The 72,089-nt window shown below is 38.6% G+C and overlaps 1 long non-coding RNA gene across 1 annotated transcript; it reads left to right on the forward strand.

The window, feature by feature from the left end:
* The first annotated feature begins 19,424 nt into the window (after positions 1 to 19,424).
* LOC131432616 (uncharacterized) lies at positions 19,425 to 21,822 on the forward strand. The gene is made up of 2 exons (XR_009229918.1): positions 19,425 to 19,787; positions 20,438 to 21,822. It is a non-coding gene; the product is annotated as an uncharacterized LOC131432616 (long non-coding RNA).
* The last annotated feature ends 50,267 nt before the right edge of the window (positions 21,823 to 72,089 follow it).

A 72,089-nucleotide genomic window follows, 5' to 3' on the forward strand; every position in this document is an offset into this window, starting at 1 on the left:
GTCGTATGTTCGAGCCCCGACCTGGAAGGATTCGTAAAGTCAGTAGAATCGTAGCACTAGCCATGCAATGGTTCTGTACACTCTGAATTGGCTGCGCAGTCTGTTGAAACAGAAGTTCAAATTCCACTACTGGAATGTAATACCAAGGCTTTGCTTTATGTGTTTCCAGTCTGCTACCTAAGACAAGACCTGACAACTGGCTTCTTATTCTTCCTTCCAAATCATCCTTCTCGTCATTTTCGCGCTGTGGAATAAATACCAACATATCGGCTACAGTGTAGCCATATTTACAGATTTTTCAATAACTTTATGCTAAGGAAAAAAAATTATTAAATTTAAATTTTTAGACTCGGTTTTTGATTTGAAATCAACATGAAAAATGTTATGGTGAATGCATTTTTTTACTATATATTAATGCTTAAAAACAATTAATTGAGCTTTGATGACAAAACAAGAAATATCTCATGTTGGACGCAAAATCGAATAAATTGTTGACGTATTACCGGATCTTTTGGAAACCGGAAAAAGTCAAGTTTGGATAGAAATTTGTAGTGGGACCACAGTGTGCAACACAACAGTTCATTCTTCTCGTAAGACTAAACACACTTTCGAGTTTACACTAATTTAAAAAATCTTTTTTGGTTACACTTTAATTCACTAAAAGAAAAACGGCTTGATGCTGATTTTAATTACACAGTGCTGCCACTATAAACATTTATTACAAATGAGATTGAAAAAAAAGTGAAACATTCTCTGAAAATTTTCATTTTCATTCGTGAGCTAAAATTATACATTTCAATAAACTTATTTGCTGATTTTCTTTATACTTGGCATCATTGCTCGCGTACCCTGCAAAAGTTGTTTCTTTTCACAATGTGCGGGTAGCAACATCAAAATCAACCAATCAGAAACTGGTCCATTTTGGAAGCCAGCCCCCCCCCAGGTTGTCAGGTCTTGTCTTAGTCTGCTACGTGCTCTGCAATTGTCATCACTTTTCGTTGTTATATGCAATGGTTTGTTAATGGAGACCGCTCGTCCGGTGTTTCTTGCTGTAGTCTGTAAATCGACACACTGTTTACGATACCCAGGAACGGATTGAAAAATAAAACACAAAATGTTTTATAGAATATAAATATATAGGATGTTTATATTTGCTTCTGTTTCATTTACTGTATACATTGAGATAGCTGCATAAGAATACGAATTTCATTTTTGTTTTGTTGTAACTGCCGTTAAATATTATATATACGTTTCACAAGCGTTTGTGTTTTGGTGCGTCTAAATCTGACCAGTGATGCTCAAAAATACATATCTTAAATCAGTAACTAAGACGCTAACTTACGTCTCAAATGCGTTTTTTGAAACAACAAAATTACTCATAAATACAGAAGTATTCTTCTACCTTCCCTTTGACACAATGGAATACATCAATAATGTGAAACCAAAACTTGATATATTTTGTAAACAAATCAGCGAACGCCCTACGAACGTGGTTGTATTTGTAACATCACTGGAAGTCCAAATCTCCGAAAGCATTTGCAGGTATTTTATTCGTATCACTATAATTTTGGTAAATTTAAACATATTTTGATAACCGATTTATGTCTGTTGATTACATGTTCAATTTGTAACACACATACTTTAATCGCTACGATTAGTCTCACTGTATCGCTGCCTTCAAACAATTTCTATTAGCTGCTGCTAAAAATAATTACTACTATACACAGTGAACAACCAAAAGATAACTAGCACTTAATTCTACGTTATTCTATCTTCCAATCTACTTTTGCATAACCAGTAAATAACAAATCATTCTTGTATATACCATTATTTTAAAGGTATCTGAGATACTTTTACAGTCTGAAACAATAAAAATTCAATAAACAATGTGTGACTTACTTTATCGCGATATTGGAATTTTGTAGATGCCGACTTAATAAATAACTTTTTTTTATATGTGTGTGATGAGTATATGTTTCAAGCTATGGTACCAGAGCTATAATACAGAGGATTAACAGTTCGTTTCAAATGAAAAAAAAACCTTCGAAAACTCGACTGGTGAAAATCACAAATAGTGTGCACTTAGGCGAGTATCGTTTTCAAGTTTGTATAAAAAATTTTGAATGGTGACTAAGTGCTGTCTTATAACACTTTTATTTTTCTGAGATCTTTTGAAATTTAGATCATAATAGCTAACTTAACATGTCCCAAGACCGTTTCAATGCAAAACCTTCCTAGTCGACTTCGAAAACGATACAATAAGCAAACATTAGATGTTTTTTTTTTCATATGACCGCTTGCTGCGTCAACTTCAAGTGTTTTGTCAACATGTGGATAATATTATATAACAATCAAACCACAAACACTTGATCGGCAAGGCACAAATCTCCAAATATCAAGAGGAATTCGATTTTAACGTGCCATTTGAGCCAATTTGTTTCTGATTCATGAGCTCCTCACTCATAATTCAGATTCAGACCGAGGAAAAATATTGTCTCCACGTTGACTCTCACATAAATTATTTTATAGAGAAAGCGGTCATTCAAAAAATAGGAAAGAATATTATCTCTACCGCAGAAAGAACAAGGACGTCCGAAAACTTTTCTAATTCAAAAAGGGTTTCTACTGAAGTAAAAGGGTGTATATGATTTATGCAATTATAGTCTTGAAAGATGAAAAATACCATAAACTGAGAAAATCGCAAGATGAAATAATCTCGAATAAATAGATGTAAAATTCTTTCGAAAAAATAAGAACTATTAGGAAGAGAGATTCGGATTTGGAACATTGAGAGAATCTAAAGTAGGAAAACAGAAATTCGACCAATAGGGTAACAGAGGTATTTTGGCCCGCTTTAGGATCGATTTTATTTTGGCCCACTGTGTAAAAATATCCACCAAATGTTTTAATATCTTTGAAAAATCCTTCCGCAATAGGTAATTTAATGTGATTAGCTTCAAACTGATGCAACATGGGTTACCTAAGATCGATTGAATCCATATAGTTTGTTAGGTGGGCCAAAATATATGAAGTGGCCAAAATACCTCTGTTACCCTAATCAACTTCTGATAGGGAATTCCAGAAACTTTCATGAGCACATAGATAACAAAGATGAACTAAATACCACAACTTATACAAGGTGCAATTCAAAAGTTCCAGGACTTTTTTAACAGCGCGGCTCCTAGTGTCGCCATCTGTCTGAAATGTTTATTCTTATATATATATATATATATATATATATATATATATATATATATATATATATATATATATATATATATATATATATATATATATATATATATATATATATATATATATATATATATATATATATATATATATATATATATATATATATATATATATATATATATATATATATATATATATATATATATATATATATATATATATATATATATATATATATATATATATATATATATATATATATATATATATTGCGCTAAATGTGGCAGTACATTTGTAGTATCGGTCGGAAAATGAACAAACAAAGAGTCAACATTAAGTTTAATTTTAAACCTTTTTAAAACTTTTAATGGAACACAATTATGAAACCAGTTTATGGCAATGATCCCGTAGCCGTATTCATGAGTGGCTTAAAAGTTTTCAAGACGGACGGGGGGACTTGAAAGACGACGAACGTTCGGGCCGGCCAAAAGATGTTGTGAAAACACGGAAATTGTGCGTGAAATTGTTGAATTTCACGACCGACACTACACTACAAATGTATTGTCACTTGAATATACGTCCAAATGTCATGCAAATTTTATATGACAACACTGGAGGATACACAATTGACGGATAAAAATTTCAGACAGATGGCGACACTAAGAGTTGCGATGTTAAAAAGGTTCTGAAGCTTTCGAACTTCACCTTGTATTTTATGTAAGTAAATCTATCAATCCACAGAGCAATGCCTGACACACGCAACAGTGAGATTGAGCAACTTCTGCAACAAATTACAGAACTGCCAAGCTTAATTCAGGGATCGGTAAATATTTACCATACTCTCGACACCATTAAACAACTATCAGAATATTGTGGTAATAAGAAGGTACTCAATGTTTGGCAACAAGAAGTAGACGAGCTTTACGATGAATTCAAAGTGCAAGATGAACGTGGTGCTCCCGACACCTTCAACGCTCACTATCTCAGAGTAATTAGAAAATAAACTAAAGGACGATGCACGCGCCATCGTTGGCGCAAACGGTAACCCTGCAAACATCTAACAACAAAAAACCATCCTAAGGTGAAAATTTGGCGATCAGCGAGATTTCGCTATTAATTTTCACAACCTCTTTCAGATCCGAAGGGGTGATAGATATAACGAAAAAATTTACAATGACGTTAAAGAAATAAACACTAGATTAAACACAGACCCTAAAATGTCATCCCACGTTAGCATAGTTTCTTCGCTGGTGGATGAAGTTTCCTTCTTCCTCCGAACAAGAAACGAGCTCTTGAAACCTCAGTCCTGACGAGGCTCCAGGTTAATAAGAAAAAGCTCAAAGCTTTACGATTTAAGATTAGACTGCACAGATCATTGATCTATGTATGTTTCGCGATATCTGGGATCAGACATATCACAGATCATTGATCTATGTATGTTTCGCGATATCTTAGTCCTAGTGACCGCGGTATGTTTTTGTCAAACCTGCTAAAGCACCTTTACGCCAAGAAGGATCTGCTTGAGAAGGAAATTAGCGAAGATGTTGGAGTTCTGTCGGCGACAAGATTCTGTACCGATTTGGATTCTTTTTATCACGAATATCGATCTGGAGTTGATTTGGCCGTGGATTATTAGTTGGTAGAATTCCAGTCGGAAGGAGGTCGTGTCGTCCGACCCAGTGCTCCGAAGCGTCCACCCTCATCCCACGTAAGCAGAGTTTCATCGCTGATGCATGAAGTTTCACTTCTTCCTCCAAACAAGAAACGAGCTCTTGAAACCTCAGCCATGACGAGAATCCAGGTTAATAAGAAAAAGCTTTACGATTTAAGATTAGGCTGTACAGATCATCGATCTATATTTGTACAGTCGTAGAGATTTTGATTGCTGGTGTTCACCTCGTGACTCATCGATTCAGGCCAAGTTCTATTGCGAATTCTTGCGTTAAGAATTCGATGGGGACCGTAACGAGCACCAGTCCAAGTTTTATGGCGGAACGTCGTCCGCTTACCATACATGATTATTTTCAAATGTTTCGCGATATCTGGGACTTAGTCCTAGTGACCGCGGTATGTTTTTGTCAAACCTGCTAAAGCACCTTTACGCCAAGAAGGATCTGCTTGAGAAGGAAATTAGCGAAGATGTTGGAGTTCTGTCGGCAACAAGATTCTGTACCGATTTGGATTCTTTTTATCACGAATATCGATCTGGAGTTGATTTATCCCTGGATTAGTAGTTGGTAAAATTCCAGTTGGAGGAGGTCGTGTTGTCCGATCCAGTGCTTCGAAGCGTCCACCCTCATCCCACGTAAGCAGAGTTGCATCGCTGGTGTATGAAGTTTCACTTCTTCCTCCAAACAAGAAACAAACTCTTGAAACCTCAGACATTACGAGGTTCCAGGTTAATAAGAAAAAGCTTAAAGTTTTACGATTTAAGATTAGGCTGCACAGATCATTGATCTATGTATGTTTCGCGATATCTGGGACTTAGTCCTAGTGACCTGCCTGAGGAGGAAATAAGCAAAGATGTTGGAGTTCTGTCGGCGACAAGATTCTGTACCGATTTGGATTCTTTTTATCACGAATATCGATCTGGAGTTAATTTAGCCGTGGATTAGTAGTTGGTAGAATTCCAGTCGGAAGGAGGTCGTGTCGTCCGACCCAGTGCTCCGAAGCGTCCACCCTCATCCCACGTAAGCAGAGTTTCATCGCTGATGCATGAAGTTTCACTTCTTCCTCCAAACAAGAAACGAGCTCTTGAAACCTCAGCCATGACGAGAATCCAGGTTAATAAGAAAAAGCTTTACGATTTAAGATTAGGCTGTACAGATCATCGGTCTATATTTGTACAGTCGTAGAGATTTTGATTGCTGGTGTTCACCTCGTGACTCATCGATTCAGGCCAAGTTCTATTGCGAATTCTTGCGTTAAGAATTCGATGGGGACCGTAACGAGCACCAGTCCAAGTCCTATGGCGGAACGTCGTCCGCTTACCATACATGATTATTTTCAAATGTTTCGCGATATCTGGGACTTAGTCCTAGTGACCGCGGTATGTTTTTTGTCAAACCTGCTAAAGCACCTTTACGCCAAGAAGGATCTGCTTGAGAAGGAAATTAGCGAAGATGTTGGAGTTCTGTCGGCGACAAGATTCTGTACCGATTTGGATTCTTTTTATCACGAATATCGATCTGGAGTTGATTTGGCCGTGGATTAGTAGTTGGTAGAATTCCAGTCGGAAGGAGGTCGTGTCGTCCGACCCAGTGCTCCGAAGCGTCCACCGTCATCCCACGTAAGCAGAGTTTCATTGCTGGTGCATGAAGTTTCACTTCTTCCTCCAAACAAGAAACGAGCTCTTGAAACCTCAGCCATGACGAGAATCTAGGTTAATAAGAAAAAGCTTTACGATTTAAGATTAGGCTGTACAGATCATCGATCTATATTTGTACAGTCGTAGAGATTTTGATTGCTGGTGTTCACCTCGTGACTCATCGATTCAGGCCAAGTTCTATTGCGAATTCTTGCGTTAAGAATTCGATGGGGACCGTAACGAGCACCAGTCCAAGTTTTATGGCGGAACGTCGTCCGCTTACCATACATGATTATTTTCAAATGTTTCGCGATATCTGGGACTTAGTCCTAGTGACCGCGGTATGTTTTTTGTCAAACCTGCTAAAGCACCTTTACGCCAAGAAGGATCTGCTTGAGAAGGAAATTAGCGAAGATGTTGGAGTTCTGTCGGCGACAAGATTCTGTACCGATTTGGATTCTTTTTATCACGAATATCGATCTGGAGTTAATTTAGCCGTGGATTAGTAGTTGGTAGAATTCCAGTCGGAAGGAGGTCGTGTCGTCCGACCCAGTGCTCCGAAGCGTCCACCCTCATCCCACGTAAGCAGAGTTTCATCGCTGATGCATGAAGTTTCACTTCTTCCTCCAAACAAGAAACGAGCTCTTGAAACCTCAGCCATGACGAGAATCCAGGTTAATAAGAAAAAGCTTTACGATTTAAGATTAGGCTGTACAGATCATCGATCTATATTTGTACAGTCGTAGAGATTTTGATTGCTGATGTTCACCTCGTGACTCATCGATTCAGGCCAAGTTCTATTGCGAATTCTTGCGTTAAGAATTCGATGGGGACCGTAACGAGCACCAGTCCAAGTCCTATGGCGGAACGTTGTCCGCTTACCATACATGATTATTTTCAAATGTTTCGCGATATCTGGGACTTAGTCCTAGTGACCGCGGTATGTTTTTTGTCAAACCTGCTAAAGCACCTTTACGCCAAGAAGGATCTGCTTGAGAAGGAAATTAGCGAAGATGTTGGAGTTCTGTCGGCGACAAGATTCTGTACCGATTTGGATTCTTTTTATCACGAATATCGATCTGGAGTTGATTTGGCCGTGGATTAGTAGTTGGTAGAATTCCAGTCGGAAGGAGGTCGTGTCGTCCGACCCAGTGCTCCGAAGCGTCCACCCTCATCCCACGTAAGCAGAGTTTCATTGCTGGTGCATGAAGTTTCACTTCTTCCTCCAAACAAAAAACGAGCTCTTGAAACCTCAGCCATGACGAGAATCTAGGTTAATAAGAAAAAGCTTTACGATTTAAGATTAGGCTGTACAGATCATCGATCTATATTTGTACAGTCGTAGAGATTTTGATTGCTGGTGTTCACCTCGTGACTCATCGATTCAGGCCAAGTTCTATTGCGAATTCTTGCGTTAAAAATTCGATGGGGACCGTAACGAGCACCAGTCCAAGTCCTATGGCGGAACGTCGTCCGCTTACCATACATGATTATTTTCAAATGTTTCGCGATATCTGGGACTTAGTCCTAGTGACCGCGGTATGTTTTTTGTCAAACCTGCTAAAGCACCTTTACGTCAAGAAGGATCTGCTTGAGAAGGAAATTAGCGAAGATGTTGGAGTTCTGTCGGCGACAAGATTCTGTACCGATTTGGATTCTTTTTATCACGAATATCGATCTGGAGTTGATTTGGCCGTGGATTAGTAGTTGGTAGAATTCCAGTCGGAAGGAGGTCGTGTCGTCCGACCCAGTGCTCCGAAGCGTCCACCCTCATCCCACGTAAGCAGAGTTTCATCGCTGATGCATGAAGTTTCACTTCTTCCTCCAAACAACAAACGAGCTCTTGAAACCTCAGCCATGACGAGAATCCAGGTTAATAAGAAAAAGCTTTACGATTTAAGATTAGGCTGTACAGATCATCGATCTATATTTGTACAGTCGTAGAGATTTTGATTGCTGGTGTTCACCTCGTGACTCATCGATTCAGGCCAAGTTCTATTGCGAATTCTTGCGTTAAGAATTCGATGGGGACCGTAACGAGCACCAGTCCAAGTTTTATGGCGGAACGTCGTCCGCTTACCATACATGATTATTTTCAAATGTTTCGCGATATCTGGGACTTAGTCCTAGTGACCGCGGTATGTTTTTTGTCAAACCTGCTAAAGCACCTTTACGCCAAGAAGGATCTGCTTGAGAAGGAAATTAGCGAAGATGTTGGAGTTCTGTCGGCGACAAGATTCTGTACCGATTTGGATTCTTTTTATCACGAATATCGATCTGGAGTTAATTTAGCCGTGGATTAGTAGTTGGTAGAATTCCAGTCGGAAGGAGGTCGTGTCGTCCGACCCAGTGCTCCGAAGCGTCCACCCTCATCCCACGTAAGCAGAGTTTCATCGCTGATGCATGAAGTTTCACTTCTTCCTTCAAACAAGAAACGAGCTCTTGAAACCTCAGCCATGACGAGAATCCAGGTTAATAAGAAAAAGCTTTACGATTTAAGATTAGGCTGTACAGATCATCGATCTATATTTGTACAGTCGTAGAGATTTTGATTGCTGGTGTTCACCTCGTGACTCATCGATTCAGGCCAAGTTCTATTGCGAATTCTTGCGTTAAGAATTCGATGGGGACCGTAACGAGCACCAGTCCAAGTCCTATGGCGGAACGTCGTCCGCTTACCATACATGATTATTTTCAAATGTTTCGCGATATCTGGGACTTAGTCCTAGTGACGGCGGTATGTTTTTTGTCAAACCTGCTAAAGCACCTTTACGCCAAGAAGGATCTGCTTGAGAAGGAAATTAGCGAAGATGTTGGAGTTCTGTCGGCGACAAGATTCTGTACCGATTTGGATTCTTTTTATCACGAATATCGATCTGGAGTTGATTTGGCCGTGGATTAGTAGTTGGTAGAATTCCAGTCGGAAGGAGGTCGTGTCGTCCGACCCAGTGCTCCGAAGCGTCCACCCTCATCCCACGTAAGCAGAGTTTCATTGCTGGTGCATGAAGTTTCACTTCTTCCTCCAAACAAGAAACGAGCTCTTGAAACCTCAGCCATGACGAGAATCTAGGTTAATAAGAAAAAGCTTTACGATTTAAGATTAGGCTGTACAGATCATCGATCTATATTTGTACAGTCGTAGAGATTTTGATTGCTGGTGTTCACCTCGTGACTCATCGATTCAGGCCAAGTTCTATTGCGAATTCTTGCGTTAAAAATTCGATGGGGACCGTAACGAGCACCAGTCCAAGTCCTATGGCGGAACGTCGTCCGCTTACCATACATGATTATTTTCAAATGTTTCGCGATATCTGGGACTTAGTCCTAGTGACCGCGGTATGTTTTTTGTCAAACCTGCTAAAGCACCTTTACGTCAAGAAGGATCTGCTTGAGAAGGAAATTAGCGAAGATGTTGGAGTTCTGTCGGCGACAAGATTCTGTACCGATTTGGATTCTTTTTATCACGAATATCGATCTGGAGTTGATTTGGCCGTGGATTAGTAGTTGGTAGAATTCCAGTCGGAAGGAGGTCGTGTCGTCCGACCCAGTGCTCCGAAGCGTCCACCCTCATCCCACGTAAGCAGAGTTTCATTGCTGGTGCATGAAGTTTCACTTCTTCCTCCAAACAAGAAACGAGCTCTTGAAACCTCAGCCATGACGAGAATCTAGGTTAATAAGAAAAAGCTTTACGATTTAAGATTAGGCTGTACAGATCATCGATCTATATTTGTACAGTCGTAGAGATTTTGATTGCTGGTGTTCACCTCGTGACTCATCGATTCAGGCCAAGTTCTATTGCGAATTCTTGCGTTAAGAATTCGATGGGGACCGTAACGAGCACCAGTCCAAGTTTTATGGCGGAACGTCGTCCGCTTACCATACATGATTATTTTCAAATGTTTCGCGATATCTGGGACTTAGTCCTAGTGACCGCGGTATGTTTTTTGTCAAACCTGCTAAAGCACCTTTACGCCAAGAAGGATCTGCTTGAGAAGGAAATTAGCGAAGATGTTGGAGTTCTGTCGGCGACAAGATTCTGTACCGATTTGGATTCTTTTTATCACGAATATCGATCTGGAGTTGATTTATCCCTGGATTAGTAGTTGGTAAAATTCCAGTTGGAGGAGGTCGTGTTGTCCGATCCAGTGCTTCGAAGCGTCCACCCTCATCCCACGTAAGCAGAGTTGCATCGCTGGTGTATGAAGTTTCACTTCTTCCTCCAAACAAGAAACGAGCTCTTGAAACCTCAGCCATGACGAGAATCTAGGTTAATAAGAAAAAGCTTTACGATTTAAGATTAGGCTGTACAGATCATCGATCTATATTTGCACAGTCGTAGAGATTTTGATTGCTGATGTTCACCTCGTGACTCATCGATTCAGGCCAAGTTCTATTGCGAATTCTTGCGTTAAGAATTCGATGGGGACCGTAACGAGCACCAGTCCAAGTCCTATGGCGGAACGTCGTCCGCTTACCATACATGATTATTTTCAAATGTTTCGCGATATCTGGGACTTAGTCCTAGTGACCGCGGTATGTTTTTTGTCAAACCTGCTAAAGCACCTTTACGCCAAGGAGGATCTGCTTGAGAAGGAAATTAGCGAAGATGTTGGAGTTCTGTCGGCGACAAGATTCTGTACCGATTTGGATTCTTTTTATTATGAATATCGATCTGGAGTTGATTTGGCCGTGGATTAGTAGTTGGTAGAATTCCAGTCGGAAGGAGGTCGTGTCGTCCGACCCAGTGCTCCGAAGCGTGCACCCTCAACCCACGTAAGCAGAGTTTCATTGCTGGTGCATGAAGTTTCACTTCTTCCTCCAAACAAGAAACGAGCTCTTGAAACCTCAGCCATGACGAGAATCTAGGTTAATAAGAAAAAGCTTTACGATTTAAGATTAGGCTGTACAGATCATCGATCTATATTTGTACAGTCGTAGAGATTTTGATTGCTGGTGTTCACCTCGTGACTCATCGATTCAGGCCAAGTTCTATTGCGAATTCTTGCGTTAAGAATTCGATGGGGACCGTAACGAGCACCAGTCCAAGTCCTATGGCGGAACGTCGTCCACTTACCATACATGATTATTTTCAAATGTTTCGCGATATCTGGGACTTAGTCCTAGTGACCGCGGTATGTTTTTTGTCAAACCTGCTAAAGCACCTTTACGCCAAGAAGGATCTGCTTGAGAAGGAAATTAGCGAAGATGTTGGAGTTCTGTCGGCGACAAGATTCTGTACCGATTTGGATTCTTTTTATCACGAATATCGATCTGGAGTTGATTTGGCCGTGGATTAGTAGTTGGTAGAATTCCAGTCGGAAGGAGGTCGTGTCGTCCGACCCAGTGCTCCGAAGCGTCCACCCTCATCCCACGTAAGCAGAGTTTCATCGCTGATGCATGAAGTTTCACTTCTTCCTCCAAACAACAAACGAGCTCTTGAAACCTCAGCCATGACGAGAATCCAGGTTAATAAGAAAAAGCTTTACGATTTAAGATTAGGCTGTACAGATCATCGATCTATATTTGTACAGTCGTAGAGATTTTGATTGCTGGTGTTCACCTCGTGACTCATCGATTCAGGCCAAGTTCTATTGCGAATTCTTGCGTTAAGAATTCGATGGGGACCGTAACGAGCACCAGTCCAAGTTTTATGGCGGAACGTCGTCCGCTTACCATACATGATTATTTTCAAATGTTTCGCGATATCTGGGACTTAGTCCTAGTGACCGCGGTATGTTTTTTGTCAAACCTGCTAAAGCACCTTTACGCCAAGAAGGATCTGCTTGAGAAGGAAATTAGCGAAGATGTTGGAGTTCTGTCGGCGACAAGATTCTGTACCGATTTGGATTCTTTTTATCACGAATATCGATCTGGAGTTGATTTGGCCGTGGATTAGTAGTTGGTAGAATTCCAGTCGGAAGGAGGTCGTGTCGTCCGACCCAGTGCTCCGAAGTGTCCACCCTCATCCCACGTAAGCAGAGTTTCATCGCTGATGCATGAAGTTTCACTTCTTCCTCCAAACAAGAAACGAGCTCTTGAAACCTCAGCCATGACGAGAATCTAGGTTAATAAGAAAAAGCTTTACGATTTTTATTAAGATTAGGCTGTTCAGATCATCGATCTATATTTGTACAGCCGTAGAGATTTTGATTGCTGGTGTTCACCTCGTGACTCATCGATTCAGGCCAAGTTCTATTGCGAATTCTTGCGTTAAGAATTCGATGGGGACCGTAACGAGCACCAGTCCAAGTCCTATGGCGGAACGTCGTCCACTTACCATACATGATTATTTTCAAATGTTTCGCGATATCTGGGACTTAGTCCTAGTGACCGCGGTATGTTTTTTGTCAAACCTGCTAAAGCACCTTTACGCCAAGAAGGATCTGCTTGAGAAGGAAATTAGCGAAGATGTTGGAGTTCTGTCGGCGACAAGATTCTGTACCGATTTGGATTCTTTTTATCACGAATATCGATCTGGAGTTGATTTGGCCGTGGATTAGTAGTTGGTAGAATTCCAGTCGGAAGGAGGTCGTGTCGTCCGACCCAGTGCTCCGAAGCGTCCACCCTCATCCCACGTAAGCAGAGTTTCATTGCTGGTGCATGAAGTTTCACTTCTTCCTCCAAACAAGAAACGAGCTCTTGAAACCTCAGCCATGACGAGAATCTAGGTTAATAAGAAAAAGCTTTACGATTTTTATTAAGATTAAGCTGTACAGATCATCGATCTATATTTGTACAGCCGTAGAGATTTTGATTGCTGGTGTTCACCTCGTGACTCATCGATTCAGGCCAAGTTCTATTGCGAATTCTTGCGTTAAGAATTCGATGGGGACCGTAACGAGCACCAGTCCAAGTCCTATGGCGGAACGTCGTCCACTTACCATACATGATTATTTTCAAATGTTTCGCGATATCTGGGACTTAGTCCTAGTGACCGCGGTATGTTTTTTGTCAAACCTGCTAAAGCACCTTTACGCCAAGAAGGATCTGCTTGAGAAGGAAATTAGCGAAGATGTTGGAGTTCTGTCGGCGACAAGATTCTGTACCGATTTGGATTCTTTTTATCACGAATATCGATCTGGAGTTGATTTGGCCGTGGATTAGTAGTTGGTAGAATTCCAGTCGGAAGGAGGTCGTGTCGTCCGACCCAGTGCTCCGAAGCGTCCACCCTCATCCCACGTAAGCAGAGTTTCATTGCTGGTGCATGAAGTTTCACTTCTTCCTCCAAACAAGAAACGAGCTCTTGAAACCTCAGCCATGACGAGAATCCAGGTTAATAAGAAAAAGCTTTACGATTTAAGATTAGGCTGTACAGATCATCGATCTATATTTGTACAGTCGTAGAGATTTTGATTGCTGGTGTTCACCTCGTGACTCATCGATTCAGGCCAAGTTCTATTGCGAATTCTTGCGTTAAGAATTCGATGGGGACCGTAACGAGCACCAGTCCAAGTCCTATGGCGGAACGTCGTCCGCTTACCATACATGATTATTTTCAAATGTTTCGCGATATCTGGGACTTAGTCCTAGTGACCGCGGTATGTTTTTTGTCAAACCTGCTAAAGCATCTTTATGCCAAGAAGGATCTGCTTGAGGAGGAAATTAGCGAAGATGTTGGAGTTCTGTCGGCGACAAGATTCTGTACCGATTTGGATTCTTTTTATCACGAATATCGATCTGGAGTTGATTTAGCCCTGGATTAGTAGTTTGTAGAATTCCAGTCGGAGGAGGTCGTGTTGTCCGACCTCAGACATTACGAGGTTCCAGGTTAATAAGCTGTTCAAAACCACAGTACAGACAAAACCTAAAAAAATCGAAGACCCGGTACCTGAAGAAGACATATCTCTCATTGTTCGTACTACATTCCTGGCGATCGAACGTGCGAGTGTCGGTCTCCGCTTTTCGTCGCGTCTGCAATCTTCACGAGTGTTTAGTGTGTCGGCGACAGTGCCGACTCATCAAAGTGCGCCCCTATCCAGTGCCTCCCCCGCATACAGGCAAAAAGGTGACGAAATAGATACCCACATACTACTTTTACGCCCCACAATCAACGATAACCAAACAAACACGCTCCCCCCAACCCCTTCCTTATCCAAAAAATTATTCAACAAGTCATCGGGGCAGACTACTACAAATTCCTAAGTGCAACGAAAACGGCGCGAGGAGCACAATACATATTAAAAACAACGTCCAGGCATCTGTACACAAGACTGAGGACTCTCCTCGTAAATGATTACCCGGTCGAGGTCATACCACACCCGACCCTTAATAGAGCCCAGGGTGTAATCTACGACGCCGACACTATCAACCTCTCTGAGGCAGAACTGCTAACCGAACTAAAAGCTCAAAACGTTATTGACGTTCGGAGAATTACTAAGACTGTTAATGGAACACTCACCAACACCCCGCTACTCATTCTGTCATTAGCCGGTATCAAACTACCGGAGAAAATCTTCATCGGGTTAATCCGCACCGAAGTAAGGCAATACTATGTCGCTCCATTGCAATGTTACCGATGTGGCCACTTCGGTCACGGCAGCAAGGCATGCACCCAGAAAGAGATCTGCTTAAACTGCAGCGAGGAACACGAGAACTCTCGCGAAAACCCATGCAGAAAGAGCAGCAGATGTCCAAATTGCAACGAAAACCACCTCACTCGATACAAAAAATGTCCGAATTACATCGCCGAAATGAAAATAGTGAAAACTAAAATCGACAATAACCTCACCTATGCGGAAGCTAGGAAACTACACAAGCCAAAACAACAAACCTTCGTTAATGTAGCAAGCAACGAGACAAAGGAGTGGCGTGAAAAGTCAGAAAAAATGGAAAAAGACTTCGAGGAACTCAAAAACCAATATCGCTCAAAGATCAAAGATGGTCAATAGCAAAGACACTCTAATAAAAAAAACTGAAACAAGAGCTACAAGAAAGCCAAAAAATTAACATGCAGATTCTTGCTGAGATGGTCGAACTAAAGAAACATATTACTGGAAACTACACCCAGTCACAAAGCACAAGGACACATCCCAAAGACAACACCCGGAAAAACAAACACAATTCCAACGATGACCTCCCCACATCCAACCCCGAAAAAGCAACGGCCAACAACGGAAACCTATTTACGGAGATAACCCCAATTATCAAAACATCGAAGAAACAACCTCAACAAAGAGCAGACAACCATAGAGAAAACTCCCCTACCCAATCACCACGAGCAAAAAAACAGAATACAAGCAGAGCCAACGACGAAAATGATCATTCCTCAAATATCGACCTAACAATCGAATAAAAGGACAATAAAAGGACGTTAAGATATTAACCCCTCCAACAAAAGACATGCACCGAGATCAACTAACTCTACAAAACAAAACAAAAATGATCGAAAACCGAACAACACTCGCATTACAATGGAACACTAACGGACTACGAAACTCTCTAGGTGACCTACAAATATTAATCAGTAATACCAATCCTATCTGTCTGGCTTTACAAAAAAAAAACCACCTTTCCGACTCCCATTTCTCATCCTGGGGGATGTTAACGCCCACCACGAACGTTGGGGAGCACGCCAAAGCAACCAACGAGGGAACCAAATAATCGAAACTATCGAAGATCACAACGCAATAATACTAAACGACGGCAGAATAACCTTCACTTGAGTATAAAATATTTTGAGTATAAAAAGGGCCCTTTTTGAATTTATCGGGGCTTCTTAATTCAACTGTTGAGAGTGTTGATCCATGGGCGACCGGGTAACACCGTAATCAAACTTGGACACCAGCATTCGTGATAAAGCAGAGATTAAGACTCAAAGCAAAGTTTGAGAGTGATTAACATATTATCGGACAGATGTTAGGTCAGGCACAGAGTTTATGTGCTTTAGGGAAGTTGTTGTATTATGGTCGTCAAATGGTGAGATAACTAAGTCCTCACAAGTCCCTATCTCATGCCTCCCCGAGCGTCTATGATGACATTTGGTCAATAGAGCGGCGTCGACTGGGTGCTATCGCCTTCTGCGTTGGTAGCAGAATGAGAGGGTACGAAATGGCGTGTAGGTTGAAGCCCATCCTAAAGTGCAGTGTTTATCATAGTATATTGCAACATATAATTCTGTTTGTTATTACATCATGTATTATTATTATTATTATTATTATTATTATTATTATTATTATTATTATTATTATTATTATTATTATTATTATTATTATTATTATTATTATTATTATTATTATTATTATTGTTATTATTATTATTATTATTTTTATTATTATTATTATTATTATAGAGCGTAACTTACACTGCGACATTAACTGTTATATTGTATCATAGCATATTATTTCACATAGTATCGTCTTACACTATTTTATGTTATTATATACTATGTTGTATGGTATTATACTGCATTGCATTATATCATATTATATCATATTATATTATATTATATTATATTTTATTATATAACATTGTATTCTATTATATTATGTTATAATGTATTGCATTATGTTGTATTATATTATATTATATTATAGGCTTTATTATGAGTAGTACTACGTACCTCTGCGCAAAATATAAATTTGTTTTCTTTATAAGTTATCATTTTCAAAGTAAATTTTAACTAAATATCAAGGTCGTCACAAGGTGAGCTTGGTCCTCACTGGTTCCTGTTTCATGCCTACACGTGTATCTGTGGTGACAATTGGTCGATGGAATGCGTTGATGGCAGAATGAGAGGATGAGAAATGACATATAAATTGAAGTAATATAATATCATAGCATATCGCAACATATCATTTTATTCATTCTATTATTTATTATATAATTCATTGTACTATATTATGTTGTTTTTTATTATTATTTTCATTTTTATATTTATTGTTATTATTATTAGTTTGTCATCAATGATAATAACATATATTATTTTTATAGACGTGGATATTATTATTGTTAATAGAAGAGAAATATTCTACTTCCTGCAGTATTGCGAAGATAGAAGAGCATAACTGGCACTCTACATTAACTGTTATTTTATATATTGATTTATAATATATTATATTGTATGACATTGTATTATATTATATTAAATTAAAATATATTATACTATATTATGTTATATTATTTTGTAGTATTTAAGTATTATTATTATTATTAATAATATTATTATTAGTATTTCTATTGTTTCTATTAGTATTATTTTTATGATTATTATTATTATTATTACTACTATTGGTACCATTATTGTAATCTTTATCATTATCACCTACATTTTCATTTCCATACTACACATTTCACTTTACACATATATTATTAAATTGTATCATATTATATTACGTCATATTTTGTGGTATTATATAATATTACATTGTACTATATTATACTATATTATGGTACAATGTTTGGTATTGTTTTATATAGTATTGTAATGCATTTTTTTTCATACACAATTATAAGTGTATTATATTGCATTGTGAAGTATTACATTTTTATATTTTATGCATAATAATATTTTATTATATTCAGTGTCGTATAGTGACCAAACTATATAATAATATATTATGGTATATTTTACTATATTATGTCACATAACATTATGATACTATTATATTTATCATAAAATATTATAGTAGACTATAATACACTGTACCATACGATTTTGCAACGTTTTATACTATATTGTGTTTTATTGTATTATACTGCCGGAAATTATATTAAAGTGTATTATGTTACATTATATAATACTATGCTCAAGTACATTGTAAGGGAAGAGGGATGGGAGTGCATCAGGGTATCTTACAAGTGAATGACTGGATGAAGGAGTGAAATGTCAACCCGATTCACAGGGGAAAGCTGTGTGTTTTCCCCAGAAGGTCTGAAATGAGTAAGACGCACCCTTCTAACAAACAATCCATCAGGCAGGTTTAAGCTGGTACAGCGAATTCTTTCATTATATGGCCGGATGTTATTGCTGGAAGGCGCCGGGTCCTCAAAGCCCATTTTGGCCTTCTTAACAGCAGTAATATGAAAGTTATCTGATAATCAAATTCGGATCTACTGTAAGTCTACCTGCATCCACTGGTAATGCCTTGAACTGATGGTGGCTTCACACATACATACATACATACATACATTTAGGGAAGTTGTTGTATTATAGTGTAAATTCAAACAAAGAAATAAGTAAATATAAATGCGATTGGAAAAGCGCTTCGTTAATTATATAGATGACATTTCGCGACGTTATTTGAATACCCCTCTCGCCGCTCAGGTTAGTTGTTGCATTTGATGACAGCGGAAAAAGAACATTTTTTAAATACGGAACGCTATTCGAGAGGAGGTATTGTGTTTTCGTGTTTTACCGCGAGTGTATTGAGAATGAAGAAAATTGTATTCAGGTGAGTTTACATTCTTCATACTTAGAGTGGAAAAGTTTGGATTTATTTATTGCACGCGGCGAGCAGGCAGTTAAAATAACAGCGAAAAAGTATTATTACACGGTGACAGAATTAAGCTGAATAAACTACAGACTATTACGATACAGTGAATAAAGTGAAGGATTCGGGTACATATTTTTGACGCTAGAATATTTGACTGAGTGCATGTGAAGTTTTGATCGCACTAATTCTACAGACGGTAGATTACGGTAACTAGTTTTCATTCTGGTTTTTCTGTGCTAATGTAAACACATAATCGATAAATTGACAAAACGCGCAAACGCAGCAGATGCAACCACGTACATATCGACAATAATATCGTTGGGTAGCTATTGCACTTGACGGGTGCGCGAATGAAATGAAATAAAAACAGACACATAGTTATGGAGCATCTCACGCACTTGCCAACAGACGGCGTGAGTCAGGAAACAACGTAAGCACCTTCCCGGCTAGCAACGAAACCAGAGACCGGAGCACATCAGGCATATTATCTGCATCATCAGCACCCTTGGTCCCAACAGGTTAGGTTAGCGGCAGATAGCCTAGGTAGTTCTAACTTAGTCTTTAATCAGAAGTGTACAAGGAAGGTTTAATTTTAAAGATAATAATAAGCTAAGTGTTTTTTTTAAAACTCACTCCCGTGAACTAAGAACTTAATTGGCGCAGCCGTCCGGGAATCCGGCTGAGTGGTTTTACATGCGATAACAGTGGACTGGTGTATAAAGTGAACTCTTATACCTTAAGTGATTCCACGGAAGCATCAACGTCTCGAAAGTGTGTACGTCGAGTTAAGAACCCCCCCGTGTGTAACCATCTGAACAACCAGCAACATCAGCCGAACAGGACACGGCAACACAGTGAGTAACTACACGTTAATCATTTAATTAGTTATTTGCGAGAAGATTCTGTGCACTAGAAAATAGGCCAAACTCTTTTTGAAAGCGTACTACCAGATAGGTCCAAGAAAATCTCGTGCTACCAGATAGGCGTTATTTATTTACCTCTCTCCCTTTCTCCGATTACAACTCACTACCAGATAGACGCTGTTTTCATTCTACTTATTTACACTACATGAGTAAAAGTCTAGCAGAAGTCCTGTTCGCGAATCGACTGATTAATAGCGACGACGAACACAGTGACGATAGCGAGAACTCAGAACAAAACTCCCACATTCCAATAAAAAAAATTGGATCTTTCATTAGACCTTACCTTACAAGAAAAGGCTGAAATGACAGATCAAAGCGAATTTTTGCAACAACTCGCTAGCCAAATGAACGCATTAACGCAATCAATTAACACGATGACTGCTAAACAAACGCAATATGGGAACATGTTAGCCACGGTGAACACTAAAATAGATAACAATAACTCCACACAGGATACTTTTTATCCTCCACCAATATCCACGGTTAACCAAAAGGACCTATTCAGGATCCCCGACCCTATCAAGTCCATCCTAGCTTATGTTTTTCTTTGCTAATAAAAAAAAATTTCCTCTTTTTTATAGCTGCCTCATCTTAGGCGGTGGGTGGATTTTGGTGCCCAGGAACCGCCGCTTCCTCAGCCATAGCAACGACTAGGTTTTAAGACCTACTTTTTTGGCATTACCTCACAGGGGGCATTGGTTACTCCAGGCGAGAGTTACTTTCCGAGGTAGCGGCTTGGGTGCGCCGACATTGGTGCCTAGCTTCGCTGTCGGGGCCTGTAACTGCTGAAGACCACGATCTCATGAGATTGATCCTAGGACCGAATCATGATGTTTTTCCTCCCCCAACGCGTGGGGGTGTTGGGGCGCCTTTGTCGCTTCGTTCATTGTGGGAGACCCTGGACTCGGGACTTCCACGTCCCGTATGAAGATGCAGCAGACGTTCGGCGACGTCTGCTGCTTGAATAATGGGATTAGGATATTTCATATCGGAGACCGATCAAAACAAAATGGTGAGACACAATTACCACTTAATGGCGCACTACCAAAACTTTTATTAGAAGAACTGGACGACGCAAAAATTTTCACGGGAAAATTCAATATTAGGGTGAGTCTAGACTTAAAGCAGATTGATACTAAAAGATACAGTATAGGGAATATAATCGAAGAATACACGAAAGTCTGCGAAGCAATGACACAAACACTGAACGAAAGCGCAATTGAAGCTATAAGGAAAATGTTAGATGTAGAAAACGGCAAACTACAAAACAGGGTGATTTAATAAAGACGTAATATTCTCCGAGGAAGCGACGAAGCATATGGAGTACAATAGGGCTCATGGACTCAGAGTCGAAGCTCGACAAACTACGAGGTAACGAGGAAAGGCTAAAAGGAGCCGTCTACGAACAGACCGGAAGTATCAGTTCAATATACGACCTGGTCAACAGGTCATTAATCAATATAGATAAAAAACAATGGAAATGTACGCCCAAAACGAATTCTTAAAAAGGATATTACGAATCATATTAATTTCACGGATGTTGTGAAAGAATCAATACTAACTGAGAAAAAAATTAAATAGTATGGAGGCAATTATCCAAAATAGAATTAGAATAACAAAGCAGAAACAGGAAATGCTTCTAAAAATCTTACTAGAAGGGTCAAGCACGCTGGATATTGTTACGAAGGTAATCGAACTGGACAACCTACTATCAAAATGGAACAATACGAAAAAACGCTACCAGAAACAGTAGAATTTTTGCGCAAGTTAACGACCTTGCTACCCGGACTTGCAGCCGACGACACCTCAGCAGTAACCAGGCAGCAGAGCACATTATGTGCTGACGCAGAACACGGTATACATTTCGGCATGTTGCTAATTGTGACAACGTGTGCAGAACGCACGGCAGCTAGGGTATTGATGGTTTGATTTATCGGAATAAAAGTCAGTCTTGATTTAGCCTTAAGCTTGAATGAACATGTTTTAAAAAGAAATCCTAGGACTCGATTTCGTAACTGGCGCCCGAATAGGGACCGTCTCGCGTGTGGGAAGAGTATATAGTTAAAAGTGTCAGTGAAAATTCCTAAAGTGAACAGTAGAATCTGGTTCAAAGAGCCATCACTGATAATAAACGAAGCGAGACGTGGGACACCGAGGAGTCAACCCGATCGGCATTAGGACCCTTAGTAGCTGCTCAGCAAAAAGGACACCCCGACGTGCCTGCCCACGTTTCCCCCACAAGAAGAGGTGGCACATAAAAAAGTCCAGTTTTGGAAATGCTGGCATTAATGTAAGTAGATATAAAATTAGATTAGATTACTCATTAGTGACATCAGTGAAAAAAAAATTGTTTTGTCAAAATAGAGAGAAAAAAGAGTCGATTAGTTTACTATTTCGGAAAAATAATGCAACCGCAACCGGAACCTTAACCAGAAACGGAGCTCGCTCGCCGACAGCAGCTCGCTATCGCCAATTTCTTTAATGTGGGAAAATTATCGGACTTTGTCCGAGATTTAGCAAGATTTGATGGCAAACCAACGGAATTAATAAGTTGGATTAGTGATGTCGAGGGCATATTTGATCTCTATCGAGATCTTCCATCCGACTCGACCGAATTCGAACTATTACAACGAACAATCAGAAGAAAGGTCGTTGGTGAGGCCTCTGACGTTCTCAACTCCAATAATGTTCTATACAATTGGCAAAATATAAAAGACACCTTATTACTCTACTACAGAGATAAGCGTGATCTCAAAACCCTTGACTACGAACTAACGACAATTTGCAAAGGTAGCAATGAGAGTCTAAATAGTTATTTCAGCCGAGTTAATGATTTATTGGCAGCTATTGTAGTTCAGGTCCAAACAGATCCAGTACTTAGCACCAATGCTGAAACGCACGTAGCGTATTTCAGAGAGAAATCTCTTGACTCATTTACAAGAGGTCTAGAGAAACCTTTTAGTATACTACTGAAGACAGCGGACGTGAAAACACTAAGCAAAGCGTATCACTTCTGTATAGACTATTACAATATGGATGCACCATTCAAAAACCAATATTCTAATCATCCATTACCAAAACCGAGGGATTTTAATTCACAGAAGCTACCGCCCCCAGTTCCACCGCGACGATCACCTGTTCACTCACCTTATGAACCATTTACTCAACAACCCAATAGAATATTTCCACCTGTTCACTCACCCTTTCGGACAATCCCAACTAATTTTCAAGGAAATCATATGTTCCCTCCTCAGCTAGGTCCGTCACTTCCAAAACCCGAACCAATGGAAGTAGATCATAGTATCCGAAGCCGCAATATCAATTATGGTAATCGGCCAGTAAACAGACCATTATTTCCAAGCAGACCGATATTTCCACAAAAGAGACCGTTTCCGCCATCCTCTCAGACGTTTAACCCTAAACGACAAGCTCACCCATTGGAGAGCTCATATTCTTTCAACAACGATAATTTCTTTGACACATATTTCCCATACGACCAGCAATATGAATGTAGTCCTTACGAGTACTCCGATTCCTACACAGACTACCAACCATATTACCAACAGGAGTATGAGCCAAGTAACCAGGATGATCAGACGAACGTCGAACTCGAATCGTCTAACCTAGAGACAGACAAAACCCGAACAGCAAGCTATTTTTTTAGAATGGCAAGCGAGTTGGTGAGACCAACTATGCCATACATAAACTTGAAAACTACCATCGAAGAGTTTCCCTTTCTAGTAGATACGGGAGCCAACATCAATTTGATCCACCCACTCTTAGCAAAAAACTATTCACTATCAAGACCGTATCATTTTTCAGCAAGAAACATAGGAAGTGCAAACGGAAGATTTAACTCCAATACAGCAATAGATATCAACTTTTTCAACCCTGAAATCAATCATTACGCACAGTTTTTACTTCACGATTTTCATCCGTTTTTCCGTGGTATTATCGGAACCGGCATTTTAACAGCATTAAATGCAAAAATTGACCTTGGTAACAACACTTTGCAATTATCTAAAGGAAACGAAGACTTGACCATCCCTCTCTTAAAATACTCAACAGAAAATAAAACAAATTCTTCAAACGCAGTAGTACACCAACCCATTTTACACTCAATTCCTAACGAAAAAATGTTTAGGACCTCTCATCTAGCGTATGATGAAAAAGTTAAACTACTCGAGGTGCTCGAGCGACACCATCAGGTATTTCATAAACCTGATGACAATTTGACCTGTAGCACAGTTGTCGAATGTGCTATAGACACGGTGGATGAACTGCCTATCCATCAGAAAGTTTATCCATATCCTGCAGCATATGCCGAAGAGGTAAACAAACAAGTAGATAAACTCCTTCGCGACGAAATAATAAGGCCATCACGTTCAGCCTGGACATCTCCAGTTTGGATTGTGCCAAAAAAAATCCGACGCCTCCGGAGAGAAAAAATTTAGAATGGTAGTGGACTATCGAAAATTGAACGAGAAAACAATCTCCGATAGATACACAATGCCAGAAATCAATTATGTCATAGACCAACTTAAAGGTCAAAAATGTTTTGTCACTCTAGATTTGGCTTCTGGTTTTCACCAGATCAAAATGAAAGAGAAAGACATCGAGAAAACTGCTTTCTCGATCAATAACGGCAAATTCGAATTCACTCGTATGCCATTTGGCTTAAAAAATGCACCCGCCATATTTCAGTGAGCGATCGACGACGTATTGAGGGAGCACATTGGAAAAATTTGTTACGTCTACATTGATGACGTTATTATATTTGGTAGCACCCTTCAAGAAATACTATCAAATCTCGAGACAATTCTGGAAGCCTTGAACGACGCCAATTTGAAGGTTCAACTGGATAAATCAGAATTTTTGCACAAGGAAATAGAATTCTTTGGATATATAATTGCATCAGACGGTATAAAACCGAAAGCAAAAAAAAAAAAATATAAGTGATCGAGAATTACCCAGAACCTTCCACAATCAAAAAGATTAGATTTTTTGATCATTCCTAAGCTACTACAGACGGTTCGTAAAGGATTTTGCGAAGATCGCAAAACCTCTTACAAACCTTCTACGAGGGGAAGGATGTACATCAAATAAGAAAATTTGTTTCAGGAAAATGAAGAGTATCTTGTCTTCTTCCGATATACTGATTTACCCTGATTATAGTAAACCATTCTTGCTCACGACAGACGCATCGGCGAGACAGGTAAGCATAAACCCATTCATTTCGCTTCTAGAACTCTTTCCAAATCAGAAGAAGGGTTCTTTGTTCCGGAGAAAGAAATATTAGCAATATTCTGGGATTTACAGACGTTTTAATATTACTTATACGGAGCGAGATTCAAATTTTTAACAGACCATCAGCCCTTAACTTTCTCACTATCAGCAAAAAACACCAACGCTAAATTAAAACGCTGGAAAGCATACCTGGAAGAACATGACTATTCCAGAGAGTACAAGCCAGGTTAAAGCAATGTAGTTGCAGATGCCCTGAGTCGAATAGCATGCTCTCTGACCGGTACTCATTTATATAAAATCAACGGAAGCCCCAATAAACACCAGGTTATTTTAAAACAAGGTCCGAACACCCCTTTGACAAATATACTAAAGTAAACGTTTGTATCCAAGAAATTAATGATCAATCACTATTACAGGTCCTCAAGAATAATGTCGACGTAAGTAAACTAAACGAACTTTTAACAGCCGAAGAAATAATGGGAAAGCTACAAGAAGTATACAAAGAACGTTTCGGAAGTAAAAGGTTGTTAAAAATCCGCTTTACACAAAAACATCAGGGACGAAAATGAACAGTGGGACGTCATCTACAAGAAGCACTGTCGTGCGCATCGAAGCGCCGAGGAAAACACATGGAAAATTTTAAGAAAGTTTTACTTTGCAAAACTTTCTAAAAAACTGCATTATTTCGTGAAAAATTGTCAATAAAAAAACTCCTATCCCAGATCAACCTTTCCAAACAGCACACATAGATATCCTTTTTATAGATAATCTCCAATATTTAACTTACATCGATAATTTTTCCACTTACGCAGAGGCTAACTTAATTAAGTCCAGAGCCGCAGTCGACCTTATCCCAGCTGTGAAGGCGGTGTTGACGAAACTCCCGAAACATTGGTCATGGACCAAGAAAAGTCATTTATGACCAGAGAACTGGTGAATTTTTACAATACCAACAAAATCACACCATATATTGTGAAATGAATGGTACAGTGGAACGCTTCCATTCAACATTGTTGGAAATCTATCCAAACACGAAATTCGAAAATCCAGGAAAAAGTCCCGCAGAAATAATGAACATTTCCATAGTCAAATATAATCATACAGTCCACTCTTCCACCAAATACACTCCATACGAAATAGTCATACCAAACTCCCCAAGGTCCCATATAATTGAGACAGTCCACAAAAATTTACTCACAAAACATAAAAAGACATGAAATACCACAACCGGAAAAAGAGACACAAACCCATTGAAGACGGTACCGACGCATACGAAAAAACTAGATGTAGAGTTAAAACGACTCCTCGCTGCAAAAAAATTCAAATACAACAAGTAAATAAGAGTACAGTGAAGACAGCTGGCGGCAGACGTGTTCACAAAGACGATATAAAAATTCGCAGAATAACTAACAACCAAACGGATAGTTTCTTCTATTCTTAGACTCAAATTGACCTTCATTTACAGATTACTAATAATTCAACCATCATGGGGATAGACGATACACCTAACAAAACTGGACAATTCACCCAGCGCGGCCTAGTGATTTATTAGTGCGAACAGAACTATTTGTGCTAATCGAGACTTGCGCAGGAAGCAAAACAACTTAAGTGTCAAATTACCGAAACAAAGAGCAAGCGTTAACCAGGGAAGCGCGTGACTGCATCGAAATCGACGAGCGTAAACTCACCCAGCAAGCCGAAGTAGGGCGGTGAGTAATAAGTAAAATGAAAGAGCCGGACCCCCCTCCTCCCGACGACCCCCCACTCCCAAGCAGCTCACTCCACCGCTTTATGCAGAGCGGGGACGAAATTGATACCCAAACCCTGTTAATGCGCGCTACCGCTATCTACTCTAACGGAAACAACCTAGGCCTTCCACAGAACCCTTTCCTCATCAATTATGTCCTTAAACGAACACTGGGGATGGACCCCACCAAAGTAGTCAAGCAACGAAGGAAGCAAGGAGGACCCAATATGTTATAAGAACATCCTCCCTTTAGTGCCTATCAGAAACTTATTCGACTATGAAGCCTCGGGCAGGACTACCCAATTGAAATCATACCACATCCGGTACTCATTCGAGTCCAAGAGGTGGCGGAAAATGAACTAAAGGAGGAATTAAAAAGCCAGAACGTAATAGAGGTACGCCGAATTACCAAAATGGTCAACAACGCCAAAACCAACACACCACTGCTGATACTCTCCTTCGCTGGATCAACATTACCAAGTAAAATCTTTTTCGGACTAGTACGCGTCGAAATTAGGCAATACTACCCCCTGCCAATGCAGTGTTATCGCTGCGACAACTTCGGCCATGGCAGTAAAACCTGCACCCGAGCAGAGATATGCCTCAACTACACCAGCAAACAGCACCAGCCCACCAAAGAAGACCCATGCACCCGACCCAGCAAGTTCTCTATTTGTGGAGAACACCACCCAACCAGGTTCCGAAAATGCCCAGTCTACGTACGAGAAGATTGCGGGTAAAAATTGACCAAAATTTGACCTTTGCCGAAGCAAGGAAACTGGTTAACCGCCAACAACAAACGAAATCCTACGCTGACACGACGAGAAATAACAACCAACAGGATAACCCAAACATCAACGTACCTCAAGAACAAATCAACGAATTCAAAAACCAATACCGTGCCAAGGTCAACCAGCTAATCGCCATAAAAGATTTAGAAATTAACCATCTTAAATCAAGCCGAAATTTTAGCCATAAAACAACAGAAAGAAAAAATAATGGCTCATCTGGCAACAGTCCAAAAATCCAACACAAAAACCGAAATTCAAGCCGTAAAACAGCAGAACGAAAAACTCATGGCCCACCTGGGAGGAATCCAAAACTCAATTGAAAAAAACGATCGACCCGCCAATGCTCATTCCCACACCAACCACCCAGATCCAACGGGCCCTCCAGCTCCAAGTCTGACAAAGCCAAGAACAAGTCTGACAAAGCCAAGAACACGTGCTAGCATCTCACCCAACACTGTCGAAAATCGTTTGCGGTCGAAGCAAAAGATACAAAGACAATACAGTGCAGTGAACAATAGAGTGTACGGAATGGTCAAATACGATTTAACAAAGCCTGAAACTTGGCCAACAAGACCAAATTCAATTTGTATAGATTTCAAGCGTTGCAAAGTTAGACCAGCAGCAAATGAAATTGAAATCTTACTTAAAGAACGGATGCATCTAGACGCTAATAATGTAACTGAGATTCATTATGTTTAAACGTGAAAGCGATGCAATTGCATTCGCTTCGGTTAACAACGAGGTGCACAGCGTTGAGTGTGACAACATTAAATACAAAATTCATGTGCACATGGTGGACAATGCCATACAAGTACGCGTGCATGACCTTCCCCCGCAGAGCAGCGATCAGTGCGTTCGGGAAATCATGTCGCAGTACGGTGAAGTTCTTTCCATCGAAAGAGAAGTATGGCGGAATTTTTTCCCCGGCATCCGGAATGGCGTGCGAGTGGTACGTATGCAACTACGTAAGGCAATTCCATCTTACATCATTTGTGGTCAAGGTGGGACACATCCGTGTAAAACGCTGATTACCTATGAAAATCAGCTGGTTACATGTCAGTTTTGTGAACAACCTGCACACTACGGTAAACCTTGCACTGAAACTGCGAAAAGAACATCTTCAACCAAAGACAAGGTCAACCGTTCAACAACGAAAACTAGTGAGCGTAGTACTCCTGTTTTACCATTAAACCAACCAACAATTGCAACCAATGTACAACAAGGCGCTTCTACAGCAACTAGCAACGAGCCCAAGACTGCGAACAACAAGGAAAACTAAAAGAAGACGGAAATCAACAACAAAACCAACCATGCGGCAATGGATTACGAGACGAGCCACGAACAAAGTGCCCCTTAACCCTCGCAGGAGGGAAATGAAAGCTCTTCTCCTCCTAGAAAAAGAGTGACAACGAGATCCACTTCAAAAAATTCTTTATTTTAAAATTCGTCTAATTCGGTCACGTAAAGCTTGTACGCAAATAGGCCTGAATAAAAATATCTTTTAAATAAAAAAAAACCCAAGAACAATACCGAAAAGCTTAAACTAACCGGAATCACCCCCATCATAAGAGAATCCGACAAACCCCAAAAAAAAAAATCAAGGACCAATTGATAAATCTCCTACATCCTCACCGGTATCAAAAAGACAGACCACCAACTAACACTAGATCTATCCCTCCTGTCAGAACCCGAAGAAGAACCAATGACAACGGAACATGAACAAACGACAACGGAAATCGTCGAAGAAGTCGTCATCGAAGACGCCGAATCCTCCGACTAAGTAGCGACACCAAAAACACAAGTAGATGGCCAGTCAATTAAATACTCCCAACCAACAAAGCACCACCAACAACAATCCAACACGGAGAAATGACAAAAACCGAACAACACTTCCATTGCAATGGAACATTAAAGGGTTGCGAAACTCGTTAGGCGACCTACAAATAATAATCAGCAATAATAACTCTTTATGCTTGGCCTTACAAGAAACACACCTACCTAACTCTTCTGACCCCACTGCATGGCTCGGGCATAATTACACCTGGGAAGCCAAGACCGGAGAGAACATCTACCAACACTGCTCCGATTCACCTACCAAAGCGCAAACCGATCAATTTCCGATACCGATCCAGATATCCTCACCTGAACAACATAATAACGAGATGCCAACCTACTCGAATGTCTTTGAGGTACCCAAACCAAAATACTAAACACCGGAAAAGGTACGACAGAAAATCTTCACAAACGCAAGAGGAACCTAAAACAAAATCGAAATTTACTTCATTTGCCAACTAGATAAAAGTTATACCTACTGGCAGCGTAAACAAACAGCTAAGCGTTTTTCCAATAGCACCGACAGCAGCTGACAATCACTCGGACACCTAAAATAAAGACTCACCTACCAAAATGAATACACCGCTTGAATTGTTGAACAAGTGGTGTCAGCAATAATAAGTAAAAAGCACACCGCTCCGATTCACCTACCAAAGCGCAAATCGATCAACTTCCGATACCGAAGCGCAAACCATCCAGTTCAACATCGCCAAGAGTATAAGTCAGTCACATTCAGAATGGGTCTTTTTTCATCATCCGAAGAAGAGAATAATCGTGCCGAGATACACGGAAACACTCTGCTCACCATAGTGGAAACCCAAAACAAACACTCGGAGGAATTCTCCAAACAATCAACAGCGGTAATGATCCTCATCATACTGGTCACCGTCCTTATCCTGTTCATCATCACGAGGAGCATCCTGAAAATGCTAAAAAGAAAATGGACCAACGGAGGAATGAGGACGGCCCAGTCCATAGCGAGTATCACCAAAGTCTGAACGGAAATGCACCGATATCCTCACCTGAACACACCCGACCGTCCAGTCCAACTGAATCCTACTCCGGAGCTCCACAAGTCCGGAAACATTAAAAATAAAAACAACGGCAGGCCCCACTATCTTGAACCATTAAACAGACCTTAAACATCAACCAAGCTGAAAAATACTGATACCACCAAACAGAAAACGGCTGATCACGCAAATCGAGTCGACGACCAACATGAAGCAGCCCAAAGTTAAAAAGAAAGCACACAATATTGCAACCAAGCAAATCGCACACAACTAGGCCGACACCGACCAGCTCGAGGCAAAACTAAGCAGCTATTGGCACATTGTTGCAAAGCTGATTTACCGGTAGCGACAACTGCCAATGAAAAATGGAACCAAGAAAAGGAGGATTCTCTCGGAAATTTTCATATCGGCAGTAGTGATTTGCAACATTTTTATCGTTTATTCAATAGTACAAATAGATATCAGCAATAAAAGTACACGCGGAGTAGAAGAAAATCGATTTCAAAGTGATTACTACTACTTTTTTTAGTGTAAACAACAATTAAGCATGGAAAATTTTCAGAAATGTGTGAAATTGGGTAAGGTTAGGTTTTTTCGGATCAACATTTTTTTAAACAGAAGCCAGTGTAATGTTGCTTTCTTGAGTACTAGAATGTATAGCGATCGAGTACTATTTATTTTGAATACTTTATTAGTTATTTCCAGGCGTTTGAAAAATGGTATCAAACCAAGTTTAATGCTCTATTCTGAATAAACAGTAGATTTCGCACAATGAACTAAGATCAACGTTACCACCTCAGAGTAAAAACTTTTTCTTCAACTTTAACTGATTTTTCAAATGAATTTGCCCGTTTTCGTAAGAAATCGTTGAAAAGGTGGAGTAATTAGAAATTTTCCTACCGATTTGACAGCTCTTGCTGAAAGTATCATCTCTAAACAAGTAGCGCCTCTACATTTCAGTTTTGCGACAATATGCCAATAGTGGAAAACTTCTCTCCCTAAAAAGGTGTCGGACAACGGCACCTATCAGCCAGAATTACAACCAAGCAGCACGGGAGTACTTGCCATCAGAGGCGATACAGCGATTATAGCGATCTTCCAACTTTTCGATACCATTTTTGTAGTACGATTTGTCCTTTGCCTCAAAATAGGCCTCAGTTTCAGCGATTACCTCTTCATTGCTTCTAAATTTTTTTACCAGCGAGCATTCTCTTGAGGTCTGAGAACAGGAAAAAGTCACTGGAGGCCAAATCTGGAGAATACGGTGGATGAGGGAGCAATTCGAAGCCCAATTCGTTCAATTTCAGCATGGTTTTCATCGACTTATGACACGGTGCATTGTCTTGATGAAACAAAACTTTTTTCTTCTTCAAATGAGGCCGTTTTTTTGAAATTTCGTCCTTCAAATAACTCTAACAACGCTATATAATAGTCACTGTTGATGGTTTTTCTCTTTTCAAGGTAGTCGATGAAAATTATACCATGCGAATCCCAAAATACAGACGCCATAATCTTACCGGCCGATTGTTGAGTCTTTCCTCGCTTTGGGTTCGGTTCATCGCGTGCAGTCCACTCAGCTGACTGTCGATTGGACTTCGGAGTGAAGTGATGGAGCCATGTTTCGTCCATTGTTATATATCGACGAAAAAAATCGGTTTTATTTCGATATAACAGCTCCAAACACTGCTCAGAATCATCAATTCGTTGTTGTTTTTGATCGATTGTGAGCTCACGCGGCACCCATTTTGCACAAAGCTTTCTCATATCCAAATATTCGTGAATAATATGTTCAACACGTTCCTTTGATATCTTTAGGGTGTCAGCTATCTCGATCAACTTCACTTTACGGTCATTGAAAATCATTTTGTGGATTTTTTTCACTTTTCATCGGTAACAGCCTCTTTTGGACATCCACTGCGTTCATAGTCTTCGGTGCTCATATGACCAGTACGAAATTTTGCAAACCACTTACGAATTGTTGCTTCGCCCGGTGCAGAGTCTGAATAACACTCATCAAGCCATTTTTTGGTATCGGCGACACTTTTTTTCATCAAAAAGTAGTGTTTCATCAACACACGAAATTCTTTTTTTTCCACTTTTTTTCACAATAACAAAAGTAGCTTCACTCAAAATGCAATATCTCACAAACTAATAATCAGACAGCTGTCAAATTTATACACGTATCTTTTGAAGGTTGGTACTAACTGAAAATGGTATGGATTTAATTCTAGTGGCGCCCTCTCATAGAAACGATACGAACTTTTCAGCCGATCTGTTATATCAAATGAAATGTAATTATAATTCCTACCCACCCCACTCATTCCCAAACTCCCCTCCCAACACTATATCACCTCGGCGAATGACCAAACGGTTAAAGCCGAGGATCTAAATAAACGAATAATAATAATAATAATAATAAATTGGCCACTACCAAAACGAGAAAAAGAAGTAAAACAATTTCTTGGAACATTGGGATGTTATAGGAGGTTTATAAAAGACTTCGCTAAATTGGTAAAACCACTTACTGCTTTACTACGGAAAGACCATGATTTTGTCATTACATCAGAAACATAACTCTGCTTCGAAAAATGCAAGCAAATCCCAGTACTGATTTATCCAGACTTCTCTGAAGAATTCAACTTAACTACTAACTTACTCACTTTCGAACACGAACAAATGCATTTTTAGAGGTAAACTAGAACTTGAAGGATACGACTACGATTTGATTTATAAACCAGGTAAAAACAACGTCGTTGCGGATGCACTCTCAAGAATAAAGACAAACGAGATCAGTAAAGATATCGGGTTCGATTCCTGATGTAATCAAGGATCGTCCCGGGTTGGAAATTTTCTTGATTAACCCTGGATAGTAAGTCCGAGATATCTGAATGTTATTTTTTGGTCAGTCGTTCTTTTGAAGAAGAATCTATACCTAGATTAATCAGATCGTTTTTTTTTGTTCACTGGTTAAGATATGTGCAAAAATATTAAATATCATTTAGATAACTCGTTCTGCTCACACCTTTGTAGGGGTATGAGGTGGGACCATAATCATCAGCAACGAAGAAATGGAGAGCGAAGTAACAACTATACATTCAGCCGACTCTAGTGATGACTACTACATTTGGTGTACAGAAAAACCGATTAACACGTTCAGGACACAACTAATTTTAAAAAACTTCAAACAAAAATTCCGAGGTGTCAGAACAAATATTTCCAAGCCGTAGTCGCATTACAATCCTTAAACCAAATTACACCGAAATAGATAAAGTACGAATATTAAAAAGATATCTCATCCCTAAAGGAATAAATTGTTTACGTGAGTTAGCAACGGAACTACCCGAACGAGGGCAGCGAGAATCGCTGACGACACGTTAGCATCGGCGCCGACCCGACGGGACAGACAGGAGCGCCGACGGAGCATTTTGTACCTGAGGGCATCGATCCGTGGGAGCGGAGGAGCGTCACGTTGACTAGAAAGTGCAATTCGGCAGTATGAACTGTAGACATAATCGAATGAAAGAATAAAGTTTAGTTTAATTCTAGGCAGTGAACCAAGTGGTTGTTCTTTTTTAAAAAGAGGTTTAGGTAAGGAATTATTTAACTGGAGGCTCCGGCGAGATACTCCGAAGCGGGAACAGGATAAAGTGATAGTGCAGTGCAAAAATCTTCAAATCAGTGTAACAAAAATCTTAAGAAAATCACTTAGAAAATAAGTGTTCATTGCTGGTTCAAAGAGCCAAGTTGCATATGCTGGTTAAAAGAGCCAGGTCTGGCTATCACGAAAGCGAGCTACGAGACACCGAGGATACCTACCGGACCCGATCGGCACCGCTGGCCCGAAGTAACGAATAGTAAAACGGATCCACCAAACGTGCCTGCTCGTAGATTCCCCCGTTTGCGGAGGACAGCCACAACAAAAGTCCAACCGATGTTGGCCGCAACTAAGACACGGTCTTTTATGTAAGTAATTAGTTATACAATATATATTAGTAATTTTTGTTCAGAAACGAACGAAGGAAATTTAGAGATATTGCTCAAAACCAACGGAAATAAATAGTGTTTTTGTTCGCATTGCCACCATTAAATTAATTGTGGAAAAAAAAGCCAAGAAAATCCAGAATACTGGTAAAACAAGTGGAAAAAGTGTTCATCAGTCTCGGTTAAATTCTTATTTCACAAAATAATGGCAAATCCAGTACCGAATCCGGTTGCTGCACCACTGACGATGCAACAATTCATTGATCTGGGAAAATTACCAGATTTCATTCGAGATTTACAAAATTATGATGGCAAGCCAACAGAACTATTAGCATGGCTAACGGATGTTGAGGGCATTTTCTGTATGTACAGAGATGCACGAGCCACGGAAGCGCAACTTGAATTAATCGAGCGCTCCGTGAGACGAAAAATCAGAGGCGAAGCAGCCGATATCCTTAATTCAAATAACATTGTGCATAATTGGCAACAAATAAAATCTACGCTGCTTCTGTATTACAGGGACAAACGTGATATAAAAACGTTGGACTTCGAATTAACCACAATAAAAAAGAACTCAAACGAAACTTTAGGCAGTTACTACTCCCGGGTGAACGAACTACTTTCATCCATAGTAGCTCAAATCCAAACAGAAGAAAAATTGGCCCCACACGTTAATTCACATATCGATTACTTTAGAGAAAAGGCAGTAGATGCATTCATTCGAGGCTTAGAAAAACCTTTGTGTCAGCTACTAAAAACATTTAATCCAAAAACGTTAAATCAGGCATATCAGTTTTGCCTAGACTACTACAATATGGATACTAGATCGGCACCTTTCCGAAATGAACATTTCACCCCAGCTCCCAAACCAAGAGATTTGGAAATTAATAGACTTCCTCCCAGACCACCTCCACGGAGATATCCACCTCCACCAATTCCAGCCCCTAGAAACTTAGGCTTTCCACAGATGCCACTATTTGGCAGGCAATATTTCCAAGCCAATCCCTTCACCCAGACCAGGCCTCAGTACCAACCCAATCCGTTTCAAGCACCCCCACGACCATGGGCTGCAAAACCATTACCAAAACCCGAGCCAATGGATATCGATCAAAGTATGAGAACACACAATGTAAATTATGGCAACAGGCCATCAATGGATCTTAAAAGACCGCCGCCAATGTCGGGGCAAACATATCCGTACCCCTTCAAAAGGCAAGCTCACCCGGTTGATACAAATTTTGATGATCAAACAGATGATCTCTATAATTACGAATATGATTATTACAATGATCTATATCCATATTATGATATTCAACCATCAGTAGAACCGGAACCAAAATTAGACACGCAAACCGAACAAGAACCGCAGCAAGATGAGGCTACAGCCTCTAATTTTTTAGAATGGAACCCAAGTTGGTGAAACCTATTTTGCTCTACATCAACTTGAAGACTACGAGTGGAGAGTTTCCCTTCTTAATAGATACAGGAGCGAACATAAACTTAATTAACCCAAAACTTGCCTGGGCCTACAAGGATAGCAGGCCGTACGACTTTAATGCCAAAGGCATAACTAGTGCTAACGGTAAATTTAACGCAACCTCTGCGATAGATATAAACTTTTTCTATCCGAAAATTAATTACATTACAAAATTCGTCTTACATAAATTCCACTCATTTTTCCACGGGATCATAGGGACAGAAATACTGAATGACTTAAATGCAAACATTGATTTTTCTAATAAGATTTTGACCTTGTACTCTGATAATCAGAAACTTGTCATTCCTCTTTGCGTATATTCTCAGACAAACTGTGCTTCTAATAGTGTTTTTCGAACTGCTCATCTTACTGAAGAGGAGCATACTAAACTAAAAGTCGTCCTCGACAACTCCAAAGAAGTTTTTCATGAAACCAATGCAAAATTAACATGCTCAACAAATGTTGAATGCACAATCAATACCACTGATGATACTCCAGTTCATCAGAAGGTATATCCTTACCCCGCTGCCTATGCAGACGAGGTAAAGAAACAAATTAACAAACTCCTGGAAGATGGTATTGTTCGACCATCTCGTTCAGCGTGGACGGCACCAGTATGGGTTGTACCGAAGAAACCCGACGCTTCAGGAGAAAAAAAGTTCCGAATGGTGATCGACTATCGGAAGGTGAACGAAAAGACAATTCCCGATAAATATCCAATGCCAGAGATAGGGTATGTTTTAGATCAGCTCAAGGGTCAAAAATATTTTACCACTCTTGATTTAGCGTCTGGGTTCCACCAGATTAAAATGAAGGAGAAAGATATTGAGAAAACTGCTTTCGCCATTAACAACGGGAAGTACGAATTTACTAGAATGCCATTTGGCTTGAAGAACGCTCCTGCGATCTTCCAACGGGCAATTGACGACGTACTTAGAGATCACATAGGGAAAATATGCTATGTGTATATCGATGACGTTGTCGTGTTTGGAAAGACCCTAGATGAACATTTGGAAAATCTTAAAATTGTTCTAGAAACACTAAGTAATGCAAATCTCAAGATTCAGTTAGACAAATGTGAGTTTTTGCATTCTGAGATTGAATTTTTAGGGTTTGTTATTGGAGCGGAAGGAATCAAACCTAATATTAAAAAAATCGATGTTATCAATAGGTATCCAGAGCCTACGAATCTCAAAGAGCTCCGTTCTTTCCTCGGAATGATGAGTTATTATCGAAGATTTGTAAAAGACTTTGCGAAAATCGCAAAACCTCTTACAAACCTTCTTCGGGGGGAAAGGAATCCCTCATCAAATAGGAAAATTTCGCTTTCATGTGATGAAAAACGATGCTTCGACAAGTTGAAAAACGTATTGAAATCGTCTGACGTCCTCATTTACCCGGATTATGGGCAACCTTTCATTCTCACAACAGACGCATCTGATTTTGCTATAGGTGCTGTCTTATCCCAAGGTGACATCGGAAAAGACAAACCGATTCACTTTGCTTCCAGAACTTTGTCTTCGGCGGAAGAAAAATACTCAGTACCAGAGAAGGAAATGCTAGCAATTTTCTGGTCACTGCAAGTATTTAGGAATTATTTATACGGGGCAAAATTCAAAATTTTAACCGACCACCAACCGTTAACGTTTGCTTTATCCCCAAAAAACACAAATGCCAAACTCAAAAGATGGAAGGCATATCTAGAGGAGCACGATTATGAAATCGTGTATAAGCCGGGAAAAGCAAATGTGGTGGCAGACGCCTTAAGTAGAATTGTATGCTCCTTAACAGCAACCCAACATTCAGCCGAAAATAGCGACGACTTTTATATACCCTCAACGGAATCGCCAATCAACGTATTTCGTCATCAAGTAATAATAAAGAAAGGACCCGATAAAACAATAACAGAAATTCCATTTTCAGGATACACAAGAATTACGGTTTACATAAATGAAATTAACGACAATTTATTATTACAGGTACTAAAAAACCACTTTAACTATTCTAAGGTAAATGGTTTGTTAACAGATGAGAACATAATGGGAAAAATCCAAGAAGTCTATAAAAGACATTTCGGACAACAAAATCTGTTAACGATTCGTTTCACTCAGAATATGCTCGAGGACATAACAGAAGAAGATGACCAATGGAATATTATTCGCACTGAGCATCACAGAGCGCATAGAGGTGCACAGGAAAATAAGCAGCAAATATTTCGGAAATACTTCTTCCCAAAATTAGCTCAAAAAGTAGGAGATTTTATCACTAACTGTCAGATTTGCCATGAGTGCAAATATGATAGGAACCCGATAAAGTTTCCTATACAAGAAACACCAATTCCAAAGGCTCCATTCGAAATAGCGCACATCGACATTATGTTTTTGGAAAGTCTTCACTTTCTAACATATGTCGACAAATTTTCAAAATTCGCTCAAGTCACACAAATTGAATCAAGAGCAGCCATCGACCTCATACCAGTAATAAAGGATATTCTTTTAAAGTACAAAGCACCAAGCACACTTGTGATGGATGGCGAGAAATCCTTTATGACGGGAGAGCTCGTTAATTTCTACAACATACATAAAATCAACCCATACGTAACCGCCACCGGACGGAGTGAGATGAACGGAATCGTTGAACGTTTCCATTCAACGCTCCTCGAAATTTATCGAATCACAAAAACTGAAAACCCGAATCTAGCAACGCCAGACCTGATCCAACTATCTGTACAGAAATATAATTCTTCTATTCACTCCTCCACAAATTTCACTCCTTTGGAAATAATTCTCCCCTCTTCTCGTACCCCAGAAATTATTGAAAAAACCTACAGAAATCTACTGCAAACTCAGAAAAACGCGTTGGAACACCATAATAAAAAAAAGAAACCTATACCAATCGAGGAAAATCAAGACGCATACGAGACGACACGACAAAGACTTAAACACAAGAAAAGGTACAAGAAAATAAAAATTTCGAAAATAAACAAGAGCACAATTACAACCGACGATAATCGACGAATTCATAAAGATGACCTAAAAATAAGGAAAATATAAAACACGACTTCTACTTCTACGTTTCAGATTGCTACTGCTATTATTCATTCAACCAGACCAACTACTATCAAGACACGATGTGACAGCCGACTTACGGGACGTAGGACGCCAGCCAGTCCTGATCTTCGATCAAGGCGAGGCACGGATCAAACTTGACCACACGTATTACATTCACTACTTCAATTTAACGACCATTAGAATGCAAGTAAAAAGCCTTAGGGATCAGTTCGAAAACTTTAGCCAAAATCAATTCTCTGACCTAGTAGAAGAAAAATTCAACGAAATAGATTTCGCATTAAAAAGCATAGACCCAATCAGACGGCATAAACGTTGGGATAGTGTAGGTACAGTTTGGAAATTTATAGCCGGCAGTCCAGATGCCAATGATTTGAGAATCATCAATTCTACCATAAATAATTTAGTTACGAACAATAATGAGCAGATCAGAATTAACCGTGAGATAAACCTACAATTGAAAGAAGCAATGTTCGAAACCAAAAAGGCGATTAATTTGTTCAACACAAGATCAATCGAAATGTATTCTACTAAGATATTGTTTCATCTGAATTACTTATCCAAGAAATTGAACCAAATAACTGATGCAATCATGTTGGCTAAACTAGGAATAGTAAACGAAAAAATTCTAAGCCAGCGTGAAATAGATATCTTAATTAATGATTTAGCTAGGGAAAATATAACAGTTCATACTGCTTTGGAGGCAACGAATTATGCGACGACATCAGTGGCAACTAACAATCTGGAAATTGCTCTCATGATAAAAATGCCAAAACTCGACCCCAGAATATTCAACAAAGTACGACTATACCCGATCATTCACAAAAATAAGCAAATTCATATAGATCATCGATTTTATCTAACTCACAAAGATGAGGTTTACTCCATAAACTCAATCGAACCTACTATATTCAATGCAAACGAAATCAACTTGGACAATTCAACATGCATACCGAAGCTATTGAAAGGAGAACAGGCAACTTGTAATTTCACCGTCAACCCAGTCGAAGAAGAAGTTATCTTTCTAGACAACCAACACTTGTTCATAAACACAATAAAAAATTTCACCCTATCATCAAATTGTGGCATAACAAACAGAAACCTGACCGGACCATTCGTAGTTTTCTTCAGAAATTGCCAGTTATACATCAATAACGCTTCATATAACTCAAGAATGAAAACCTTACCGGGAAACCCAATACAACTACCCTTAGACGGAATCGCGGTAAAAATGCACCAAGAGATCCTAAACATCAGCCTGGACCATCTACATAAACTCCATCTGGAAACGAGGAAGGAGTTAGACGTTATCCGACTATCAACCAATAGTATAAAGTGGCCAACACTGCCTCTTTTTGGGGGAATTATGTCCCTACCTAGCTTAATCGGTATAGCATTTCTCCTTAGATTTCTCATCCATAGATCATCTACAATAAACATACAACAGGCAGCCCCGACCACAACAGTCGAAGATCCAGTACCAGACATCCAACCCAACATTAGACATTTGACAATCAGAGAAGTGATTCGTACGGAACCTCATCTCTTAGGAAGGACGAGTTAGCAACGGAACTACCCGAACGAGGGCAGCGAGAATCGCTGACGACACGTTAGCATCGGCGCCGACCCGACGGGACAGACAGGAGCGCCGACGGAGCATTTTGTACCTGAGGGCATCGATCCGTGGGAGCGGAGGAGCGTCACGTTGACTAGAAAGTGCAATTCGGCAGTATGAACTGTAGACATAATCGAATGAAAGAATAAAGTTTAGTTTAATTCTAGGCAGTGAACCAAGTGGTTGTTCTTTTTTAAAAAGAGGTTTAGGTAAGGAATTATTTAACTCGTGTTCCCATAGAATTGAGACAACTGGTTCAGGAAACTTACAAAAAATATTTCGAATCTAATCATATCTCCAAAGTTCTCATTTCAGAAATTTGACTGGAGGACGTCAGACTGGACCCAGAACAAGATAAGCTAGTAAGGGTCACACACGAATACGCGCATCGAGGTATAAAGGAAAAGGTATTATTTTCCCCAACTCGATCGAAATAGAATAGAGATTAAAGTGGTTGACGATAGTTGACTCATTCTCAAAATTCGCTGACATAATTCCTTTAGAAACCAGAACGATAGTTGACCTAAAAAGAGCACTTAGTGAACTATCGTTAGCGACCAAGAGCCGGCATGCATATCTATAGACTTTACAGGGTTTATGAATGGCATTGGCATTTCCATCCACCATGCCAGTAACTCTCAATCAAACGAAATAATTGAAAGATTTCATTCTACAATAATTGAGTTATACCGAACATTAAAGCACAGACTAACAGACATGACAGTATGAGTAAATTCTTATAAAAATAATTTTTCGTGATGCACTAGTTCCACCTATATTGTACTGCGCGAACTATTTACTATCGGTACACCCCTTGTGTGACGTAAAAGTTTTTCTACTAGTTGGTTTCCCCTCGTTTGTCAACACCGATCAGCTGCTTGCAGGGATGCTTGATTTCATCAAAATTTTTGAAAATGAATCGTCACAATAAATTTTTGGATTACGTTGATAATATATTTAACTTTTTCGCGATGTTGGAAGGTAACCATTTATTTGACTCAACGTAGTTCATCTAGACAGGATTTTTTATTGTGTTGGTAGTTTTCACCCAAAATTAAGTGGCGGCAGACCAGAAGCAAGTAAATATTGTAACAAAACGGGTTCGATTTTGTATTGCGTTGGAGGATGAGAAGTAGGCATAATTCTGTATATAGTTTTGGCAATATGTATTAAATTTGTATCCTGCATGAAATTCGCATGGACGTATACAAATCAATACATTACAGGTAATTCTGCATGAATGGCAACTCTGTTGGTAAATGAAAAAAATAAACACAGTCTAGATGACAGACAGGATGTTTTCGGAAGGGTAACGTGGCGCCATCATGACACATGTGAGTACTGTCCCAAATAAAGGAATATTCGAAATGACCGTTAAAATGATTGAAGAATCTAATTTGAGTGTCCTGTCTGTTAGTCTGTGATTAAAGCACAACTTTCCAAACAAGCCATCATTATTGAAGTAATGAATCTTTTAACCGACATTTACTATAACACAATAAGTTATGATCAAAAAAGAACCAGAATTTTCATTTTAAAATTCCCGCGCTTGTCCAATCGGTAAACTTTTATTCTCTCAACGTTGGCAACACTTTTATACACATTCTGTCAAATTTTGACGCATATCGTACGATTAGTTTTTGTTTGGTGTCTATACAAAGAAGTTGAAAATTTTTCGTGTGGCGATTTTTATGATAGATGAAAATTTAGAACAACGTGCGTGCATCAAATTTTGTGTTGCAAATGGATTTAAGTGTTCCGAAACGTTGAAAATGTTAGAAAAGGCCTTTGGTGAATCGTGTCTAGGAAAAAACACAGGCATACGAGTGGTATAAACGCTTCAAAGGTGGTCGTACAAGTTGGATCATGATGAGAGATGCTTAACTTTTTAAGAATGAACACCGTCGGCTAATCCACGTTTCTTTGCACAAACAAACTTTTTCTCTTCCTTATATAACCGATCGGTTTCACTATATTGCAAAACCAGCAAGGTGAGGTTTCAGCCTCCGAAGAGTCCTCTCTTTGGTGTAGTCTTATCAATGTTCGCCAGATAACGATTTGAACACAAAAAGGGTATTGGTTGAATGCATAAGATTCAGGAGCGAATGAACTAACGAATCTTAAAACTATTATTCAAGAGGTTCGGTTTTCGAAAATACGAATCTTACTTCGGTAAATTACGTACTTCCGGCTAAGACTGAGATTCGGCATTCTGAGAGTTTAAGGTTTAATTTTCGGCATTCTGAGGGTTTTTTTTACTTTTGTTCCGCGGTGCGTGTTAGAAGGTACTAAATTCAAATACGAGAAATCTTTAAAATTAAGTAATAGGTGTTGCTGTGAATATTAGCAGTAGGAAAATGCGGGAAAACATCGTGTGCGTTGAAAGTAAATTATAAGAAAGGTAATTTACAATGGTGCTATTCAATCACGAGACAACAAGATCACGGCGTCGTGCAGTCGTCCGACGGCTTTTTATTCCCTACTTTAGATGTTCTTCGGCTCGCCGCACCGTTCTTCATCCAGCGAATCGCTCTAGACCCCACGCTCTGGCTTGGAAATTCTGGCAATCTCCGTAAAAATCGCCAGAAGGGCGAAGTTGTCATTTCCCGCCCATCAGAGACACACGTCACAACCAACCGATGTGCACGTTTTTTGTTCCTTACGGCAGTCCGGCGTTCCGACACTGGTGTTACCGGACCCGGAACAGCAACACCAACAGCAAAGAACCCGTAGTTCAACATAGCGACCCGCCGACCAAGGCAGCAAGGAAAATGCTGACACAGGATAAGCCCGACATGGCAACCGTTCCTGCAGACAACACAGCCATCGAAGACAAGGTGGCCGATCGATGATATTGAACTTTGCTGAATTATGGAATTCAAATTAATAAAAGGTTTAGCGAAGAATTTATTTGAAACTAGCGAAAGAAGTGAAACGTGAAGAATTGACATTTATCAGTTATCAGAATTAAAACGCTTCATGAAAAATTGAACAACAAATCGCTAATTTAAGACAAGCCTTAGCCGAACGAGATCTCGGATTGGAGGCACAAGGCGCAGCGCAAGCTGTACAAAACGCGCAGGCCGAAAGAGCCACAGCAGCGGATATTGCACAGTAAAGGGCCGAACGAATTGTTCAGCTTTAGCAAATGATCAGAGATACATCGAATAGAGTACACTTGCTCACGGAAAGCGTCCTGAATAAATTAAGAACACAACATTTTACGGGATTTGCCATTCTTTGATGGAAACCCCGTGAAATTGTACTAATTTCTAAGAGCAATCGCAAATGTCATCGCTTAACAATCGTTGGAGACGCAGACACCATATTAGAACTATATGGTACTGAGTTATCGTGGCGAGAAGTTAAAACAAACCTAATAAATCACTATAACGTGACGAAGTGTCGTTAACGCGTGAGTTGTTTAAGCTTACCCAAGTAAGCACCGTAGAAGAGTTTTATGGCAAGGTATCGCATATAATCTCACTTTGGATAAACCAACTTTGTTTGACTGAGGCAAATGGTGAAGTCATAACAGCAAAAAAGACAACTTTACTAAGAAATCGGTTTGAAAGTGTTTTTGGTAGAGCTTAAGGAGCCCCTAGGACCAATAGTTCGCACTCAATCTCCAGAGACTCTTAGAGAGGCTTTACGATTGCGTGCAGAAGAAAATCATTACCACTACGTCAAAAACCCGTTCAGATCACATAAACCAGCCATTCCACCTCCTAAGCCACAATCCCATTCACCAACATTCAAATTCCCACAAAAAAAAATCGATATAATAGACCACCGATAAGAGCGTTTCAAACCAATTTTAATCAACAACCAAAACCATTTTTCCCATATCCAAGTCCCAGTCCTTTCAACCAACACAATACAAATCCATTCAAAAGTCAACCCAACTATTTTAAACACCAACCAAATCTAAATTCCTTCAATCCTTTCAGACCATTCCCCAATCAGAATGCTTTTTCACCAAAAAATCCTCAGCTTCCAAAACCCGTTCCGATGGAGGTTGATCCCTCCATACGATCGAAACCGATTAATTATATGAACCGTTCACATGTCCACCTTGAACATGATCCGTACGAGATTCATTGCCCTCAGTACGATAATAACGAACCTCGTTACTCTCTAGAGTCCAATGAACACTACTACGGTGAAGAGCATCCCTACTATGAAACTATTATGGAATCGTATGCAGTGGAAACAACAGAACCATCAGTAGAAAATACTACCGCTGAACAGAGACCCGCGAGATTGATGATTTAAATTTCCAGATAGTGGGTGCACCAACCGACAAGTCGTAAACAATTTCATACCGTATATTATTCTGAACACAACGAAAGGAGAACTTAAATTTCTTATTGATTCAGGTAGTAAACGCAATCACCTATCCAATGAACATGTTAATTTGAATAACAGTCGGCTCACATATAACGAATAGGTAGGTAGAATTGAATCCGTTTCCCACGATCCCGAATACACAAAAGCAAGTTTTCCTAATATTAATATAATAAATATCTAAGTGTGCTTCTACGGTTGAAGCACATTCATGTAATTTCGGCATGGCGTCGAAGACTGGAGTATTTACCGCCCGTCTCCTAATGACAAGAAACTCCAATGAGGGTGACCAGTTTGTCATCCTACACACCTATTCTTTGCTTCATGGAAGCAATTCAGAGACATTCGTTTCAGGGGTTAAAAAGATCTCTGAGATGCGTGAGTTTATCAAAGGATATCGGTTTATTGGTTCCGATTCTTTCTTCCGATTACCGGTAAGTCGTTTACGTATTAACGCAAATGCGTTATTTAATTACGGACAATTTGAGTCAATTGTAGACAGGGGCTTTATCGCCCCCAGAGTTATACTCGATAGAGTACTTTTTACAGTTAATAGCGAACAGTTTGAGGCAAGAGTGGGCACCTTGCATACAAGCGCAGATGAGACAACTTTTGGTGGTTTCTCTTGTCAGAGGACCAAGTTTACTAAACGAAAACCGTATTCGAAAGAATCTTCTGGTTCTTCGAAAAAGAAACCAACTAATCCGGAGGGTTTTGGTAGTGAACCAACTCCCGAGGGATCAGGTACGTCCCGTGCTCGTAGAGCAAGTGAAAAAGGATTCTAAGAAGGATTCTCCCAAGGAATTCGCTGATCCTTTAGAAACGAAGGAAACGGACATCGTTGATGGTCATAAGCAGGGACGCGCTTCTGACACTGAGAGCGATGACGAACCTGTAGGGGAGTCGAAAGATGACTCACTTTTCGACTATTTAACGCTCAATTGGGGCGGTATAATTAAGCACAAAGTCGATGATGATTTCGTCTTTGATGCTCGAAAGAATATAGCTAAAATTCCCACTTGTGGAGTTAGACCTTTGTAATATAACACATTATCCCATCCTAGCATGATCCATTCTAAGTACAGTTTACATTCAATCCCAAACCAAATACGACATTTCCACGTATTTGGATATCCCGGTCATACACCTTACAGAAATGCGCGTTCGCATTTACCTCGACCTAAGTCCACCGCGCAGGCAGCTAGCAATATATTTCGTGATTGCTTGCCCTGCATAAAGCGGAGGTCGATAACCAAATCTATGACATCACAGCTGGGCCACAGCTGTGAACGTTTTTACCAGTCCTTCTCCATTAGCATGACATTCTCTCCCTCTCTATAGTTTTTCCGATTTCTCCCGCTCCAGGTACGTCCGGTAGGAAACGATAAGTTACGGTAAGAATAATTGTACGGCTAGAGATAAGTAGAAATGAAAATACACATTCATTATTGAAAAACCAGTCAACCACTCTGGTTCTTAATCCGAAAGCACTACATGGCGAACCGTTGACAAGTGTCACGGGCCAGCAACGAAAATCAGTTAGTGAACATACTTTAGTGATTGTGAAGAAAGTAGTAGCTTGCTAAAATGAAATTATAGCATCGAACGAGATGGCAAAGAATACCATCCATTTGTGAAAAACTGTATACAGAAAAGACAGTGAAATTTAAGGAACATTACCATAAAGCCAGCTAAAAGAGAAAATAACCTAGTGCTACTGCAATGTGCAACACCCTAGACATTGAATTGTATAATATAAGCGGCTAGTGATTAATAAACGTGTCCATAATGGGAAGTAGTAAATCTAAACAAACACATCAAAGTGGAGATGCGCAGGTGAATGTTCTAAATGAGCTGTCGATGCACACAGAGTTTCACGAGTCAAACGAACTCAAGTTAACACTAATACTGGCAATGGTTACCATTCAACTGTTTTTCTCAGCTTATATGCTGATGAGGAGAGTAATGAGGCAACAAGCCATAAAAGCGGCACGATCCATTGCCAACATAGACCGTGTGTAACTGTGTGTGGCTGTTAAAAAAAAAACAAAAAAACTCTACCCATCAGGGAACAGTGGTCCTTCGGGACAAAAGAAAAAAAAAACTTTCTACCCAATGAGGGAACAGTGGTCCTACGGGACAAAATACAAAAAAAAAATCTTACCCAATGAGGGAACAGTGGTCCTACGGGACGAAATCAATAAAGAAAAAATTTTCCAGCCTTCAGAGCATTTTTCCAACTATTAAAGAAGGTAGGAAGTAACGGGCGATGTCAACCAGGTGAGACAAGTGCTTAAAATAGATATGAAAATAAGTTAGATTTAAGTACTATGACAAGAAAAAAAAAATTCTGAAAACCCATTTGTTAGTAGTACACAAAAAAAAAATAATTCAAATGCATTTACGCGTACTTTAGTGAGTTTTAAATTAGCTGGGTGATGAATTACTATGAAACATTAAAAAGTCTTTATACCTACTGCAAAAAGGCAGTAAACACACCCATATCTAGAGAATTGTTAGAGTCAAAAAGAAAGAAGTGCGCTGAGGCGTTTACAGGGTTTGAGCTGTTTTTGATAGAAAAAGAAGACGAAATACCGAACGAAGAATTTCATATACTTGTAAAAAACTCCCGGTCGTGGAATTACGAAGTAAATAAAATAATTAACCAAAAATTAAGTAGTCTAGGTATAGAATCAAACAAAGAGAAGATAATGACCGACGCAATATTTGACGTGAAGCAGGCGACTGCCATCGTACCCATGTACGATGGCTCTGCAGACTCATTATCATCGTTTACAGACGCCGTAAGTTTACTGGCTGAACTGACACCAGCAAACCAACTAGCAACGGCATTAAAATTCGTTAAAACTAGACTAACCGGTAAAGCCCGGCTAGGACTAGGAAACTGCGATACACTACAAGCGTTAGCAGACGACGTCGAAAGACGCTGTAAAGTAAGTGAGTCCCCGGACTCCATAGTAGCTAAATTGAATCAGGTGAAAAGCACTAAAACCAGTGAATTATGCGAAGAAATTGAAAACCTTACATTACGGCTAAAATGTACCTATCTAGCTCAGGGAGTCCCAGAGCAGACGGCTAATTCGTTAGCAACCAAAAGCGGACTGAACTCTCTTATTAAAGGAGTAACGTCCCAAGAAATAAAAATCATACTAAAAGCGGGCAATTTTGCTGACATTAATGCAGCAACCCAAAAGGTAAGAGAGAACACTACAGAAACGAGCAACGCTGCTCAAATTTTTACCACACGACACACTAGTCGCGGGCGTGGAAGACCAAATACGTCTGGTGGACAATACTCACATCGCAATGGGCACCCCGGACATTACAATAACTATAATAATAGCAGAACTATTTCCAGAGGACACCAAAACTACCGCAACACATACCGAAACAATTTTAATTCAAACAGACAAAACTGGCATAATTACAATAACAGAGGTTACAGTCGCGGAGCTTATAATAATCGAAACCCTCGAATGCTCCTCGTACAACCAGAACAACCGAATAATCAACATGCTGCCCCGAATGCACAAACTAACGGTAATATTACTGTTATTCCGAATAATTCTAACAATGCTCAAACACCACCACAAAATTTTTTAGGAAGATTTATTCAATGAACATCTGTGCATCAAATTTTGTAAAAATTTATGTACAAATGGCTAATTCATTGTGCAACTTTTTATTAGATTCCGGAGCGGACATTTCCGTCATAAAAATCAACAAAGTAAATAATAACCACCCACTAGACGCTAATAATAAAATAAAAATTACGGGCATAACAAACATTTCAACCGAAACCTTGGCAACAACCACAACAGAATTAAATTTTGGCAATGGACTTGTTACCAACCACACTTTTCACATAGTAGATAACAACTTTCCAATTCTAACTGATGGCATTTTAGGAAGAGATTTCCTGTCTTCTCATAAGTGCATCATTGATTACGAATGTTGGATGCTAAATTTCAAAATTTATAATAATATTATTTCATTACCAATTGAAGATACAATTTACCAAAAATATATTATACCACCAAGGTGTGAAGTAATAAGACAACTTCACAATCTCAAAATTAACAAAGATATGATAATAGTTTCACAGGAATTGACCCCTGGTGTGTTCTGTGGAAGTACTATCATATCACCAGAAAACACTTTTATTAAAATTTTGAACACCACAGACTCAACCGTTAATTTAAGCACCAATAATCTCAACCTAAAACTAGAACCTTTAGAAAATTATAAACACTTGAAAACAAATTTAGGCGATAACAACAAAGAGCAACGTACAAATGAAATTTTAAAAAGCATAGAAAAGTCGGATGTACCATTCTACGCAGCAAACGATTTCAAAAAACTTATAAACAATTACAACGACATTTTCTGTCTACAAAATGAGCCACTTACTACCAACAATTTTTATACCCAGGATATAGAACTGACTGATAACGTACCAGTCTATATCCCTAACTATAAAATGATTCATTCGCAGAAAAACGAAATCGATGGGCAGGTATATAAAATGCTAAACGAAAAGATTATCGAACCTTCCATATCTTCTTATAATAATCCCATCCTACTAGTACCAAAGAAAGGTGAGGATAACTCAAAAAAATGGCGTTTAGTTGTTGACTTCAGACAGCTAAATAAAAAACTTCTCGCGGATAAATTTCCGCTACCAAGAATTGATACTATTCTAGATCAACTTGGCAGAGCAAAATTTTTTAGCACACTGGATCTGATGTCCGGATTTCATCAGATACCACTAAGCGAAAATGCAAGAAAATACACTGCATTCTCGACCCAGACAGGTCATTTTCAATTTACAAGATTGCCATTTGGACTAAATGTCAGCCCGAATAGCTTTCAAAGGATGATGACAATCGCTATGGCTGGTCTGACACCAGAAATGGCTTTCGTCTACATTGATGATATCATTGTAACAGGATGCTCAATTAAACATCATTTATCGAATTTAATAAAGGTATTTGAACGACTTAGAAAATATAACTTAAAATTGAATGCAAGTAAATGCAAATTTTTTAGAAGTGAAGTAATATACTTGGGACATAAAATAACCGATAAAGGCATTTTGCCAGACGATTCAAAATTTGAAGCAATAAAAAATTACCCAGTACCAACAAATAGTGACGAAGTGCGACGATTCGTAGCATTTTGCAACTACTGTCGTAAATTTGTTCCGAATTTTTCGATCATAGCTCATCCATTACACCAGTTACTGAAAAAGAACCATCAATTCATTTGGTCACCACAATGTCAAAACGCATTCTATACTCTAAAACAATATTTAATGTCTCCAATTATACTGCAATTCCCAGACTTCACGAAAACTTTTATTTTAACCACTAATGCTTCAGACATTGGTTGTGGAGCAGTTTTATCTCAAAACATAGATGGAGATGAACTTCCAATTGCATTCGCCAGTAAAACTTTTACCCCAGGCGAAAAAAATAAAGCCGTAATTCTAAAGGAGTTAACAGCTATTCATTGGGCTATTAACTACTTCAAATCATACTTGTACGGTACAAAATTTATAGTAAAAACGGATCATAGACCACTAGTATACCTTTTCGGCATGAAAGACCCAACGTCGAAGCTGACTAGAATGCGACTAGATCTAAGTGAATTCGATTTTGAAATACAGTATATTAAGGGTAAGGATAACGTGGGAGCGGACGCGTTGTCACGTGTTGTCGTTACCTCTGATGAACTTAAACAAAAGTCGATTCTAATAGTGAATACGCGATCAATGACACGAAGTCAAAGATCCAAACCGATTGGAAAAAATGAGGAGTGTGAAACCAAGCCTGATCAACTTGCGATGTACACCACCGAAAACCAATCAGAAACAAAAAAATTAGCCAAAATCAGCACAATAATCGAAAAAAATTGCATAACATTTTCAATTTATATTAAAGCAAAGGAAATAAGAAACAATAAACTAAATAAAGGCATACTGAAGTATGAATATAAAATAAATAATGAAAGTCAAATTAGCTTTGCTCTTTCAGACATTGAAGAAGATATGAAAAAACTTCAAATAAATAAAATTGCGCTGTCTCAAGAAGACGAAATATTTAAACTAATTCCCATGGAAGTACTCAAACAAGTGAGTAATAAAACATTAAAAGCCATGCAAATTATAATTTTCAAACCAGCAATTTTCATTAGTGATCTTTGCAAGGTAAATGAAATATTGAAAAGGCACCATGAAACGCCAACAGGTGGACATATAGGACAGCATAGACTATACCTCAAACTAAGAGAAATTTATGTCTGGAGAAAAATGAAACAGTCAATTTCACAATTCATCAAGGCCTGTGAATTGTGCAAATTGAATAAAATAACTAAAAATACTAAAGAGAACACACTAATTACAGCTACACCACCAAAACCGTTCGAAATAGTGGCAATCGATACAATCGGACCACTACCAAAGACAAACAAAAATAACCGGTACGCATTAACAATGCAATGCGAACTAACGAAATACGTAGTTTATGCACCAATACCTACTAAAGAAGCTAACATAATAGCAAAAACTTTGGTGGAAAATTTTATACTAATATATGGTAAATTTTTAGAATTAAAAACAGATCAAGGTACAGAGTACAAAAACGAAGTACTAGATCAAATCTGTAAATATTTAAACATCAAACAAACTTTCTCAACAGCCTATCATCCGCAGACAATTGGCTCATTGGAGAGGAATCACAGATGTCTAAACGAATATCTGCGATCCTTTGTCAACCAGCACCAATCTGACTGGGATGAATGGTTACAATTTTATGCTTTTACTTATAATTCTACACCACATACAGATCATGGCTATACACCGTATGAACTAGTGTTTGGTGTAAAACCGAAACTCCCACAGGAGATATACAGCAAAAACAAAATAGATCCAATTTATAATTTTGAGCAGTACAGTAAAGAAATGAGATATAAAATGCAATTATCCCACGAAACAGCAAAGCAAAGATTATTAGCAAAAAAGGAATTTAGACAGGATATCCTCAACAAAAATATAAATCCATTATCAATAAACAAAAATGACACAGTATACCTCAAAAATGAAAACAGGCGTAAGTTAGATTCCTTTTATTCTGGACCTTATAGAGTTAAAAACATTTTGGAGCCAAATTGTGAAATAGAACATACAATCTCAAAACAATCATATTTAGTACATAAAAATAGACTAATTAAACAATAAACATTGTATACTTAGGCAGTAACTAATCATCATTATAACAAAATGACGTACTTGGAGGAAAGTTTTAGATGAATTCCACTTCGTTACATTCATCTCCCGAAGGGTGAAGGTGTAATATAACACATTATCCCATCCTAGCATGATCCATTCTAAGTACAGTTTACATTCAATCCCAAACCAAATACGACATTTCCACGTATTTGGATATCCCGGTCATACACCTTACAGAAATGCGCGTTCGCATTTACCTCGACCTAAGTCCACCGCGCAGGCAGCTAGCAATATATTTCGTGATTGCTTGCCCTGCATAAAGCGGAGGTCGATAACCAAATCTATGACATCACAGCTGGGCCACAGCTGTGAACGTTTTTACCAGTCCTTCTCCATTAGCATGACATTCTCTCCCTCTCTATAGTTTTTCCGATTTCTCCCGCTCCAGGTACGTCCGGTAGGAAACGATAAGTTACGGTAAGAATAATTGTACGGCTAGAGATAAGTAGAAATGAAAATACACATTCATTATTGAAAAACCAGTCAACCACTCTGGTTCTTAATCCGAAAGCACTACACCTTCTCGGCACGTCTTTTTAGCGTCCGAGAAGCCTACATATCACGTGATTGCGGTCCGTGATAAGTTATTTTTACAGCTTGGGAAGCGGTGTCGTGATGAGTCCGCTGGATATCGATCTGGCACTTTCTCTGGGATAGTGTACGTCAGCGGCGACGCTCATTAATGTGGCCTCCGTGTTTGGTGGCGAATTCATATGTGGTACCACGGCGTACATATTTTATAGTAAAAGAATTCAGTGACCCTTAATGTCTCAGATCATTGTATTTCACTCTTGTCCGATCTGTTCTTGAAGCTTCATCGGCAATATGGTGTCCTTACGCGGACGTTTGGATTAACCGAATTGAATCAATACAAGCTAAATTCCTCCGCTACGCCCTCAGATCTTTACCTTGGCGCAACCCGACAGAATTACCACCTTATACTGATCGTTGTCGATTACTGGGTACACACTTTCAAAAAGGAGAAATATTTCCAGAGCTGTATTTATAGGGAAACTATTGATGGGACAAATTGACGTTCCTAATATCCTTTCTCAAGTAAATATCAATGTACCACCTAGAACTTTAAGATCGCGGAACTTTTTAAGACTTGACTATCAACGTACTGACTATGGACAAAACGAACCGATTAGGGGAATGTGTAATAGTTTTAATAGTGCCTATGAATGTTTTGATTTTTCCATTTCATGTGATGTTTTTAAAGATAGACTAAGAAGATTATTGTAATGAATAAGTGTAAGCCTACAATGTAATATGAAAATGTATGTATTATTGTATTATTGTCAACCGTCAGAAAAGATGAAGGGGTTTTTACGCCTAATTGGACGATTCAATGATCCTCAATTGGGCTTTTCCCCTTCCAATGCTTCATGGAGACTATATAGACTTCTGTTTTACACTTTGTTCCGAGATTTTCTGCTTCTTGTAGGTCTTTAGGTGATTTTGCCTCTTGATACGCTGGACCATTCCGACACTCGTTCCTACTGTTTTGGCAAAATCACGTATTGACATTGATTTGTTCTTCATGATTAGAGATACAACTTTCTGTATGAGAGAGGAGCAGCTGCTGGCAAAGACAGAGCTGTTATTCAAAAGGATTAACTCTAAGGATTTTCACAAATCACTCTAATTATACTATTCATTAGTCGAGGCAATAACATTGATAAAATGATACAAAGATCCAGCGACGTAGGAAAAAGTAGGATTTCATATCTCAAACAAACATATGATATAGCCAATAATGTTGGAACAGGAGGAAGCAGCATCATAACACTGTCCAGGATTGCCTCTGTCATGCCAGTTTTAACAGTCAAATTGCTGTCACACAACAGTGTCAGCATGCCTAGAGCCGTGTCATTACCAACAAAGGACTTTGGACAACATTTTCCAAAAGGGATGCAAACTGTTATATCAGCAGCTCTATTCCCATCATCTGAACTCGGCAAATCGCTAATGAAAGCTTTATTGTTGTATTTGATAGAGGAAAATAGGTTGTTAAGTAATTCAGGATCAACCTTAGGGGAAGAACTACTGAAGAAAATAATCCCTTACGCAAGAGCATCTTTTGTATCCTCGATAATACCCAAAGATGATAGAGTAAAACTATGTGAGAATCTGGGTTTTATAACTGACTCAGACATTGCAGGATCCATTGTTAATGCTTTCAACACAAAATATCCAGCAGTTAATGCTTTCAACACAAAATATCCAAATGAAACCATTCCATTTATGTAATTTTATGCGCATTATTATTCCAAGATTTATGGAAAATTGAGAAATAAAGTGGTGAATTACAAGTGGTTCCTCGGAGCTGCTCAGAAAATGCTCTAATTAGAATAGGTATTCAGAAAAGTGAATAGTGTCATCAAAATTGCGATCCTGATCATTCTCCAAGAGAGCTAACTGCGACAAGTAACAAATCAATAACACCGCATGAAACTGCCATCCACATATTTGATAACGTACGAACATGTGTAGAAATGGAACAAGAAGCTCTAAGCAAAATTGAAAAGCCTAATGGAGATTTACTGAATGAAAACAAGTTTCAGTTTGATGAAAAGGAAATAGGAAAACCTAAACCAATTTCATGGAAGGAAAAGTCACTGATGAAACTAAAAATAATAAAGAACGATGTTGAGAAGCACGATAACAACATTAGTAAGCAAAAACCAAAGACATTTAAATCAGTATTTCAAGAAAATGTAGATTCCGAGTTTGATACGAACAGTAAGGACGTTCTGGATTCAAATTCGGATATCGAAAAACATGAGTTTGATAACACAGATATCGTGTACAAGAAGAAAACAAACATCGGACCAATATTGAATTTTCGTTCTACATTCCCATCCACGAAAGACGTCAAATTCGATGCGGAACATAACGATCTGGAAAATATGGTGGATACCTCTATAGTCAAGAACAGCCGCATTGACATACTTTTCAAGTATACATCGGATAAAGCACGTTATGATAAATGATTTCCAAAATGGGGAACATTTTCTTCAAGCAAGAAAAGGTAAATTTATATTATTAATTGGTGGAAAATAAACATATATAATATTCAGCGGGAAAAATTTAGAAGACGAAATTCATGCAATGCAAGTGCATGAAGATCAGAAAATCCATCGTATATCAGAGCCGGTCGAGAACACCAGGGAGAAAACCATGGCGATTGCAACTCAGCTACAGGCGAAGTTATCGAATCTGAATTTCACTGTTTCAGAGATGGAAACTCGAGGAGACTGTTTTAAAACATAGAAAAGTAAAAATAAGTCCACTGTCAGAAAAGGAATTTAGGGACATACAGTCTAATATTAGCTAGTCATTGCAAAAGGATTCAATTGATTTGAACCATAAGGATGCAATATCATATCAGGTAAAATCAGTCTCAGATAATATTATTGTAATAATGAAAAGTATAATTGTTAATCGAGAAGAGTTTGAATCATTTAAGGTAATTGCAGTTCCTCATTCACGAAATCATAGTATTATTACTGTAGAAAAATTTTAGTTATTTCCATAAACAAAAGAGTAGAATATTTTTATAATTTTACAATGGCCTCGAAATAGGGCTGCGGCTTCCTCGGTGATAGCAAACACTAAGTTTCTACACTTTTTTTTTTGGACATTACCTCACCGGGGGCATTGGTTGCTCCCGGCGGGAACTATTTTTCGAGGTGGTAGCTTGGGTGCGCCGACGTTGGCGTCTTGCCTCGCTACCGGGGCCCGTGACTGCGGAAGACCACGACGTTATGCAATTAATCTTGGGGCCAAATCGCGAGTATTTCAGGCCTCAACGAGTTGGGATGCTGGAGCGAATTTACCGCTTCCGTCCATCGTGGGAGTCGGTGGACTCGGGACGTTCACGTCCCGGGTGAAGATGCGACAGACGTCCAGCGACGTCTGCTGCTCGAACAATGGCATTAAATCCCAAGTCTGTACATTGTGATTCTGTTATAATTGTGTAAAAAAAATAAAAGGAAAAAGATTTCATTCATCTGAAGTGAAAAAGTCTAACATGATGACATTGGCGTTGCTATCCCCAAGGGAATTTGCATATCAATATTCCGGAGAACCTGGATATATGGCAGTGGTCAGAGGTGAAGTGGTACACGTAGCTAAATGTAAGCCTGTTGTAGTGGCCCCAACACTGGAGAATAAGTGTTACAAGTCCGTTTCCGCATACCGAGAAAGTAACTAACGAGAGGTTTGTCACTGTACAACAATCAGGACATTTCTTTCAGATCAAGCTTGAGACCAGGACGACAGAGATTTGCGGCTAGAGGTTTCATTACACAGAGCATCCAAGGATATTTGTAGCTATTTGAGACACGTAAACTTAAAAAATTATCGGTTCACAACACTAATCAAAGTTCGCAACATAAATGGTTCGCATAGCGTAAAGTCAATATTCCGAATCCCGCAGACGTATAAGTATACTCGGGGGAATGAGAGAACAATAATCCTAAAAAAAGGGGGTAGGATGAGCGACTCATTTGTTAGTTGGGGCGATATAACAGACGATGAGTGCAAAGAGGGAGGATCATTGTCTGCCAATGGACGGAACTATGAGCGTCACACACAAAACACTAGACTTGAACTTACTTATACTACTGGTATTGCAAGACTGAAAGTTGAAGAAAAAAGTGTAATGATGCCGAACGGGATGAAGTGCGATGTGGAGGCAGAGTACTGCGAACTTGCTGTTTATGGGGAAATATACTGGAAGCAGCCTGTTCCTAAATGCACTTCTGAACAAGGTGATCAATCAGTGGTTTATCAGGGAAGAGCTACCCTTGCTTCCAACCATGCAACTAACGAGAGGTTTGTCACTGTAGAACAATCAGGACAATTCTTTCAGATCATGCTTGAGCCCTGGACGACAGGGATTTGCGGCTATAGGTCTCATTACACAGAGCATCCAAGGCTATTTGTAACTTTTCTTGATGATAACTATCCAGACTTCCCGACCAACCCAGTCTCAGGGCTTGACGTCAGTATGCTAAGTGATATTAATTGCAAATTGGTCTACTCTATGAGTCATACTTAGGATCAGGTTGAGAAATTGTTTTCCTTATTCAGCCATGATGATTTGCATGATGCAAAATAGGATAACATCTAACATGATGACCTTGGCGTTGCTTTCCCCAAGGGAATTTGCATACCAATATTTCGGAGAACCTGGATATACGGCAATGATCAGAGGTGAAGTGGTACACGTAGCTAAACGTAAGCCTGTTGTAGTGATCCCAATACCGGACAATAAGTGTCACAAGTCCGTTTCCGCATACCAAGAAACTAAGAAATCTCGATCAATACCAGATATTAAAAAAGCAATCGTAAAACTTGTCACTACATATGGAACTCCGTACATGATCTGTCCTAATACCAAGCCCTAATTCAAGGTGTAATGCGACCCGTGCTGAGGAATTAAAGGTTTGAGGGCTAGAAAATTTCAAACCACTAACGGAGCTTGATGGGAACCCCCATCAATATAGGGCTGTTGCCCAAGTCTAATCCTGCTCGGTCGGGAAAACCGTGCAGGAGGGTACTGAATAAACCCCCTACTCGTGGGAACAAATATGGAACTAACTACTAATAAAACAAACGACAAAAAGGACGGAGCGGAGGTAAACCCCTTTGCGACAAAGGGTTAGAAGAGATCTCCACCCGCTAAACCGGGTGCGAAGAAGGAAGGAACAATAGTAGCCGACGAAACGAGCGATAGCTCGTCGAATTAGTGGACCAACCAAAGACCCTGGAGTCGGGGTCTGTTGAAGCTCTTACGAGTATGACGGCAGTAATAGAGCAGCTCGACGCGATCATTGCCTTACGAGCGAAAAAAGCACTAAAGGGCTCTCTGGGGTCGATTATTGGAGCACAAACACCCTTAACATTAAAATACGCACTTAGACTTTGTTTGAAAGAGGCTAATTACCACTACTCAATAAATCCAAACAAACAGATACCACCTCCAATTCCAAGTTAACCCAGTCCAACGTCTTATAGTATACGTCTGTCTTTCAGAAGCATAAAAAGTGCAATCGGGGATTTTAAAAATGAGTGAAATTATTCAACAAAGAAGTTCCATTAAATTTGGTTTGCGGAATCAAAGGCTATAGCAGGATAAGCATGTAAAATCTGCCCCCAAAGGGAATTCATATTGTTATACCACATTCGGAAGGTCATAGACTGTAAACTATTTTCTCAAAGTTTCAACCCTTTAACTGCCATATGGACGGAACTAGGGTGGTTCTATTGATTTTTATTTTATTTGATTTTTGAAGAAACTGCTTCTCCGAAAAATTTGAAAAAAATCAGGCATGTTTAAGGCATTATGGGGATGCTTTACAATTTTTTTCAAAATTTTTGAAGATGTATTTCTTTTATTAAAAAATACTAGAAAATTTGGAAACATATTTTTTCCCTCTTCCAATTTTTGCACCACCCTGGATTTTTTAGTGTTAAATAAAGAATTTTTGGTCATGTTAAAAAGTATGTTTCCATATTTTTTAAAAATGTGGACGACCAAAATATTTAATTTTTTCTAAAAAATCAATAACAGTCGACCATGCGTTCCCATCAAATTCTGAGAGAAGGAAACGCATGGTGCTTTATCTTAGCAGTTTCTAGTAGTAGTCGACCATGCGTTCTCATAAAGTTCTCTTAAAAGGGAAACGCATGGTGCTTTGTTCTAGTAGCTTATGATGCAACTCAAGCGCAAGGCTTAGAAATCAAAGTAACGAAAAGAAGGAAGTGAGTATCAACCTTTGCATAATACATACACGATCATACTTCGGGTACAACCTAGAAAGCTACAAAGCGAGAACTTACTGGTATGTGGTTCATATATGAATGGTAGTAATACATGAACGTCGCGAGTATCACACATATGAAATTCGGTTATGGCAGTCAAGAACTAGAGCGAGTGTCAGTTTTTTACGTGTTGCTGATGGATGTAAAGAAATAATAATGAAAGAAAGAATGAAAATTTCATTACAGTGTCAATAGTTATCATAAAGATATGTTATCGAGGGATGTGTACAGTTTTCTGGAAAAATGTACAATAAAGATAAAGTTGGAGTTTTGTGTTTGAAAACTTCAATCGATTATCTTTATGGTGTTTTTCATGGTTTGTAGACTGAGAGCGCTGTATATTTTTTTATTTATTTTAAAATTTGAAACAACAACAGATATAGAAAAATAGTGATGCGTTATTTTTCATTTTTGAGTTATAACCTTTGCATAATTTCAAATCAAGCATTTATCGACCATGCCTATTAAAAAACTTGATTCGCTGAATCGATCTCTTTAATTTTTGGGTATATTGTGTAGAAAGCTCCATATTCCCCAGAAAATATCTGAGAATACATAATTAACTCAGTAAGTGATTTTCACTCTCAGAGGAACGCTTCCAGGTTTTTACAAGTTTAATATGGTCAAATATCATTGAGCCTCGTGATATGCTGGTGTAAATGAGAAAGATTTATTCGTATTTTTGTTCAAATTGCGAACGGGAAGTTCTAATTAGATAATATTATCAATCCTTGGATTGGAACGAGAGCAACAAGTATCGGAATATCGTAGCTCTGGAATAGAAGCTTTTGAAAAGGATGTTCTGCCAAGTAATTTTGGATTTAAAGCTTTATCACGAGATGACCCAATTGAGACACACAGATCACAAAAAAGCTATTCGGGCCGGTAATAAGTCTCATTTTTAAAAGCTTACAAGTACTATATCGAGTACACTACAAATTCGACTGGATATTTGGGAATCCAGCGCCGTTGCTGTGAATGCGTTATTGGCAATAGAACTGTTGGTTGCTGTTCACACGAGGCCGCCATTATTCACTACCTTTCCTTATGCTCGGTTTTTATCCAGAATTGTGAGACCGGCGAAAATATTGTCAGAAATGCTTAAATCAGAACAGCTACCAAGTGACGATGATAATTCTATAGAATAAACGAAAAGAATCAGAGAGAAAATGTGTGCATTGAAACAGCAATGTATTTTTATAACATTTTTATCCCATTTCCTATTTAAATGAAAAATACAGTCAATAATTTTCAGAAATCTTTTCGTGACCTTTCTTACATGAAACTTCTTAATCATTTCATAAAGACAATTGAAGTTTCAATTTAATAATTGACCCTTTTTTTCCAGTTCTGACTCCTACTGCGTCCATTAGTTCATCCAATAGCAAAATTTTATTAAAAATGATGTGCTGATAAAAAAAAACTCCAAGTGGGTTATGAAATCAACCACAAAATGTATAAAAATTTCAGCTTATTTTAAAATTTATAGCAGTTCATCGTTTGGTTTAAATAATATGATATTTAAAAAATAAGAGGAATATGCTTTATTAAACTCAAATTGATGTGACTATATTAGTATTATATTAGGATAAGAATTCTTTGTAAAAGTGATGCTACGGCGAAGAACAACTTATGTAAATTGCCTTAAGAAATAAACGTATTTATGGAAAAACAATTCTAAGAAATCGATTCCAACCTTCATCAGTGGCCACTTTTGTTTGACACCAATATAAAAAAGAAAAAATTAAATTCACTGTTGTTTCAACTCGCTATGTATTTAGTGAAATGTACAGAGCTGGCAAAAAGAAAACCGCGTTGTACGAGACCCAACAGTGCAAAACGATTTGACCATTTCATGAAACACTATCGAATCATCGAATTATATACAGTCACTCGCTCTAGTTCTTGACTGCCGTAACCGAACTGCATATGTGATATACTCGCAACGTTCATATATTACTACCATTCATATATAAACCACATACCAGTAAGTTCTTGCTTTGTAGCTTTCTAGGTTGTACCCGAAGTATGATCGTGTATGTATTATGCAAAGGTTGATACTCATTTCCTTCTTTTCGTTACTTTGATTTCTAAGCCCTGCGCTTGAGTTGCATCATAAACTACTAGAACAAAGCACCATGCGTTTCCCTTTTAAGAGAACTTTATGGGAACGCATGGTTGACTACTACTAGAAACTGCTAAGATAAAGCACCATGCGTTTCATTCTCTCAGTATTTGATGGGAACGCATGGTCGACTGTTATTGATTTTTTAGAAAAAATTAAATATTTTGGTCGTCCACATTTTTAAAAAATATGAAAACATACCATTTTAACATGTCCAAAAATTCTTTATTTATCACTAAAAAATCTAGGGTGGTGCAAAAATTGGAAGAGGGAAAAAATATGTTTCAAAATTTTCTAGCATTTTTTAATAAAAGAAATACATCTTCAAAAATTTTGAAAAAAATTGTAAAGCATCCCCATAATGCCTTAAACATGCCTGATTTTTTTCAAATTTTTCGGAGAAGCAGTTTCTTCAAAAATCAAATAAAATAAAAATCAATAGAACCACCCCAGCTCCGCCAATATGGCAGTTAAAGGGTTGAAACTTTGAGAAAATTGTTTCCAGTCTATGACCTTTCGAATGTGGTATAACAATATGAATTCCCTTTGGGGGCAGATTTCACATGCTTATCCTGCTATAGCCTTTTTAGTGTCGAAACGTTCAGAGTGTTGCAAAAGGCCTTTGGTGAATATTGTATGTCGCGAGCAAGTGTTTTTGATTGGTACAAGTTGTTCTAAGAAGCTCAAGAACGCGTTGACGATGAACCACTTCCAGGGCGTCCATCAACATTAACTGATGATGAACACGTCAATAAAATTAAGGAATCGGTGCTCGAGAATCGACGATTAACAGTCAGAGACCTTACTGGGATCGTTGGAATATCGCAAGGATCAGTATAAGAGTAAGCAAAACAAAGAAAAAGTGAACATAAAGGTTCAAGTGTTTCGAATCAACCAGAGAGTTATATCTGATTGGTTCATTCCTTAGATAAAGGGAGTAAAAGTAAAGTGCTTGCTCATCGCCATAAGAGTGAGCAAAACAGAATAACTAAGACTTTGGTGGTGTTAGTGAGCCACAGGAAGTACGGTGCTCGTTTAAGGATAGCGAGATAAAGAATCACGTGTTGAAGTGATGTTCCTCGTGTAAAGAGTGAGCCCAATCCAATCAACCTGATGATAACTCTTCAAAGTATCATCAAGCTCAGTAAGTAAGGGGGCATGCAACGCCCTTAATTTTATGGACTTCGCGCAATGCGCTTATTTATGGTTCCATATGAACCTTTTCCATTTGAGGGTTAGCAAAATTACAGAGTTGTTGAACAATGTAATACATACTATTTTATAGGGACAGCAGAGTTTAGGTATGAAAGGATTTTTTTGGATTAATTCAGAGAGTCGTTTATACTTCAACTGTTCAGAATGCTGCTCCTTGCGCGACCGGGTAAAACCGTAATCAAACTTGGACACCAGCATTTATGCCTAGACAGTAATGAGCAAATTTACTAGAACGTGGAATTAAGGATTATATAGTGAAGTTGAAAATGAGTGTTATCGTGTTTGATTTAAAACAATTAGATGACAATGTTTCCCTAATTATCGGTTCTTGTCGCGAAGGCAGCGCATTTGGTGACAGTGGTTCTTCTTCTAATGAAGTTTCGGTATTCTACTCGAGACCGGTACTAGTAAACATTAACTGTGGAAACTCGATAAGATGAGAAAAAAAGAAACAAAAAAGACTTTAGAACTCAGAGAAAGGTGTGATTCATCAAGAAAACTATTAAATCAGTGACAGCGAAAGCCTTCACCTGGTGTACTTTTGTATATACACAGCTAACAGATATACAGGCTCACATATGAACTGCGAGTAAAATTTGCTCAATCAGCGTGGCGAACACTTGCAGATGTCACCACAATCGACACGAGGTGCCACCAAGATTTGGGTGCCGCTTTCACTGAGCCACAATTTTGGGTGCAACATTCACTTCACGCTAGATTTTTGTTTTGCTGTTGGTTAAAATGACAAGTTTATTTTTGTTTTATTCCGATCGAATTCTCGTGTGATTTATGCGACATGGAAATCAAATTGTCTTTAACACCTAGGGAAATCGTGTGATAAGTGTTGAAATTGTTGTAGTTGGAATATTTCTATAACAGGCAGGAGGATTTTGTTATCGTTCCGGAACGTAGTGGAACGTTTTGAAAGATCGCGGCAAACAGTCGAGCAGGTGGTAGTAGTGTTTCCAACGTATAGCAAATTTGAAATTTAAACAGGATTTTGAACATTTTTGTTCGAGTCTGTATATTTGTTATCTGTGGTATAGAATAATTTCCAATTTTTGATTGATTGATTTATTTAGTTTTTCGCATCGAAACAGTGCGCATAATGTCTCGAAACTGTATAGTACCTGGACATCCAGAGCTGACGACTGGTGTGAGACAACGTATGCCGTATTTCACCTCAACAGGTAGAATTTAGTAATATATCTAAGGTTTTTTTTATTGCTAATACAGGGGCAGTAAACTGAGTGCCAAACATATAAATATGGAAGAAACGATTTTTAGAATAACGGTACAATGCGGAAGAAAGAAGAGAAAATGAGATATAAAATCAAAACTAACAATGAATACACAAAGAGAAAAATGCCCATTTAATCAAGTTTAGAAATATGAATTACAGAAATTGTAAAAAATGTCACAATCAAGAAATATAAAATAATCGGAAAAATTCGAATATTAGCAAAATAGGTAAACAAAAAGCTAGGAGTTTTAGTGAAATAATTTGGGTTTCTGAACTTCGTGTGTGCTCAACGTATTCATCGCGGTCATGCAAGAAGGAAGGATGTCGGTAGCATAGCCAAGCTAGTTAAGAGAACGAGAGGGTGTGGTCGAATGCGGTGGCAAGTTGAAGTCAAAGGGAACCGTGGACGGACGATTACGAGAAACAGTACCACCAGAAAAATTAACTTCAGATATCGTTACAACTTGGTCTTATACACCACTACCAAATCTGATGCAAAGTGGTATTTACGATGCTGATAGTCTACAGAAAATGCGAAATATGATTTATGAACAAGGAGTTCGCAGAGTAGCAACAAACGTTTTACATAAGGTACTACTTGGACAACAACCAAATGAACAAGGCTTAAACTTCGGGCGTTAATTTCTGGGGACGTATTCGACAGTGCTACAACGAGGTAATGGATTAAAATCTTGTCAAAACATATAAAATATAACATAATATGAAAAAATATAACCCAGAAAGAGAAGACCCCACCCCCCATTTATGTAGCCAACACAGATGTTCATATAAAGAAAATTACGAGAAAAAAGTCCCCCGATTCGCGGAAACTAACTGCCTCAAAAACAATAAACATTCCGTAACAAACGAGAGAAATGTAAAAAGAAACAAAAACAAGTTAAAACGTATTAGGAACATAAACTATCATATTTTTTGTCTATTTTCAGATTGAAATTCCCAAGGGTTCACAATACAACCAACACCATAACACCGTTTTCATTTTTAGCGTCAAAGTACACCAAATACAAAAACTACTAAATTCAATCTTCAGTTCGCGTTCGCATCTCATCCGACACAGTCGAGCATTACTTACGGTCAAGACGACAGAGACAAAGACAATACAGTGTAGTGAACAATAGAGTATAAGAAATGGACAAATACGACTTACAAAAGCCTGACACTTGGCCTGCAAGACCAAATTCTATTTGTATTGATTTCAAACGCTTTAAAGTTAGACCAGCAGTAAACGATGAGTAACGATAGAAGTGAAATTTTAAATTAACTTTAGAAGTAGAATAAAGTGTTTTTGTATGATCTTCGAAAAAACCATCTTTTAATTATATATCGACCCTACGAAAATCAATTGTATATTCGCTCCAGTCGGCATAATCCGAATATGCGACGACACAATTCAAGAAAACAATTAAGTTTCAATATTCTAATATTCAAAAGAAAATTCAAATTCGTTGAATTCAAAGAAGGTCGTCCAAAATCAGTTGTTTTGCCAGAAAATATCGATGCTGAGAAAAATCTGATAATGGAAAATCGTCGTGTGACGTACCGTTAAATGGAGGCAGCCTTGGGCATAAGTGTTAAAAGCTTATATGTAAATTTGCATGATCATTTGTCCGTGAAAAAAAATTTGTTCACGTTGGATCCCACATAATTTGACAATCACTAAAAAAAGACTTGTGTCAATTGGTGCAAAGAAATACTGAAATTGTGGTGCAACGAATTTACTTATACAAACCTGTCACAAACCAGAAGAATTTCATCTCAAACCAAGATAGCTTAAATAAATAATAGGAAACCGATCAAATAGGCCAGCTAGTTCGGTGCGGTGACGCTCGCGTTCTTTTTCGTTTTATCTTACATGCTAGGAATAGAATTTGTTATTAGATAAGTAAGCAAAATTTGTATAACAACTCAAGAAAATTGAATAAATTCAAGCATTCCTTGGAAAAGTGTTCTCGTAGTCACTACTCCGAGAATCCCTTCTTGGCAATCTGACGATAGTTCTTCAGGTTTGAAGATTTCTAACGTTCGCTGCAATAAACAATTGTTATGCGCACGGAGTTCAGAAATTATTCATCCTCGTTGATCCTTTTGCTCGGATAGTTCTAGAACGAGATTTACCAAGCTTCTCTCCTTACTCACTTCTTAGAGGAGTTTGTACGAAGGCAGCGGGTTTAACCGTTCAGAGAAGTTTCTACCGTGACTTGATACTTTTTTACATTTGCTTCAAAGTTAAAATTGTACCGTTTTAACTCAACAGTGTCGTTTTCTTCGCACGACCGAGTTCAAGATTGGGGACAACGTTTTTTGGTGGCTCCAGAGAGGAACAACTCAACGGTTTACTTCTTAGAGAGAAGGAGTAAATTGCGTGCTCCTCGCCATAAGAGTGAGCAAAACAAAAAAAAAATGTAAACATAAAGGTTCAAGTGTTTCGAACCAACCAGAGAGCTATATCTGATCGGTTTACTCTTTAGATAAAAGGACTAAAAGTAAAAGTTCGTGCTCATCGCCATAAGAGCGAGTAAAACGAAATAACAAAGACTTTGGTAGTGTTGGTGAACCACAGGAAGTGTGATCCTCGTTTATGGATAGCGAGATAAAGAATCACGTGTTGGAGTGATTCTGAAAGTGCGTGCTCCTCCTCGCCATAAGAGAGAGCGAAATCAAGAATAGAATAAAAAAGTGCATGTTCCTCGTGTAAAGAGTGAGCGAAGTAAAAAAAAATCACGTGTTGGAGTGATTCTAAAAAATGCTTGCTTCTCACAATATGAGAGTGGGAGAAATCAAAGAAAAGATTCAAAAAGTGCGTGCTTCTCGCCAGAAGAGTGAGGAAAATTAAAGAATCACGTGTAGGAGTGATTCTAAAAAGTGCGTGCTTCTCACAATATAAGAGTGAGTAAAATCATAGAATAGTGAGCGAAATAAAAGAATCACGTGTTGGAGTGATTCTAAAAAGTGTGTGCTTCTCATGATATAAGAGTGAGTAAAATCAAAGAAAAGATTCAAAAAGTGCGTGCTCCTCGTCATAAGAGTGAGCGAAATAAAAGAATCACGTGTTGGAGTGATTCTAAAAAGGCGTGCTTTTCACAATATAAGAGTAGGTTAAATCAAAGAAAAGATTCAAAAACTACGTGCTCCTCGCCATAAGAGTGAACAAAATAAAAGAATCACTTGTTGAAGTGATTCTAAGAAGTGCGTGCTTCTAACAATATAAGAGTGAGTAAAATCAAAGAAAAGATTCGAAAAGTGCGTGCTCCTCGTCATAAGAGTGAGCGAAATAAAAGAATCACGTGTTGGAGTGATTCTAAAAAGTGCGTTCTTCTCACAATATAAGAGTAAGTGAAATCAAAGTAAAGTGCATGCTCCTCACCATAAGAGTGAGCAAAATAAAAGAATCACGTGTTGGAGTTATTCTAAAAAGTGCGTGCTTCTTGCAATATAAGAGTGTGTGGAATCAAATAAAAGATTCAAAAAGTGCGTGCTCCTCACCATAAGAGTGAGCGAAATAAAAGAACCACGTGTTGGAGTGTTTCTGAAAAGTGCGTACATTTCGCAATATAAGAGTGACGGCAAAGAGAAGTGGTTCTAAGTGTGTGCTTCTCGTTCAAAGAGTGAGCGAAATAGAAGAATGACGGTAAAGGTGATTAAAAACCAGTGTGCTTCTTGCCATCATAGTAAACGAAATTAACGAAAAGGCTAGACACTGGTTTTAAGGAAGAACCAGAAGCAAAACAAAGGCTAAAAGTGCCAAGTGTTGCCAGAGAGAAGAAAATGATTAAAGTTAGGAGAGTCGAGTGACTCAAAAGGGCCAACAAGGCCAAAGACGAACAAATAAAACAATTATCAAGTAACATGGAGCCCAAAATTGAACCAGAAATGCCGGACAATCCAGCTAACAATGACTGGACAATATATTTGAAGCGCCAGGCATTGGCCACCTTACCCAAATTCTTCGGTGCATCAAAGGAGTGGCCAAAGTTTAAAAAGACGTTTGAAGAGACAACCTTTGAAGGAGGATTTTTTAATTTGGAAAATCTAATACGATTGGAACAGGTATTAATAGGGAATGCATATAGAAGCGTTCAACAATTAATGATAGACCAAGAAAACGTTCCATCAATGCTAGAAAAACTAGAAGATCGTTTTGGAAGGAAGGACTTGGTGTATAAGGAGCTCCTACAGGAATTAAAAAAGGATAGTCGTACATTAGTTCCAGACCTAACAGACTCCTTAGATAACCTAGTGGTAAATATGCAAACACTAGGCCAAGAAGAATACTTGCAAGACCCGCGCCTTAACAACGAAATTGTGAAAAAACCTGCTACACAAGAAAAATGGCTTGAAATAACAAAGGCACTGGACAAATGGCAATGAAGACCCCACTAAGATGGGTTTTGTATGGAAAGGAATATGGCCTAAATAATCATAACTACACAATGATGATTCAGGGAGAAGAAGAGACTTTGCAGTAAAAATTCTGGACAATCTACCAAGATCACAAGAAGAAGAAAGAGCACAAAAATTGATTGACGAAACCTTGAAATTAAAAAATAATAGGTTTGAAGTAGGATTGTTTTGGGAAGACGATCAAGTAACGTTTCCAGATAGTTACAAAACTGCATTCCATGGACTTGAGCTAATGAAAAACAAGTTGAAACACAACCCACAATTTGAAAGAATGGGCCATAAATACCTTTTTCGATCACGTTGAAAAACGGACCCTAGAAAATTGAAACTTTCGGAGCTAGTACACTCAATTCCTAGCACCTATTACCTTCTGTATTTTATAGAAAAAATACCTCCTAAACCAAGATTAGTATTCGAAGCTGCTGCGAGAATTGATTATCTGGGCCAGATGCAACCATATCTCCATAATGTTGCTTCGATTCAGAGAAGGAAATATAGCAGTTTGTGGAGACATTAAAGAAATGTTCGATCGAATAAAAATTAAGGACGAAGATGGCGCGAGTAGGAAAAAACAGAGATCCCGACACATACATTATGGAAGTTATGATCTTTGGTGCAACCTGTTTACCATCCCGCGCAAAAGCAGCAAAAAATAAAAATACCAAAGCCTTCAAGGTATGAAATCCGGACGCAGTCTTGGAGGTTTCTTTATCAGAAATTGCATATCAAACAGAGGTGCTCTATTGCGATCATTACCAAGTGACCGCATTGAACAGAGCAACAATCAATAGAAGATAAGGAATCACTAGCAGAAAAGTTACTTGGTATATACTGGAATACAAGGCTAGACGTGATTGGTTATGGTGACGTAAAAAAATGCTCAGTCTACCAGCAAAAAAAATGTATTAGCTTTCGTAATGAGTATTTACGACCCATTAGGATTGATTTCAAATTATACGATAATGCGTAAAATGTTTCTCCAAGAGTTACATAAAAGTGAGATTGGATGGGACGATGAAGTTCCTAATTATCTTGGTAATAAATGGCAAAAATGGTTGGTTAAAATTCAACAGACTTCAAATGTCAAAATACTCCTATGAATAATGCCCGGTAAAGCAAAAAGTTGTATATCTACGAGTTAAAACGAATGGACAGATATTTATACGAAAATAATCGGCAAAAGCAAGAGAGGGACCAATTAATCAATTATCCTTATATTTCCTTATATTACATTTTGGTGGGGAAAGGGTTCTAATCAGCTTTTTACAGCCCTGTCCAAAATGTATTGCCCTCCCCGTTAATTTGTATCAGGCCGAATTAGCGCATGCGCGCCATATAAACGCCTTTTTCAATATGAGGAAATTACATTGTTACCCAGCAGTTTCTATTATTTCTTCATGTTGGTTTTCTTACCTTTGTTCATAGCTTGTATTCTGTTTTACCTTAATACCAGTGTTCTATTCAGCTGTGATTCGTGTCTTTTGTTGTCATTTTTCACTCCGTACTTTAGCTGGCATGTTATGTTGCTTCCAATATTCCTTTCTAATTCTTTCAGCATTTTCGTATTTCTTGTTCCTCATCCAGTCATCCGTTTCCAAAAAAAAAAAAAAAAAAAAAAAAAAAATTAGTGTTTCATTGATCTTTGTAGGGCAGCTCATCATGGTTTGACGGATAAGAACTGAGGACATGCGTTTTTATTTAAATGATAATAACACTTGGGTTTAATAGTATTGCTACAGCATGTTCACATTTCGTTATCTTCGGTTGATTCTTGACAGTATATTACCATCCGCTCAGGCACTTTTGAACATCTGGTACACTGACTCGCAATCGAAATGTGTCACAACCAATTTGATACAACACACCCGAGGGAACGATATAATGTATGTTGTACACACAAAAACACATACATACACACAGGCACATACGCATACACACATGCATACATACCTACATGTATTCCACAAGCAAGCATCACAACATTGAGTTACTATTTCTATTCTAATAGATTCTAACTAAAATTTGTGTGCCAATAGTCATCTCATTAGTAGAGTCACCATGTTATTTTACCGATTACTCGACTTTCAATAAATTTATTGAGATAAAATCGAATACAAAATCTTTGCCTCGTCTGTAAGAAGCAATGGAACATAAAAGTAGTTCAGAAATGATTCAATACTGCTGTTTTAAAGAACAAAAAAAAAAAAAAAAAAAAAAAAAAAAAAAAAACGCTCCAGATTTCATGTTATTCTTGAAATTAATCTATCAAACAGAGATAACAGATCTCACTCTAACTAATTGTTTTCGTACATGAAATGACTAATGGATTTGAGATGAATGGGGGTTCCGTTACCCAATTTCTATCTCTTCTATTGGTCGATCGTTAGTCCTGAGCTGAAACGGTGGCCTTTATTACCGTTCTTGCATGCACTCACTCTTACATTTCATTCACACATCATCTCACCCATCAGGTCCCAAACGATACATCCTCACAATATAAACTGGATGAACATCGTTTGACAGCTATCAGTGGTTTGCTCATTGGTTCGGTCATTATTATTTTATTATATTCTACAATATTCTATTTCATTCCACAGTATTCCATGGTACACAAACCACCAATAAACGTCAAAGATGGATTCGATTTACCGTTCATTTATTGTCATCGTGTGAAACCCAATTGGGATACGTTTACTCTACTTAATTTTCACTTCACACTGGTAATAAGGGCCGGTAGTATGAAAATAAAACATAAAAAAGAGCTCAGTTAAGCCCTACCGGCCTCTCCAACCCCGGATGTTGGAGCGTAATGCAATCAACATCTTATTCAAGTCGTTCCATATATTATTCATTTAATTCAATTATGAAACTAAAAACTGTAACGCATATCTTTATCAAATTGTAACGCTAATTGATTGTATGTGATGATGTTTGCAATACCGTCAAGCCCACCAACCAAAGGGAGGGAGGGACCAATTAATCAATTATCTATTCCTAAATTGGAATTAAAAGCTACTTAGCTGAGGATTAGTAGCATAGTAAAGGAACAACGATTAAGTATTAGCAAAAATTATCTACTGGACGGATTCAGAAAACGTTTTATCATGGGTACGACCAAAGATTCCGAGGTATAAAATATTCGTTACACATCGTATTGGTCAAATTTTAGAATCTACCAATGCAAATCAATGGCGTTACGTACCATCTGGACTAAATCCTGCCGATGAAACTACAGTTAAATAATTATCAACTTAGGAATCCAACAACTACAATTACGATACATGGGCAAACGGTACAAGAATTCAAAATATCAACATAACTTCGTGAGAATCTAACCGGCAGTCTAAACAATAACATTAGTTGGTGAGAATAACAATAACCTGGAGCTTGAACCCCTGGAGCAGTTGTCCAACGCAATCAGTTAATATATGAATAACATTAATAACTCGACAAAAATGGATGCATAAAGTTAAGCCCATCGACATAGATGATATTGTAATCATAACAGATAATTCTATTCCATGTGGATTATGGCTAGAAAGAAAGAATAGTAGAAGTTAACAAGATAAAGGACGGACAAATACGATAGGTGTCTGTTAAAACAAGCAAAGGTGTATACAAACGACCGGCGACTAAGGTAGCAGTATTAAACATACGGAAAGAAAATAAACAAGAAAATACTCCATCAAAAGATAAAGACAAAAATACCATGTTTGTTGGAATACATCAAAATAACAAAAAACGTATAAATACAAAACGCAAGGTTATCAATCGACACCATCCAATCAGAAAAATGCGAAACATTAATCCTTGTACATGGTATAGTAATATGTTGTCTGCAAACACCATGATTGTCAAAGTGCAAGCAGATTACACTAAGGACGATGAATCAAGACGCAAGATCAGTTGGAAAACAAATGTCAAAAATCCGTTAAGTTTAATACAAATAGAAATAATGGCAATATTGTT

This window comes from Malaya genurostris, chromosome 2, assembly GCF_030247185.1.
Source record: "Malaya genurostris strain Urasoe2022 chromosome 2, Malgen_1.1, whole genome shotgun sequence".
NCBI lineage: Eukaryota > Metazoa > Arthropoda > Insecta > Diptera > Culicidae > Malaya > Malaya genurostris.